This window comes from Conger conger, chromosome 3, assembly GCF_963514075.1.
Source record: "Conger conger chromosome 3, fConCon1.1, whole genome shotgun sequence".
Classification (NCBI taxonomy): Eukaryota; Metazoa; Chordata; class Actinopteri; order Anguilliformes; family Congridae; genus Conger; species Conger conger.
In genome coordinates this window covers 5,498,260-5,570,348 of record NC_083762.1, presented here as the reverse complement: position 1 = coordinate 5,570,348, position 72,089 = coordinate 5,498,260, and the positions used below count along the sequence as shown (strand labels likewise).

General features: G+C 44.5%; 3 protein-coding genes across 3 annotated transcripts in view; 2 read left to right on the top strand and 1 right to left on the bottom strand.

Moving 5' to 3' along the window:
* The window catches only part of LOC133125306 (homeobox protein CDX-1-like), an 8,397-nt gene extending 7,928 nt beyond the window's left edge, over positions 1-469 (bottom strand). The window contains exon 1 of the mRNA XM_061237132.1: positions 49-469. Within this exon, the coding sequence (XP_061093116.1) occupies positions 49-469 (421 nt within the window). The remainder of the gene's footprint in view (positions 1-48) is intronic.
* A 13,549-nt stretch (positions 470-14,018) lies between these two features.
* On the top strand, positions 14,019-57,033 carry pdgfrb (platelet-derived growth factor receptor, beta polypeptide). Its single transcript, XM_061237122.1, has 23 exons — positions 14,019-14,282; positions 31,967-32,046; positions 32,610-32,885; positions 33,466-33,723; positions 34,313-34,443; positions 35,075-35,240; positions 38,466-38,649; positions 39,074-39,192; positions 39,501-39,624; positions 41,357-41,568; positions 42,416-42,510; positions 42,889-43,021; positions 43,300-43,404; positions 43,708-43,818; positions 44,248-44,395; positions 45,214-45,377; positions 48,771-48,889; positions 49,709-49,831; positions 50,373-50,484; positions 52,847-52,946; positions 53,519-53,624; positions 54,019-54,266; positions 56,713-57,033. Exons 2-23 carry the CDS (start codon positions 31,995-31,997, stop codon positions 56,867-56,869), a joined length of 3,243 nt encoding a protein of 1,080 aa, XP_061093106.1. The 5' UTR covers positions 14,019-14,282; positions 31,967-31,994; the 3' UTR covers positions 56,870-57,033.
* Positions 57,034-65,388: 8,355 nt separating this feature from the next.
* Positions 65,389-72,089, top strand: part of csf1ra (colony stimulating factor 1 receptor, a) — a 29,835-nt gene continuing 23,134 nt past the window's right edge. The window contains exons 1-2 of the mRNA XM_061237123.1: positions 65,389-65,521; positions 70,247-70,525. Of these exons, the coding sequence (XP_061093107.1) occupies positions 65,473-65,521; positions 70,247-70,525 (328 nt within the window). The 5' untranslated portion in view covers positions 65,389-65,472. The remainder of the gene's footprint in view (positions 65,522-70,246; positions 70,526-72,089) is intronic.

Genomic DNA, 72,089 nt, shown 5'->3' with positions numbered 1-72,089 from the left:
GAGTATTATACATTTTATAACCACCGTATATTCGACGCAATGAAGTACCTGTGTTCGATGGTGGGCCATTGCGCCGTATCCATTCGAACGGGTTTCTCCGTTGAGAGTTTGGGGAAAGTTGACCGACAGGTGAATTGATGGGTGACGGTAGCAGTCCCGGACCCGTCGGTGGCATAGCCGTGAATTCTGAGGGGTTGAACGCAATCTGTCCGGGGTTTGTGTTGGAAGACATCGGCCCGGGTCCGTAGTGGGGCCATTCCTCCCTGGTGGGCGCGTAAGCGGGGTTCCAAGCGCCAGTGGCCTGACCGTGGAGAGGGTCATTGTTAATTCCGGGGACGTGGTATCCACTGAAATCCGAATACTGTGGAGGCGCTGATACAAAGTTCTGGTGGTTTAAATTAAGGCTGGGGTGTCTCACGGAATTTGAGTACATGCTGGTGTCCTTGTCCAACAAATAACTCACGTACATCTTTCCGAATACGTTCTCCTGCGCATAATGTGTCCGAAAAGCAAGTACAGTCTTGCAAGTTGACCGTGGGTTTTTCTTTAACCAAAGCAGCCCTCTCCTTCCTGGATGACTTACCTGTACTCATTTAACTTCTGGTTTGCCGGATTCACCGGCAGTTAAAAGGCACCTCCCTGACGTCAAGTTTTATGGCTGTCGACTCCCTCCCTCGTGCTGTCCCGTCCCAGCGGATTTGCATTGAAAGGCCAGGCCTGCATTTCAAAGGCTATCGGGCGCCGGCATCAAAGCAGTCTACAGCTCGAACAAAAAAATTACAAATAGTATTGGTGACACCTACATGAGTTTATGCTGATTTTTCTGAACAATGTCAGCCGCGACTCCTTCGAAATGTAATGGGGATGCGGCGCAGTTTATAGCCTACTGTCAGTGCAATATCCGAGGGCTACCATTAATGGTGACACTTTCTGTCATATTTCCAGTGCAAAGCACTACATCGGTAAAATTAAATGCATGCAAAACAAACAAACAAATAAACAAATCTTTTTTTATCTTTATGTGCAACAGACTCAAATGCATTTTTTTTTTCAATATAAAAAAAAACAAATTATTAATATTTTATATGAAATAGGTCTCCAATTCCAAGTTCTTCGGGTTTTTTTTTTGGTTTAAAAAAAAAAAAAAAATTATTATTTTTGTCTTATAGTAGTAAAGACACATTTGCTGGGGGTGCGGAGCCTATAATGTCGCCAAACGTATTGCAACGTCCCGGGCTTCTCACGGTATACATTTCAGGCGCGGAATTAATGTTTCACTGTCGAACTATGTGACTTACACCTGCTAAAACAACATTGATAAATAACCGATTTATCGACCAGCACCAAATTTGTGACCAGCGCATTTTCTAACACCATTAATGCATATTTCCCCAACATTCGCCTCTCTCTTCGTCGGATTCTTGCATGTGAATAAGTAACCCATGTGAATATGCATTTGTACGTTTAACTTAAGTCACTTCATAAATACATTTAATTAAACTTAACTATCCCCAGTTATGCAGGAAACTAAATTTATTATTTGAAACCACCTTTGTGCAGTCGTTATAAAACGATGTAAAATGCCCGTTACCATAATTACAAGAGTAGCCTGCATTAAATTTGCTCTTTTGAGTTCTCACGGATTTACACTTAATTTAATTGTAGCATCTGTTAACTTGGGTCATGCATTTTTGTTGCTTCAATAGGAACTTTTTCTTATGTTATTTTTAATAGGAAAATATTTTTAAGAAACAACATTTTTGTTTATTCACATTTAGTTTTTATTTTATTTGAAATTGTTTTATGCGTTCAGATATTCTAAACAGTAAAAATAAATAAATAATGTTTTTAAGAGCATATTATTATTATTATTATTATTATTATTATTATTATTATTATTATTATTATTATTATTATTATTATTATCATTATTATTCGCAAGTAATAGCAGTAGTCAACCAAACCCACCATAAAAATAATGTTCTATGAGGTATAAGGTAGTAGTTGTTTTGTATAATGGCATATATATATTCTTTTTATATAATTTACATTATTTAAAAAGTTATATCCAATCAGCAAAAACGGTGATACAGTAATAGATATAATTAACTATTGTAAATTCACGTTGTTTATTAGTAATTCTAATTTCTGGTTATATTAAATTCAATTGTAAAGTACAACAGAAAATTTCAACCGAAAAGGCCAATCACGTTTGATCATTTGTTTTTCTGGCTTATATTTGATATATGTTTTTTCTTCATATAAATATAGCCTACTGTTGGTAGTGACAATTCTACAGTTTTTAAGTCCACATATTAGTATAAAATAAAAACCTTCCACTTACTATTCACAGTAAATTTCATATTTAATATATGCAGTATTGTGTTTTCACATTAGAATGAGAGACCTGGAGATATATAATGGATGTATGAAGTTGTTGAGCATTTTCTAACAGCAGAAAGATTATTAGAATAATGTATGAATAGGCCACTTTTTTTTTTTTTGTAAAGACATGTTTATTTATACCTGCAATTGCTAGTTACATCACTCTGGATAATAATGTCTGCTAAATGAATGAAGTAAAATATAGTGTAATTATGGGATTAATAGCTTTTATATATGATTAAATTAAATTGTGTGCTCTTTTAAAAAATGAGAATAATGTCCCTCTCCAAACAATTCTATACGACACTCATTCAGCACTCATTGTTTGTTGAGCGACTTACAAAGTAATAATGATTGCTTAATTAGAGATTTAAATGACCAATATTTTAATTGTAAAAATGTTGGAATATTTTATATGGGCTAAACATGTTGCTTTACTGCGTGTTTCCACTCCTTGCGGACTACTGGACTACAGTGAACCAGTATAGTGTCAGGTCTGATTAACATTTACAATATAGCATATGGAGCGTGCGTGTGCAACTTTTCATTTCCTTTCAACAAGACTGAAAACACCAGTGAGTGTTTTCAATGGCCCAATATTACATTTGAGGAAAACATACTGAAGAGAAATGATGCTTTGTGGAGGGATATGTGCCACGTCTCTCTATCTGTGCTTTGTTTTGTGCACTAAGAAAAGATATATAATTAATAGAGATGTTTAAAAATCTAAGTTAGTGTTTTCCATGGGCCAACAATACATTTGAAGAAAAAATTCTGAATTATGTTCACCCCCCAACCCTCACCCCTGTGTGACCCCCCCTGCTCACCTGCGTGTCTGCAGCCTTCCCGTCTGCGTTGGGTTTTCACACCCCCCCCCCCCCCCCAGGCCTGGAGGCTGCTGGCTGCAGGGGCTTTGTTTCAGTCCCACAGAACAGAAGCACAAAGGGCTCACAAACAAGCGACACTACGTTAACCCCCCCACACTTCCACCCAGACTCCCTGTCCCATACACTCTGTATGCGTGTGTGTGTGAGTGTGCGTGTGTGTGCGTGTGTGTGTGTGTGTGCGTGCGCGCGTGCGTGTGTGTGTGTGTGTCTGTGAGTGTGTGTGTGAGTGTGTGTGTGTGTGTGTGTGTGTATGCTTGTATGTGTCTGAGCTTGTATGTGCGTGTGTGTGTATCAGTGTGTGCTTGTGTGTTTGTGTATGTGTTGGAGAGAGAGTATACTGTATTTTTGACAGTGTGTGAGAGAGAGAAACAGCAATATTTTCTGTTGAATGGCAGGTTCAGGTTTTTCCTCAGGAATTGAAAACTGGCAGCCTTGGTCAAACTTTTATAGCAGGGTATGAGACACAGTGGCTTGGTGGAGGGAGGGGGGTTTGGGGGTGGAAGTGGGGTAGAGGGGTTCAAAGCAGATACGGGCCACAAAAGTGTTAGGTCACACTTAGCAACCAGGTGTGACTTCCTAAGCAACACTGGGGGCTTTCAGATGAAGGGTATATGAAGCTCTGAGGTAAAACTGAATGTCTAAGTTCAGATGGGAGAAGAACCACACTGACAGATCCAACACGTGAAAACAAATTCACCATGTCTCCCGGTGCAGTCAAAACCATCTTTTTGCACAGTTATATTATAAATAAGAACTAAAAGGACAAATGCAATAACATAAAACATTTTTCGTTGAGATTTAAAAAGAGTTGTATTATCCGGGAACTATCAAAGTTCTTATGCTGCCCCCTACCGGAATATTTTGGTTATTGTGTAACCAACATGAATTGTACATTCTAACCAATCAGCAGCAGTGCCTCCCGAGCAGCCAATCAGAAGCGAACTTTAAGGGAACATACAGAGCAAACAGGTCATCTCAGGCTTCGATCTTTCATATTTAGAAATCCTTATACTGCAGAATAGGTTACTTGAGTCAAAAACAAACATTAGTCTATTGCTTATATATATATAAAAAAGCTATGTATCTCTATCTTGTAGCTTAATTACCTTTGATTTTAAGGGGGAGAAAATCACTGTACTTGGTCTGTAACTGTAACGTTTGCACACATGAACACACGTATAAAAGTACAAGTCAACTTCAAAAGATGATGAGGGTGAATCCATGAATTGATTCTCTGCCGATGGAGAATAGGCAGCATTCCTATAAAGTGATTGTTATACAGATGAAAACTTTACTTCAACAGTCAAAAGATCACATTATAATCACCATTTTTTTATTTTTCTATTTTTTCTTATTCACGTTCGTTTTCTTTTGTTGATATATTTGTTTTGATTGTTAATTCGTGCGGCAAAGTACTCCACATACGCCATTTTGGGTTTGGGTTTTTCTTATGTTTGCTGCTTTTAAATTATTGTTTTGTCTATTGCAAAAATAATTAAAAGCTATTAAACATTATATACTCACTTAAAGAAAAATTATGACTTATAATTATTATTTTTTTTTTTTTTTACAATTTATAATAACAAATAATCTTTTCAAAACGTTTTGTATAGTGTCATTCAATTTGACTACTGTAATTTGCTTGAGTATTTCCTACTAATAATGAAGATGACAACAGCAACCACAACAACAGCTACAGTAGCAGGCACAACCACAGCAACAAAAACAACAGCAATAATTTATATAATAAATATAATTGAAAGTGATAAATCTACTAAATATACTGCCATCTATGAAGAATTTTCAAATTTGAAATTTGTTTACAGGTACAAACAAAATCTAATATACACTATAAAAAATGATACATCATATATAATTAAGTATTATTATTATTGAATAAATATAACATATGTATTGAGTATTGTGTATTTTATAGGAGTCTTCGCTCTACATTTGCACCTGATCCCTCCTTATACAACTAAAACTGTTTAAGTAGATCATGAAAGGCAAAATAGAAAAAAGTATATTTAAAAACAAACAGAAACATTTAAAATAAGGTTTTTACTGTCATTTTCCTTCAACAAGTGGATAACTTTATGGCTTTTGGTTCATTTGTACTCTTTGGAAGAGGAGGGACGATTGATGATTGGTTACCATGTGTATCTAAAAAAAAAGATATGCTGTGGTTGGGATGGTTAGATGAGTTCACAAATATTTATCTGCCTATGTTTGACCACAGCCCCCCAATAAAACCACGATTAGTATGCGGAGGGGGGCTGCGTTTGTTCCTGTACCGCGAGCAGGGGACGGCCATCTGCCGAACGCAGACCCGTTTCACGTTCGGTCAGCTGATTCATTCTGAAATGACGCGTTAAAAGGTTGCCGTTAATTACGGCCGAGGAAAGCACACACAAGTTGCCAGGAAACAGAGTTAGCGCGAGGAGAAAGCTCGGCGATTCTTTAATCCGCAGCGCAAACACTCTACCGCGGCATCGGTAGGAGTGGCAGACCTGGCGGTCAGGGACTAAAACAGCGGTCAGGGACTAAAACATTTGAAGTCATCCCTTCAAACAGATGCTTTAACGGCCATAGGTGACAATCGGTCTAATGATAAAATAATAATAATAATAATAATAATAATAATAATAATAATAATAATAATAATATTCAAGGCTTAATGTAGCCTACAGGTAATTAAATTGCTTCAATAAAATGGACACAGAACTGGTGGAAGAAGGCTTATCATTCAGCAGCTCGAGATGCCCATTTATATCCATAAAACCGCCTAAATCTGTGCATTATGTCTTTTACAGTGTTTCCCAGCAAATTATGATGTTGATCATTCATATTGCAATACAACAACACCAATAATAACAAAAGTACTATTACTACTAGCCTACTACTTACCAATAATCCTAGGACTACTATAATAATAATAATAATAATAATAATAATAATAATAATAATAATAATAATAATAATAATAATAATTGGCTCAGGCAGTAAGAGCTGTCGTCTGGCAATCGGAGGGTTGCCGGTTCGATCCCCCGTCCGGGCTGTGTCGAAGTGTCCCTGAGCAAGACACCTAACCCCCAAATGCTCCTGACAAGCTGGTCAGCGCCTTGTATGGCAGCCAATCGCCGTCGGTGTGTGAATGTGTGTATGAATGGGTGAATGAGAAGCATCAATTGTACAGCGCTTTGGATAAAGGCGCTATATAAATGCCAACCAGTTACCATTTAATCACATCCTATTCAGAGAGAATTAATTCACTGAGCATTAGCGCATTAGACTCTTGTCATCAGCCTTAGTAGTAAGAGCTGTCTGGAGTCACAGTGAGTTGTACAGTAAAAACTGATGTTTAATACATTAGCACACATTCACCCCATGCAGTGAGTGAAAAAGTTATGGCAGCTGATTTTCCGTCAACCCAGGTCAATGCCTCCCTCACCTGAACTTTGGCTCTTTATGGAGTGTGTGTGTGTGTGTGTGTGTGTGTGTGTGTGTGTGTGTGTGTGAGGGAGAGCAGGGGAGGCAATAAAGCATTGCATGATAACATGTGAAAAGAGATTCTGATGTGTAATCTATCAGCCAGGAATGAGGAAGTGAAAGCCCTGGCAGTGGTTTTCCCATTCGTCCCGTAACCGCGGCGATGCAGAGGTTTTAGGGACTATTCCTGGTTGTTTTCCAGCGCCCTCCTCACAACCGCAACTTTTACTCGCTGTCAAACACAGCTGTAAAAACCTCTCCTCTCTTAAACAACCAGAATGTTATGTTGTGTTCCAGAAACAGGAACTTACTGGTTTGAGGCCTGACAATAAACCATCCAAACCAGCAAATCACAAAGCCAATCTGACCAAAAATGTCACCTTTTTATTCCACCAACAAGGAATTACATGGATCTCCTAGGGATACACAAAGAACAGGTAGCCAGGCCAAGTACTATTATAGTTATATTTTCAGCATATGAATTACACGGTAAAACGAACTACATCTGAGCAACAAGCAAATAATCAACTTTGATGCAGTTGTCAGAAATTTGAATATGTTTGCAACAGTGAAGGGTCCTAACATAGCAACATTTTAAGTTCTAAGCAATTAACCAGATGTACAATCAATGATGCACACTCTTTTCACAGACACGGTTCAAATTCGTGGGAATTGACTTTGCTAACTGCTGGTTGAGCTAGCAATTGTTTATACTAATTAGGATTTTTTTTTTAATCTTAAGTGGGATGTTCAGTTTTCAAGATTGTTACATCTCAGAGTTTTCTAATTTGCTAACTCATCGCAAAAGGGCAGTTGAAAAAAAATAAAAAATTCTGGAAAAACTGACAGCACCAAAACCTTGTTTCCAGCGAACGAGAGCTGGCCACCTGGTTTGTAAACAGAAGAACGACCCTTAAAGCTAGGTTCCTTGAATACAGTATTTCTGCACACAGCCAACCACACGCCCTCTGTCTCCCTCTACTGGCGATAGTGAGAAGGACAGGCTACGTGCTGGAAACTGATGAGACCAAACGGACAGTGACTTGGCTGTGTCGTCCTGTGGTTTGTCTGTCTGTCTCCCGGTTCTAATTATGATATAAAAGGAAACAATGAGGTGCCAAGTGTCCCGCCAATGTTCCTGACATGTATATATCTGAGAAGATTTTATAGCTGACAACGACGAAAAATGCATGCCGTGTCTTAGGGTGGCAATCAAAAGCAAAAAATCCCTTTAAAAATCACTGTGAGAAAACTATAGGTCTGACTTAGACCATAACGGTACAAAACATGGGCTTGGAAGGAATGTGATGACCTTGGCTGAGATTCAATCAGCATTTGTCCTTAACTTGCACTAGTGTCTAAAAGCAAGATTTATTTTTCTTTACAGTCTGGAAAGTTCAGCGATCACTCAAACTCACTCAAACTCACTCACTCACTGCAAGGGAAAAGTGTAACAGTTGTACTTACTTGTATGTCAAAGTTAAGAACAGATGTTGAATGGATACAGACCTTTGACGGCTTAGAGCCCTTTAATTTGAAATAAGACACATTTAAAGTAATTTGTTCTCATACCAGGTCTTTCACTGGGACACTTTGTTTTAGGCTGTGCCTGTGTGCTTTGATCAAACCAAAAAAGGTCATCTCTAATGGACAATATCAGGCACCACTGTAGATCCATTCAGGGTGTGACTGTCATGAACAGCAGGAGTACTAGTTTATAAGGATCCCCCATTTGAGGCTGAATCGTTTTAATTTGTTATTCAGCTGACGCTTTTATCCAAAGCGACTTATAGTTAATTAGACTAAGCAGGGGACAATCCCCCCCTGGAGCAATGTGGGGTTAAGGGGTCTTGCGCCCAACAGCTGTGTGGATCTTTTTATTGTGTGGACCACTAACCTTCTGGGTACCAGTCATGTACCTTAGCCACTACGCTACAGGGAGCCCGTTTGCCCAGTTTACAAAGCAGGTGTATGTCCGGGAAAGGAACTGAGTGATTGTGTTCTGATCCTGCAGCCGTGTTTGGACGTGTTGTCCAGTAGGCGGTGGAATGTTGCGGGGATGAAAAGGTTCCCAGCACGCGGTCGGCTGGTTAGGGCTCTCTGCACCGCCCTGCTTCTCGGAGAGCGCGCCCGGGCGTGACCGTGACCACAAGTACGCGTGGCTGGAGGACCGTGGCACGGAGGAAAGAGAGAGAGAGGAGGGGGGTCTTGAAGTCCTAAAGAGGCTATATTTGAATACGATTATATTTTCATACGATTATTTCTTTACAGAAAAGTTTCGGTTACATACCACTTGTGCCCGTAATAAGTCAGTATCTGAAGTATTTCCTGTTGATTAGCACCCCTTCCCGTGCATGTTTACGGGTATCGTCACCATATAATCTATAAACGCACAGGTTTGTCCCCGCCCGCTAAATCTCGTATAACCTGTAGTGTACATCCTATCTTGCGATGTTTGACTTAAAAATAGTCCTGTACGTTCGTTTTAAATTTAAATTTAAATTGAATTTTAAGTTTAATTTTCAAATCCCTGACCGGGTAGGCTATTCTCTCATCGGAGACGCCAACAGAAATGTAATTTGTTTTAGACTGGCGCTCTCCCAAGCGCAAAGGAAAATATGCTATGATTTCCAACAGAAGTATAGGGTACATCCCATACTCAATATAAACAATAGCACGGTATGGTAGTACCATATATGCAATAACTGCAAGCTGAAATCTTAACATTTACCTGATAGTTTAAAGGAAATATTTTGCACACCAGACTTCCAGGGTGGCAGATTCGCTGACTGTTTTGTTTAAACGTCTTTAAAAAACAAACGAACTCATTTTACAGGTCTTGACACATGTCCCTTGACGACAACGCTTAATTGTAACGTATATTTCTAGCTCTAGGGGTGTGCGCTTGTCATGTTCGTTTTGGAAGTCGCCTTAGCGCAAAACATCTGGCAAATAACAACATTATATAATCGTTTAAATAATACATCTTTGAAATGAAATATGGTTCTCTGAAACAAAGTGCCAGGGCTTTGGATTTGGCCTATTGATTCACAACTCCTCTAAACTCGCCACACAACAAATTCAAGTCAATCGTACGATTAAAATGAATGAGTAAATAGGACTTTGATGAACTCATTTTACTACTTTTATACACAATAGGAATATAAGGGTCAGAACGTCTCCAAGCAAAATTCCCCAGATAACTGCGTTAATACGAGAGTATAAACTGCATTGGCATAAGCCGGAAGCTGTTCCAAAGGCAGCATAAACAGTCCGTGGTTTCCGGTGGGTTTACAAGACCTTTCTTAAACTAAACACAAAATGAGTTCAACGCTTAGTACAATTGCGCTTTCATATAATTATCTATTTGTAAATGACCTTTTAACAAAAATAATTTTGCCAAATTTAAAAATGAGTATTTTTTAATGACCATTTTCATAGTAATGTTGTCTGGCATTTCATTCTGCTTAAAAGGGTGGTTCACTCACATTTAAAAGATGAGCTTTTTAATGGATTACCCATTACCCTTAAGATGGTTAACATAATTATAATAGCATTGTGCATTGCCTTTAAGCAGCCGCCATCTAAGGTGAATCAATTATTCTTAATTTACTTCTTTATATTATGAGGTCCTCAAACAAAAACTAAAAAAAATGTCTGCAGGAAACACAAGATGAATTTGCAAATAGTTTACATTCTTGGGTTTTATGGCACAACATTTGCCGACATCAGTTGCACAATCTTAGCGTTTTTGGTCTTTCTGGAGGACGTACAAGTGTTCACACGCAGTTGTTTCTGTAACTCCAGGTCATAATGACAACGGATGATCTGTTTACGGGCCGATGTTCCAGTTCCGGCCCCTCGACTTAGCATATTCATCATCTCACGTCTCCCCGAAGGACAGTGCCAACATCTGCCGAAAAGATTAAGCCCACATTCATAAATAGAAAAAAATCAATGATATACAACTGTCCTGGCCAACTGCTTACAAAGAACACATTTCTTGGTCATAAATAAACTTCCTGTGGAAAAAAATCGTATAAGGCTGTCAGATAGATAAACAACATTAAAGTACAAGCAGGCCTGGCAGTGAGTTTAGCTCATCCCTGCAGGAAATGCAGTGTCTCGGTGGAGGAGCGCTCGGTCGAGAGGATAATGAATGCCTGTGCGTTTTCCAAACACACCACTTCTGAAGGCTGTGACTCCTGACTGGAGTGGTACGGTGATGATGGGGCTGGCACTAATGAGATCTAATGGTTTTACAGTCAACCAGGCGCAGGGTGGGCGCTGGGGGGGGGGGGCACTGTCTGACTGCCGCTCCTCCAAAACCCTCCCCCCTCCCCCCCCCCCAAAAAAAATACGACCAGACAACCTTTGGTCTGCATGGTTTCCTGCTGTGATCGTCCACAATGCACTTACCCAATCCATGAGTATAAACCTAACCTCAAAACCATAAACATAAACAGATGGCCATGGAGGGAGAGCAGCTGTACAGGGTGTCATGTGACACAGCATCTGAGAGGCTGACGTCTCTTATCTTTCATTAACCTTTCAAGGTGTTAGATCACGGATGCCTGATTAGAAGAATTAACATTTTAACGTGGATGTACCCATTATGGCCAGCTTATAGTTAGGCGATGTGCGATTCTACGATGGATAGCGCTACATTGTCACCAACGGTCTGTTATCGCTCCACTCTGAACGCTGGCGCTCGTTAAAAGTATAAACTAAGAATGCGTCGCCGAAGTGGAGTCACTCCAGGCTCAAGACACAGATGCTATTACGTTACATTAGTGGCATTTGGCAGACGCTCTTATCCAGAGCGGCATACAGTTGATGAGACTAAGCAGGAGACAATTCTCCCCTGGAGCAATGCAGGGTTAAGGGCCTTGCTCAAGGGTCCGACGGCTGTGCGAATGTTATTGTGGCTCCACCGGGGATCGAACCACCGACCTTGCGGGTCCCAGTCACGTACCTTAACCACTATGCTACAGGCCGCTATGTTGATGACTCTTGATAATGTTCTATAATAAGGTTGTCATGACAATTGAGCCAGCGATGGGGTCAAAGTTCAAAACAATTAATGTCTCAGCGATGGGCACAACGATGATAGCAGCGACATCGTCCGCCGCTCGGGTATGAACTAAAAGCTGTCATGACCGACCATCAAATGTGATAATCGCTGGTGTTCTAGAACACTAACTTGAATTTAAAAAAGAAAAAGAAAAACAACAACAGCAACAACAAAAAACAAAGCATTCCGAAAAACACCAATATTCCTCCAAGGGTTAAGATACAATATATGAGGTATTTGAACTGACCCAGGAACAGCAAAGCTAATGTATAATGTCTAAACCCTGGCCCCAAGCAGTTTTATGTCAAAAAGGCAGTGGGGTTATCTGTTCACGTCTGTTGCTGGCAGTGGGGTCAGAAGGTCTCCACATCGCCTGTCTTTTCTCACCCAAGGAGCAGTTTGATAAGCGTTATCGAGGCCTTACAAATACAATTGCCTTCCCAAAGTGAACTGTCCAATCAGAGGACAGGGCAGGGCAAAGTGTGTGTCAATCATGGTCTCCCGTGTTTGGGTTTCAGGAGAACAGGGTACTGGGGGGGTCTTCCTGTAGGTCAGTGTTCAGCAGAGACATCTGCACTCACACAGGGGAACACAGCCAACGTGCTTTGTAAATGTGACCATGTTTAAAGGTCCCATATTGTGGAAAATTTCCCTTGCTATGTGGATTTTAAAGGAGTTGAAGGTGTTATAAAAACACTGAGGGCATCAAAACAGTTCCCCAAAAAATCCACACAATCTCTGAAAAAAATGCATTTAAGTCAACCGTTTGGACTTCTGTGAAGTTATGACATCATAACGATATGCTTGTTTGCTTCAGCAGATGTGTACAGGCTAAAGGAGACTCATGATCTGATCCTGCTATCTTTTCTTAGCTGCCCCCCCTTCTCCTCCCTCTCTCTTTATCTGTCTGTCTGTTTCTCTCTTCCTCTCTCAACATCTCTCCTCCCTCTCTGTCAATCTGTCCCTCTCCCTGCCTGTCTCCTGCCCTCCTCTCTCTTTCTCTACCCCTCTCCCTCCCTCTACCTCTCTCCCCCTCTCTTTCTTCCTCTCTCTTTCTCTCTCTCCCTCTCATTCTCCCTCGCTCTCCCTCTTTCTTCTTCCCTCTACCTCTCTTTCTCCCTCTCTGCTCTCTTTTCTCCCTCTCTCTACCTCTCATGCTTTCTTTCCTTCTCTCTCTCTATCTATTTCTCTCTAACTCTGTCAATCCAGCAGTGCCTGTAATGTCATTAATCCAGATTAAAGGCAGTAAAACTCGTAGTATGTAATAGGTACACACCCCAGTCGGCTCTTTAAATAAACGCGTCACTGTGCCCCCTAATCACATAACACTGTGCCATGGCCTTCTAATTACCCCCGCCAGGCCGCTAGTTACTCCACCAATTACAGGGGTGAGACTACAGAGTCCAGTATACCCCCGGCCCCCGCCCCGGCCCCCGCCCCCCATCCCTCCCAGCTGCTGGCAAGGGCGATGAATTTTCTCGCCATCCGCTCACCTCCTGGGAAAAGCGAGATTGAAAACAGACGCAGGCACTGCGGAGCGGAGATTCTTGGAGGACTGCACCGGCTCTCCCTCTTCCCAGCCTCCAGTGTGTCCGCCGCAGCTCTGCGACCCCAGTCCCCTGTCGGACCTTCTCTCTGTCCGCACGTAGCGCGGACAAAGCCGTCATTATCCCTGACAGAACTCACATGGAGGTTTGTTTTCCTGAAGAACTGGAAAAAGAAACTAAAAACTGAGACAGAAACAAAAGAAGAAAATACCTTTTTTCTTTACAGGAGATTACAATTTATTTTCGTCAGGGACGGAGACATCCGACCAGGGCAAGACAGACCTTTCCAAAAAAAAAAACAACAACAACTTTTCTTTATTGGTTCCTCCTTATTTTTGGGGGTCTGTGTTTTTTTGGGGGGCGGGCCAGAGCAGAACAGCTCAGCCCTCTCCTGTCAGGCTAGCCGGTTGCCGTGACAGCCCGTCACAAACGTGTGAAGCCTCATAGGAGACCTGCATCGCCTCGCTCTCACACAGACCACAGTCTCCGAAGAACAATAAACACCCCGCATTTATTTCGGTTTCCCCTCCGCAGTCAGGGATCGCTGCAACAGGGGCCGTCTTTCCCTCGCCCCCAAAACACCAAAAGTGATTTTTTTTTTTTTTTACCCCGCCGGCTGCCGGTTTGTAAGTCCTGTCATTGGTGGACCCCCTCAGCTGAAATTTGACTAAACAAACAGAGCGGACCTCACTCCAGGGATACCCCTGACGGAGAAGCCTTGGATTCTCATCCCTCCGGATTTGAGGAATCTTCCCCGGCTCCTACAAAGCGAGCGGACTGGAAAGCGTTGCTCACACTTCAGGGTCGAGCGGGAGACGGAGCGACTCCAGGAGGACTCCACTGAGGGGGACTTACGCTTTAGGAGTCAGACCCCGTCAGCCATCGGTGCCACTTCTGAAGGTGAGTCGCGTGCCTGTCATCCACCGACTCACTCCAGGGTTTACACACGGCAAAATGCCCAGTGTTAATCCAACTCCAACAGAGTACAACTCCAACAGGGACCGTATGCTCTCTGTAAGTGTTGATTTTACACTACACGGAGCATTTTATTGTGTACCTAAGATAGAGTTCTGTGAAATAGAGCAGCAGTTCTTCGCCTGCCAGATGTGCTTCTGAAGGTTGCCAGATATGCTGGCTGTGGGTTGACTGACACTTGGCTGTCACTGTAATTTTGGTCTTCTGGTATTGTACTTCCCAGTTACATTTCTATCCGGAGTGACTTAGACATCTTTTTACACAGTATCCATTCATGCTGCTGGATATACACTGAAGTTCCTACCTCAAGGGTGCAATGACAGTATCCCACCTGGGAATCGAACCTGCAACCTTCCCTTCCCTAACCATTATACTGCACTGGCACACACGTACAATACGACAGCATTTTTGTTTGTATTTCTGAGTAAGAATTTTTGTAGGAGAATAGCGAAAAACATGGTCAGTATATTATGGTCATATACACATTTTAGGCACCAGATAAAAATCCAGAATGCAGAAATCTAGGCTGAACACAGGCAGCAGTACAGTCTATTTGCTGAGCTGTATGTCTCTGAAAGCTCCCAGTATCCGTACAGCCCCCCGGAGGTGTGAATAGCCCCTGTTTTATGTTGCCAATGTTTGAGAACGAACAACAGCCGCAGGGGCATTTAAATGCAAATTCCCAGGAAACCTGTGTAAATGGGCACCTCGACCGGCCGCGAGAAAGCTTTTTAGGGCCCGGCATTAGACCACTGCCAGTAGGAATCTCCGTACACACCAGCCATTGTGGCTCAAAGGTGTGAAACCCTAACACCGTTTACCCACACACCCAGCACGTTTCACGACCGCCCGACCGCCCGACCGCCCACTGAAGTCAGGGATGGAGAGAGAGAGAAGAAAGATTTTGGGAACCCTTTACAATAAGGTTACATGAATTGGCATTAACTAATGTAACTAGGCATTATCTAATGTAGCTGTAAACTAACTACTGAGTTAATCTGTAAGATTTTGTTTATGCATTTGTACATGATTAATTGATGTTGACAACTACATTAGTTAATGCCAATTCATATTGGAATGAACAAAACAGTTAATTCCCTACGGTCTGCTAATGTATAAATATTAACGTAACTAATACATACAATACACTAATACAAGTTAATTTTACGCTTAATTAATGTTCTTTTATATCAATTAATTAACGTTAACAACTTAATTAGTTATCATTAATTCATTCATGTACCCTTATTGTGAAGTGTGACCAAGGTTTCTTGGTTCTGCTCAGAAGGGTGAGGTGTAAACGATCTTCACTCTCACCTGGACTGAACCTGCTCTGTTTCTCTGAGGGTCCTTCTGTCTGGGGACCACCAGGGACACTCCTGGTCAACACGCATTTCATTTCTGCACCACCGGTACACGTCCAGCAAATCCATGTGTATTTTATTCTAATTAAAATTCCCCCAACTTCATAAACTACCAGTTTCTGAAACATAAGAAAAAATTCTAAAATAAAACTTGATAATATGTGACTAAATAAAGCTAAAAACTGAAACTGAACGCACTGTTGCATACGTTTGACTAGAGAGACAGATGGATCAAAATTTTGGTTTGTAACAGTTTACAAAATGGTGAATAATTCCGTAAAATAATTTGTTTTGGTTTGTTTCACAATGTCATGGGAGAGCTCACAGCAGAATTTTGTATGACTGTTTTCTTAGTAGCGGTTTGTATTTAGAGCCTTTGAAATTGCATCAGTTCAACTGCTAAAACCTCCTCTATTGGCAAAGTAAATATATATGTATAGATATATCTTGGGGGAGAAAATAGACTTGGTCAGTATATATAGCCTATTGAGGAAGAGTGTGTGTGTGTGTGTGTGTGTGTGTGTGTGTGTGTGTGTGTGTGTGTGTATGGGTTGGGGGGGATAAGGGCAGGAGGACATGGGGGCGGCTGGACATATGGTTCCCAGTTTCTCAGTTCTGGATGGCTTGGACTCACGTAGGACAACAGCGCTGCTCGGACAGTTTAAATGCGGTTCTGTTCCTCTGCAGTGCCTGTTGCCAGTCTGAGTCATCAGCTGTTTCCTGATTCCTCATGCTCGCCGCATTCCACGGAGCCCGAAAATGTGCTTTAGATTACGGCCACAGCCAGGTTTCTGGCGTGTTTCGGAGAGTAGGGCACACATCGCGTTAACCCGGCCGTAACCTGCATTCTTTCGACGTTTTACACGTAAACAACAGTTTGATTAGCTCAAACCAAAAAAAATAAAAATAAAAAAACATTACTCACTATCGGCGTAGGCTACATTGTCAGCGTGCCGGGGATTTCACACCTGTCAACATGTTCATGAATGTTCGTTGCAGCGTCTGAAATTTAGGGTAATTGAGGGGACATATTTTAAAATATGAACTGACCGTTTTTATCGCGTGGGCTTAAACACAAACAGATATGTAAACATACGCGAATCAACTTTACTGATGGGATTTTTAAGTGCACTGAATCATTGGAAGGAAATAGCAACAATAAACACAAGAACAGCGGGGCCATTAAGACTTCGTTAAAAACGATTCTGTAATAACACGCTCGCGCAAAAGCGTTTGAGCACAACGGTTTTTTAACGGTTTTTTCCCCTCCTCCACAACTGATTGTTATGGAAACCTTGTCAAACACATGAGGAAACGCGAGTCATTTTATGAAAAAGTCTAAAGCAGATTAAGGAAATCTCAGCTGTTTTATGCGTCCTCCAGCTGTTCTCTCCATGAGAATCTGCGCAGCCTTGAGACAGATGTTTTATTTTTTTCATTCAGGAGGAAACACAATGCTTTGTCAGCCTCTCTCTCTCTATCTTTTCTTTAACTCAAAGCCAAATAAAACACATGGATTGGTCTTTTGAGAGAGAGTTTTAGGTCAGTAAATTAAAGGAGAGTCTCCTCCAAGTAACAAAAACCTGACATGATGATAAATAAAAATATGCCATAATGCACTGAATACCTTTGAATAGGTGGAAGCAAATGTTGTTTCCAAATACGTTTCCAGTGCATGCTTACGTTTCAGCGTCTTGCTGCATAATGTATTCTGTGCGTTATATCTGAATGAATTCCTGAGCGATATTCAGAATGCAAATTAAACAAACAATGGCATACATATCAGCAATAATTCTCTACCCAGGCCATATTAAGAAATTAATCTGTTTTTGTGTGGACCATGGCATCCCTAGGCTCTGTTCACAAAGCATTCTGGGAAAAGCCCACCCACACACTGTCCGTAGAAGAAAGCACATCTGCAGGTTCAAATGTAACACATCCTCCTGGACCCTGCAGGGAAAAGGTGCAAGTATCTTATTTTTTTTTACACAAGTGTCTTGGATGACAAAACCACGTTGCAGTGAAAATATTTTCAAGAATATTATTTATTTTATTTTTTGCTGAATGACCCTTGTAGCGTAGCTATTCGCATAGCCGAATATATGGTCCTACAGGGGAATACAATGAATTGTGGGGTCTTCGGAGGACCAGATGATGTAGTAAAGGCAGAAACTCTGGTGTCTTAAAACGGTGCTGGATACTATCTAGTCTGTAGGTAAGCAGTGAGCATTAGGTGCCTTTATTGGTAGGAAAACGATAAGCATTGCTGGGCTGAATATGTTGTCTTTTGTTATGTTGTGTCACATTGTGTTTCCTTATGTTTTGTTATTTTTATGTTGTGTTATCTTTTGTTAGGTTGTGTAATGTTGTGTTATGTTTTATTATGTTATGTTGTGTTTCATTATGTTTTGATATACTGCCAGGGAAGAGGGAACACATTTTTACATCCTCTTCAAGAATTAATTAATTAATTAATTAATTAAATTAATGTTTTACTTCCCACCACTTTTAACAACTTATGAGAAATAATGTATAACAAAAAATACCATCCAAATACACATCCATTTAGGCTGTTTGAAATTCCTGTTCACATCCTACCCCAAAACTGAAATATTGCCTGTCTCATTTGTAGAACTGGAGTAAATCTACACTGAAGTTAAAGGACAGATACTGGACCTTTGACAATATGCACTGACAAGGAGGCAATAAGTGATGCATTTGCAATGCAGGCCATATAGTTGGAAATGCAGCCCTTGTGTTTCTTGTCTTAAACTAAATTTCTTTCATAAATGGTCATTATGTCAGTTCTGGTCAGGCTCAAGGCCTTTCATCGTAGTGTCCACTATCGACTGCACCACCCTCTGGAGTCTTACACTTCCTGAAAGGGGGCAATAAAACACTGTTCTGCAAATCAAAGGCAAGCTGTCCAGATGTTTCTCCTTATTTAGCTCATTTATTCAGCCTAATCTCCAACGTGCCGGTTTCTGTGGAGGCAGGGGAGGGAGGGAGAGAGAGAGAGAGAGAGAGAGAAAAAATCTCAGGGGCGTACAACTTTATTAGGATTCTGGAAAGAGACACTACTGGGAAGATGTTTGGAACCGGAGAGCGTGTTTGCTTTAACCCTTTAAGGTGTAAGATCACACCAGAATGTTCTGAACTAAACAGTCTCACGATGATGTAAAAATGACCACTGGTAGTTGAGAGTTCTAGAACAGGAAAAAATACATTAAAAAAAAAAACCTCTTCTGTAAAGAGTTAAAGGAATGGAAGGAAAAAAAGGTTTTTCTTTCTGCACAATATTTGGGAAGGAGGGATGGAAAAAGAGTGGAATTTAATGCGAGGGAGGACTGTATTCAGCTGTATTCTCTCTCTCTCATTCTCGCTCTATCTCTCATTTGTGTGGGCGGCCCCACCCAGGGGCAGATTTGAAACGAGGGGGCAGAACGCGTTCCCCCGGTGAAGTTTTGGGTTCGGGGGCGTTTTAAACTCCATATGGTGATGGTTTAAGGGGCCAGTGTGTCCACACGCCCCCTCGTGTGGGACCGGAGGACAATGTGTCAGAGAGTTTCACTACTGAGTATGCAGGAAACGCATGTTCCGAATGTTATTATTATTATTAATGCGGCCCTCGATCCGAGGGAGTGTTTAATTGCAGGAGAGTGGGAAGCTGCTTTGGACTCCAGCAGACCCATATTTGGTGGCGGCGCTACTCTCCGCCAGACTCGCTGTCCCCAGTAATCTGAATCTACGATTTGTGCCAAGACGAGACAAATCACTTTATACATAATGAGGTCTGTTAAGTGTTTTGGACAGTGACACCATTTTAAAAGGGCTGTAATTCCTACGCTTGATACGGGTCTGCATACCCTCTAATTAAAGCAGACAGCCAAGCTTTTTTTTGTAGGAGTTGCAGCCCTTTAAAATTCTGTCACCATCCAAATACTTACGGACCACACTGTATGTCTTTGGATCACCTACCGCAATCACCTACCCCAGCTACACACACACACGCTCTGTGCTTTTCAGAGTGTTTTACAGCCTTGCTGCGATGGAATAATAACCCCCCACAGCTCGCTAGACGAGAAAGTGTCCGATGGAGACGAGCCCCAAACAACGGCCACGCAACAGCGAATATTTACCCCACACGACGACGACGGCGGCGGCACTAACGCCTGGAATGACGCGGCTTGGCCCTGTATCGCCTCTCAAAAGCCGGCATGATTTATCAGCGTCTCTTTGAGCGGGCACAGATACAGGAAAAAAAAAAGCGGCCATTTTGTTTGCCAGGATTACACGCTGGGTTCCTTTCTGGAGAGCTGAAAGACATCGGGGGTGGCACTGCGGCTCGGGAGTCACCGCTGACCTAGGCGTGACGCGAGGCGCACAGGACGTGCGCTAATCGGCCTTTGTTAAACTGCCCTGAAAGCTGGTAGAGAGGGCCGCTGCTCCCTGGACCTCTGAGCTGCTCCTGCCCCCGCCCTCCGTTACCCAGCCTGACGGGACGCCACCACAGACACGCGGGGGTCTCAGCCAAAGCCGTAGCCCCCCCCCCCCCCCGGTCGTCTCGCTTACGGCATACGTAGCTCCATCCAGGGTTTGGCGTTCCATTAGTCTTCCGGCTTTCCACCGAGCCAGGAAAAATGGCAGGAATTCCGAGCACGTTAACATCGTTTCCAGCCTCCGTTCGGTTGCCAGCGCAGTGTGATGTGTGCGCATTCCTGGCGTTCGCTCCAGAGATGCCACAGAGACAGCGCCAGCGCACTGAGATAGGTCTTCTTGTATTCATACGCTCAGCCCGTTCAGTAGAGACGCGGAAAACGCATCGCTCTGCGGTGGCGTTCATTTCATCGATTCGATTACATTGACAACAGTGTGGCTTTGTGTATGGGATTCTATTTCATCTCAATGCGGCGTCACTGCAGTTTATGATACCGACCTTGTGCTGGTTTCCGTGCCAGATGTAAATCAGACTTCCGCTTGGATGTGGGAACAGGGCAACGGTCCATGCTGCACATCTGATGGATGCGGGACTCAGTAATTCCACTAAATCTCAGACCCAGACCATGGCTGCAGGCCCTGACTGTCTTCTCGCTGGGATGGGTCGAGCCACAGGATATTAACCACACAGGTCTGTTTTTATTGCTACAACATGAAAGGCGTGCCAGCTTAGGGCATTGGGGCCCGTGATGTGGGAATGTGAACGGGACCTTTTCAGTGCGACTGCAGCGTTTCAGGCTTGATGGGCTGTTTTTATCACCAGCGCTGTAAAATATAGTCTGACATGGTAAAGCCCTGCTGAAAAAAGCTAGGTTTTGAAACAGCTGGTGGCTGGTTGACCAGTTCAGATCAGCTCCATACTCAGCATGGTTTGACCAGCTCAAGCTATGTTTTGAAACGGCTGGCAGCTGGTTGACCAGTTCAGACCAGATCCCAGCTCGACATGGTTTGACCAGTTGGTTTCCCAGCTACCAGCCCAGATAAGTGACTTGCACTAGCTGGTTGACCAGCTCATACCCTGCTAGACCAGCTTAATAACCAACTTGGCCAGCCCAAGGGTCAAGCTGGCATAGCTGGATTTTACGGCAGGGAGGACTGCATATGAGTACCCTATTAGACCCATATAAAGTTAAGAGATACCATTGTCACATTCTGTCAGATGATTAGCGCACACACACATGTACGCACACACACACACACACATGTACGCGCACTCACACACACACACACACACACACGCACGCGCACACACACACACACACACACGCACGCGCACACACACACACACACACACGCACGCACACACACACACACACACACACGCACGCGCACACACACACACACACACACACACGCACACACACACACACACACACACACATGCACGCACACACACACACACACACACACATGCACGCGCACACACACACACACACACACACACACACACACATAGATGATGCTGCTGATGAATGTGTCCCTGTGAAAAGATAACAAAAACAACAGGGTTTATTTTAACTGGCCTTGTCGTCCGCACTTTTCCCACAGTCCGCTTGCAATCCCAGCACCCGGTGGAAGGCTTCCAAGGAAAATTCTGTGCTTATCTATAAACAGTCTGCACAGAAAGGGAGAGAAGAGGGGAGGAGGGTATATATATAGGTGCTGTCTATGTTGTAAAGCGGGCTACTCTTTCATTTTGGCCAAAGGGTAAATTATCTGTGACCCTTTTCTTCTCTTCTGTGATGAAACGGGGAAATAAATGGTGTGTTTTAAGCACACAGGGTTTTAATAGTCATAAAGCAACACCAGGTCACTGTAAAAGAGGGCTGGATGCACTGGTGTATTTTTAACCAAGAAGACAATTTTGTTTAAAGTCACTTCAGTCAAATAAAAATAGCAGCCAGCAACATTGCAGATATGGCATTGCCCTTGCATGGAGAGGATGAGGGGGAATGTGTTGCATGATTTAATTTGCACTGGATCGTGTTGCACTGGAATTTGCAGTGCCGCTTATGAAATGTGTCAGTACAACATCTTTTTTTGTGTAGTGTTGCACAGCATCAGAACTCCGTGTGAGGATCTTTGTTAAATTGTGTCACATTGCTTCTGTGGAGTTGTGTTGTTTTGAATTTCGCGGAGTTCTGTTGTGTCGAGTTCTGTTGTGATGAGGTCTGCAGAGTTGGGTTGTGTTGAGTAATGTTGAGTTCTGTTGAGTTGAGGTGTGTTGGGTTCTGTGGAGGCGTGTTGCGGTGAGTTCTGTGGAGTTCAGTTGTGTTGTTTTCTGTGGGGCTTTCCGTGCAGTCGTGTATATCTCAGATGGGTATTCATTCCGTGTTGCTCCAGCTAACATGACAGTGTTGTTTCCTTGCATTACACTGTAATATCTCACTTCACTTGTACTGAATGGTAGTGCTGTGTGCAGGGTTGTGTAGCTGCAGGCTGTGTTCTCTTGTGGGAGGTTGAACTTGGCCCTGTCCCATCGTGCTCTCACTCCCACACAGGGGCATCCCGCGCCCCAAAACAGGAAGACCAGCCTTCCAGCTGCGAGGCAGGACTACAGCTGGGCCACGTTCTCCCCGCTCTGACACTTTACAACCTCTCCCCCTCTGTCTCTCTATCTCTATCACTCCATCCCTCTCTCTCTCTCTCTCCCTCTCTCTCTATCTCTCTCAATTTCTCTTTAAGTCTCTCTCTCTCCCTCTCCACTCTCTCTCTCATCCCTCTCTCCCTCTCTCTTTCTCTCACTCCCTCTCTCTCTATCTCTCTCTCCCTCTCCCCCTCTCTCTTCTACTCTCTCCCTCTATCTCTATCTCTCGCGCCCTCTCTCTATCTCTCATTCTCTCTATCTCTCCCTCTCTCTCTTTCTCTCTCCATCTCTCTCTCTCTCCCTCCCTCCCTCTCCTCTCCTCTCTCTCTCTCTCTCTCTCTCGCCCTCTCTCTCTCTCTCGCTCTCCATCATTTGAGGCCGATCGCGGTTCCCACCCCGTTGTCATCGCCGCCAGATGTTGTGAATCCAAACAGCGCGCGGGGTGTGTGCGCGCAACGGCACATCCACAGGCCGAGAGCGGGCCCCAGGAGCGGGCCCCAGGAGCAGGCCCCAGGCGCGGGCCCCCGGGAGGGAACCGGATCAAACGCAACGCGCCCTGACCGTGCTTCATGTCAGCGAGCGATGCTCAGAGAGACTCGGAGCGTTGGGAAGGGTCAGCCCCCCCCCCCCCCCCCCCTGCACAGGCAGCCGGTTCCCAGGCCCTCTCTGGGAAAACTTGCACCTCTGTGCACTTCCGCTGACTGTGTGTACATTAACATCACTACCAGCCCCACGAGAGACCCCCGAGACCCTAGAGACACTGAACATCGTGTATGTTACCACATCATGTCCGCGGTCCATTTTCTGTAAGAGGCACACTTACTAGATTCTCGTGAAAAAACATAACTGACTTGCCTTCTTAAGAACATGGCTAAGCCTAAATTAAGGCGGGTGTACATTGGATTATATGCACCTATTCTCCAACCTAAATTCAAGGTAGTTCAGGTAGGTCTTGACTCATGACATCACAAAATATCCACAGAAGAGTCTAGAAGTCAGACCCCCAGAACAGATCCTGAACTTCACCTGCATCGAGCCATCAAAAGTGTCTTAAAATAGCGTGTACGGTATCCCCCCCCCACCAACGGTGTTTCACATATAATTTCGCAAGAACCACAAAATTGTAGAGTTCGGTTGTGATAAACGTTTTTTCCAGATTCTTCAGACAAAAACACACCCACGCCTCTTGACTCACGTCACCCCGTGCGTGAGCTGAGCGCTTGGCGCAGAGTCCGTGTTATGACTGGACAGTGACATGTATTTCTGTCCGAGTCCCTGCTGAACGGTCATCCGCTGCTTTTATTATCCCGCGTTGAATCAGCCGGGCACCACCCCAACTCCCCCGGGCAGGCAGACAACTCGGGGTACACAGTGGAGGGCGAGCCGTGACTGGCCTGCGCTTTCAGTCCCGTCGCCGGCTCCTCTAAAGGGCCATTCACTCAAGCCATGCTTTGAATTTCGATTTGATTCGAGGAGCTGCCCTTCCATAATGATGTTTTATTCGGTTTTTTTTCTTTTTGCGACGGTCGACATTTCCCCGAAGAGAACGAGCTTTCCTGATGCAAGTACGAGTAAAGAATTATACTTTAGGATAATCTGTATCTTTCAGGGTGATCTGTATTTAAATTATTTCAGGATTGATATGTTACCGGCTGGGAGAACTGCACTGCTGTCAGAACAGGACAATCCCTCTGGCCTTTGATTACGGCCATGGGAGCCTGCTGACCAAAACTATTGACCAGAGTTTTAGGGCTGGTTTCAAGGACACGGATTAACCTTAGTCCTGGACTAAATTGAGTATTGTATGGATAATCTGCATCCAAAATTGAATTTAGTCTGTGACTAAATTTAATCTGTGTCTGCAAGACTGGCCAGCAGTTTCTCCCATTACCAGTCAGTCTCTCCCAGTGTTGGAGGTGTAATTTCCCATGAAAACCGTCTTTCAAAGTGAACATCCTGTCAATGTTAATTTCCCCCCCCCCCCCTCTCTCATACTACTTAAACACTATATCTCCAGTCTGCTTCCTTGGCCAGCTCTGCAAGTAAAATAATAAGAACAGTCCCGCCCCGACTCTAAAGTCTCATTTTCACATTTTTAACCCTCCGTCCCCATGAATTATCATGTGTTGAGTGCTGTGTTTCTGAAGCTACTGGTCGCGGCCTGTAGCGTAGTGGTTAAGGCACATGCCTGGGACCCGCAAGGTTGGTGGTTTGATCCCCGGTGTAGCCACAATAACATCCGCTCAGCCGTTGGGCCCTTGAGCAAGGCCCTTAACCCTGCATTGCTCCAGGGGAGGATTGTCTCCTGCTTCGTCTAATCAACTTTACGTTGCTCTAGATAAGAGCGTCTGGCGAATGACACGTAATGTAAAATGGGTATCGGGAGTGTATGGGGTGGGTCCCGGACTGAAACTGTAGTCCACTAGGCTGACCTAGTTTGTGTCTTTGACTGGTCCCTGAATGGTACCAATTCACGTCCGGATATTAAAAGTATTTCTAATTTGGGTTCAAAAGTTTAAGAAGCGGTGGTCTAGTGGAACACTTCTTTGGTCATTTCTGATGACGTGTGATGGCCTGTGAGCTGGTCACGGCGTTGACAGACGCGCTCTCTCTGCGTCTCGTCTCGTCCGACCCGCGGGGTTCACGTGCCGGGAGCACGGCCCCCTGGGAGAAGGTGAGCCTGGCGGCAGCGCGCTCCGGCCCCCGTCTCCCGAGGATTCCTCTTCATGGGAAAACTGCAGAGGTTAATCCTGGGAATCTGAACTGTGAAACCCGGGGAGTGAGGGGGTGGGTGTGCGACTGAGGGCAGAGTTCGGGCCTCAGAGGGGGGGAAAGGGACGGAGGGGTGCTGGGTGTCGGGGAGGGGGGGGGGGGCACCGCTGGTCAGTTTATATAGCTGTCCCTCCCCAGGAAAGATTAGGCGTGGGAGGAGATGCAGGAGTCGTTTTCCTGGCGGTGTTGGAGAGGAGAGCGAGAACGTTGGTGTCCCGAGCAGTTTGGTTACGAGGTGTTTAAATCGAGCTGCGCCATCCTAAACAACCTTTAAATTTACCTGCATGTGTGAGTCCTGCATTTGCTCTGTTTGTGCTGAAATATGGATTAATGCATTATTATGGATTGGATAATATGGTAATTATGATAAGAATTACCAAAGGGGGAAAGTCCTGTAAAAGTAAAAGTCCTGCCCTGTGTTTCTTCCACCACTGAACACAGCCAGCTTATTTCACCAATTAGTTCCACCTGAGGAGTTAATTCCACCTCTGCATACAACCCAAAGTCATGCACAACACAAAGCAGATATCACTGACCAAGAGTCAATATTTTACACTTAGCATGCCACAGATACAGGAAACCGCTCCTGGATACATGTCATGCCTGGGTCATTGAAATGGATCTAGATTGTCCAGACCTCCGTTTGGGAATTCATGGGAATGTTTTTGATACCGAACTCATTCACATATAAGGATTTTTATTTATTTTTTGCTAAAAAAAAACTGTTCCAGAATTTTGGTACTTTTATTACGCACCTCTAATTATTATAGCTGTCAGGTGAACACTGATGCTGGGGTCATGTTTTCAGGGAAGAGGGCAGTTTTATTTTTATTTCGGGTGGATATCTGTGAGATTTCAGAACTGTGGGGAGGAAAGCCACAGCTGAAGACACCGGTAACCGCTCAGCGCCCTGCAGGAGAGCCGGGTGTGTCGGCCACTCCCGGAGCGAAACACAGCTGCTCGCTGTGACGCGGGCTGGGCTGGAGCCGAGCGCCCGTCTCCCCGTCACAGGGCCACGGGAGAGCGTGCGTTTCCCGTAGCCCTGCCTCCGCGGGGGAAACTCCTCCATCCGCCCCTCCGCCCGCCTCGCGTTCTGTTCTTCCGCTCATCCCCCTCTCTTTCCCACCCTCGCTCACGCTCCCAGCCCTGCGTTTCGGCTTTAATTGATTCCAGACCCCTGCCCCCCCCCCCCCCACCCCCACTACACCCCCCCCCTCCCTCCACCCCACCCTCACCGGCCACTTGCATCTGTTCCCACAGCATATGACACAGTGTTTACTTATGGATGCTTTTCTCTCTCTCTCCCTCTCTCTCTCACTCCCTCTCTCCCTCTCTCTCACTGTCTCTATTTTGAAGCCTCTCTCTCCCTCTCTCCAGCTCTCTCTCTCCCTCTCTCTCACTCCCTCTCACTCCCTCTCTCCCCCTGTCTCCCTCTCTCACTCTTCCTCTCTCATTGTCTCTATCTTGCAGCCTCTCTCTCACTCCCTCTCTCCCTCTCTCTCTCTCTCTCCCTCTCCCTCCCTCACTGTCTATCTTTCAGCCTATCTCTCTCTCTCTCTCTCTCTCTCTGACCCTGGTGAGAAGAGAAGGAACAGAACAATATGGCCTTTGACCCTCAGAGGTTCCCCTCCACGGGACCGGGGGTGTAATTAATTTGGCAGACGGAGACTGAGTGTGTCCGCTACGCGCAACTGTACAGCTTTTTATTTATTTTTTGTTTGGGGGGGGTGCATTGACGTTTCCAGTGTCTCCTGGGACTCTGTTGCTGCTTTTTGGAAAAGCAACCCCCCTGCCAACCCATTCTCTCTTTCTCTCTTTTTTCTCTCTCCCTCTCATTCAGTTCAGCCATTTTGTTTCTCTGGTTTTTCCACCCTTTACCGTTAGTTGCCTTTACTCAGCAGTATCTTCATTGAAAGAACTGACCTCGTTTTTTTGTGTTCGTCATCTTCCCCCCGCGTCTCCTATTTTGCCTTTGCCAAGTGCCGTTTAGCAGTCCTCATTCTGAAGGGCGAAACGATTTTCATCGCTCAGTTCACAGAGCCTTGGTGTAGTGCCAGTGCAACCGCTGCCAAATTCTGACAGAAAGGAGGAGGGCTAGTCCTGTCCCACAGCGGAACGAACTCCTCTCCCCTGAGACACGCTGTCCACCTTGGGAAGGCCATACATGAGCAAGGATACTGGAATCTGAGTGCAAGTAATGCCGTCGACCTACTATTAGAAAAGAGGGGACACAATAAAGGTTTATCGGGGAGCTCGGCAGCTGCTCTCCTCATAGGGAAAGCACCCGAAACGTCCGTAAATCAGATTTCCGTAAAAAAAAAAAAAACATGAGAAACGTAGAGATTTATGTGCGTCGTCAAAATGGCTTAAGGTGAATTGCAGAAACGCGATCTCATCCAAAAAACGCAATATGAGCGACATCTTCCTGGAACACGTTCCCTCTGAGTCATGTTCTGAGTCAGGCTATAAGAAATTGAAGAAGTTCCTCGGTCATTTGTCATCCTGGACTTGCTTGCACCATCTGTTGAGCAGCCGGTCAATAGGCCTAACAGTCGGTCAATAGCAGCCAGTCAGTCCACATTTTTATGGGGATTAAGGTGAAGAGAGCTAGGGGTAAGATTCTGACTGCTGGCTGTAATGTTTCTCATTAATAATGACTTCTCTTTGAAATACATTGTTTGAACTTCAAGGTACAATAGGTAATTTTGGACTTCTAATGGTCAAGAGAGGAATAGCAGCAACAAACACCTTCAAACCACAACACTGTTTATCCCTCCCCCTTCTCTGTAATGCGGTGACGTTGAAACACCATTGGCTGTGGCAATTAGAACCAATTTTCAACCATTGAGCTTGAATTATGGTACAGTTATACAATGTTTTGGTACAGAGTGTCGGGCCGTCAAATGCATATTTATCATTTACGGACAATACTGTTGGGTGAGTCAACATGTCAGTGAGCTTTTTTAAATAATAGGAAGGTCTTGTAATGGTCTTGTAACAATGTTTTAACACAAAAATCGTACCTTTAATTTACTTAAGCTGCTATTAAGACCAAGGCCATACTTTTATGTACTGCTGTGCTGCCAATCTCCTTAGCTATCTACACTGTGGGCAAACTTGAGTCTCCTTTATCTGTACCTCAGTTGAAACTGTTATCCTGTTAATAAGAAATAGGCCTAACTGTTGCACATGTTGAATGCTGTTTTAAAGTGTTTGCAACTTTTAGATGTGAGTTTATATTTGCATTTTTGGTGCGATGCTCGCGGTATTCTGTGGTAGCTATCTGGGAATTTAACCTATGTTGTAGGCTACTCTTTTGCAAATCTGTTGGCTGCCTTGTTTTGACTGGGTCACACTTGATGAGGTTTTATTTTTGGTGCGACTCCCCAGTCAAACGAAGGTTGGTGATGCTGATGAAGATGATGATGATGATGGTTGTCTGTCTAACTGGACAGCAGTCAGTCAGCATGACCCCTAGTTTCTTGCTCTCATTGCACATGAGAACAGCTAAACACCCTATTGTCAATAGTCAGAAGCCGGTCTAGCTGGGTATGGGACGGTCAACCAGCATGGATAAGCTGGTCATGAAGCTGGTTTAGCTAGGTACGAGCAGGCTAACCAGCTAGTGCTGGTAGCTTGTCTGAGCAGTTTCAAAACATAGCTTGAGCTGGTCAAACCATGTCAAACAGGGAGCTGGTTTGAGCCGGTCAACCAGCTGCCAGCTGTTTCAAAACCTAGCTTCAGCTGTTCTTTTCAGCAGGGCAGCAGTGTTGACAAACAACAGGCAAGTGGCCTACACAACACAAAAGGACACAAAAGAAGCCACTGTGGTCCGTCTTTTTAACAGTGTTTACCAGAAACGCTCCGCTTTTATTCGAGAGCGAGCTGTTGCCCTTTCCCGGACGATGTTTGCCCTCCCACCCTTTTTCCCGCCGTTATTGCTGTTTCTGTGGCCGTCAGGATGATCCAACAGAACCAAACAGAATTCAGAACAGCGGTTTTATTTTAGTTTTTATGGCGGGGGGGTGGGGGGTGGGGTGTTGTTTTAAGGAGTGTGGGTGAAGTCAGCACACACACTCACATGTGGTCTTGTCTCTGGAAAATCCCTTTAAATATTCCAAGTGGAAATGATTGTACTGGTTTTTTTCTTGTCCATTCTCCTGAAAATTAATACTCTTTCACTGTTTAAATAACTCAGGGTCAGAGTGCAGTATTTGACATAAATTGTATGACAAACCACTTGAACACAGCCCACACAACTGCTGATGTGTTAAAGCCAAGTTGACAGTCCTCTTCGCCAGCCTTGCTAAAAACCCGGCCATGTTCTCATGTCAGAAGACACAAATGAGGCAGATGTTGTGTGTCACGCAGATCCAACCACAGGCCGCTCTACATCGACGGACGCCTTCGCCTTTCCGGAAACTTCCTGGCCCCCTGTGCGCTCATATACTGGGAAAGTCTGAGAGGGGGGGGAGGGGGGGTTACAGATATTGGGGTCACTGGGAAGGGTACTATCAGGCATTGCCCCGACCCCTACAGCTGTCCTGCAGAATGTCCTTACTAATTAGAGGCCACTGTCACTATTCACACTTTTTTACTGGTGCTTCATATCTCAAATATTTCTGTAGTGAGCACTGATAAGTAGTTTCCTACGGATTACTGAAGTATGAGCAGTCAGTAAAACATCCAAGCGGGCAGTAAATTGGTCGTATGATTGTCTCTGCGGGGTGGCAACAGAAATCATGTTTAACAGAAGAGTTTAAAATATATATTTTATGTATGACTGCAGGTGACCCAGTCAGGCATCTAGGCGTCCATCTTGTTGTCCATCTTGTTGGTTTATTAGCTAGCTATGTGCTCACAAAGTGAGGAATAGCTTAGACATGCAGAGGTAAGATAGGAGCTTGTGATCCACGCTGATACACACACAGAGGGGTACATGCCAGGAGACAGCTCAACACTATGAAATCTGAGTCTCCCACATCTCCTCCCGGCTCCAGAAAGGAGGTCTCTGATATTTAAGTTGGGGGATTTAACGCGGTATGGTACAGTATGATGGGTATGGGGGAGGAAAAATTTGGTGGCAGGGACAGTATGTGAGTGTAATGTATCAGGAATCCGATTAGTAACATGCCACAGTATCATAGTAAGTATTTGTGCTTTGTTCATGTTCACTTAAACTTCACTCTGTGTTTTTGGAATCCTGGAAGCGGTTGTGTCATACATAAAAAAATAAAAATAAAACCAATGAACCAATATTGTGTTAAATCCCCAAACAAAGGTCAGGACAATCGAAAACTTTTTCCATTATACATATCTAGCCAAGAGTAGTTTCAATGCAGTGTCTGTACCAGTGATACACGTCTGGGCCGTCACTAGTAGGGTGGAAAGCTCAGGTGGTAAGAGCTGACGTCTGGCGGTCGGAGGGTTGCCGGTTCGATCCCAGCCTGGGTTTGCTGAAGTGTCCCTGAGCAAGACACCTAACCCCTAAATGCTCCTGACGAGCTGGTTGGTGTCTTGAATGTCCATTCACGTATGAATGGTTGAATGAAAACCATTAATTGTACAGAGCTTTGCATAAAGGCGCTATATAACTGCCAATCATTTACCATTTAGGGGCCCACAGTTGGGATTTCAGTGGGAGGGGGGGCCCAGTGAAAATTCCAGTGCAATATTCTTTCAGGGGGGCCAGAATTCATAGCTACACCCCTGAAACAGGAAATCTAAAATATTGACTCTTGGTCAGTGATACCTGCTTTGTGTTGTGCATGACTTTTTGATGTTTTGGTGGACAGTCCAGGCTCAGGAAGTAAAAGCCATTGCCCAGTATTTTGTTCCAGTCATCTGGATTTGCTAATTAGCACAGCTCTTCAGCCAGGGGGTAGGAGTAATTACTGAAATCAGCTGGCTGAGTTAGTTCATAGGTGGAGGAAACGCATGGCAGGACTTCTCTGCTGTAAAATCCAGCTATGCCAGCTTGACCAGTGTGAAAATGGAGGTGGTCAAGCTGGTCATTGTCTGAGCTGGTCTAGCTTGGTATGAGCTGGTCGACCAGCATAGCCGAGCTGGTCATAAAGCTGGTCTAGCTGGTTGTGAGCTGGTCAACCAGCATAGCCGAGCTGGTCATAAAATTGGTCTAGCTGTTTATGAGCTGATCAACCATCATGGCCAAGCTGGTCATAAATCTGGTCTAGCTGGGTATCAGCTGGTCAACCAGCTAGTGCTGCTAGCTTGTCTGAGCTGGACAACCAGCTACCAGCCGTTTCAAAACATTGCTTGTGCTGTTGTTGTCAGCAGGGCTTTACCTTCAGACCCCTGGACTTTCCACCCCTGGTTGTATACTTTATTGAAAGGCATCCTTGCTGTTTTTGCATTTTTATTCCCCACAGAATATCATCACGCATCATATTTTCTACCATGATGAGAGGAAACTGTCGGGCAGCAATGCCTCTAGCAGTCCTGCTTGCAGGTGAGAGATCAGTGCAGAGGGAATGTTCTAAATGCTCTAAATGCCTCCGATTTTACATGGCTTTTGCTCACTACACACAGTGCAGGTTTGCAGCTGCATTTATTGAACTGATTCCAGTGATTTGTTCGGGGGTAGAGTACCAGTACCTGACTGGGAATCAAACCTGCAACCTCAGAATTACAAAACTCAAAAAAAAAATTGGTTTTGAAATTACAATTAAGGTTTTTTTTTTTCTCAAGTGGAAAATATTTAATGTCGTGAAAAATGTCTTACCCCTCAGGGAAATCTCGAAATGACTCGAACTGTCTTACCTCATTGGCACAATTTTCGTCTTATTTAGCAAAAAAATACGGTAAGACTAAAATACTTCACTGGAATTACTTACAGTATTTTTTGCATTGTAACTATTGTACGCATCACGGACGAACACAAACCGCAGCTCCTTCAAGCGGATGCTCATCGTCAATCAAATGTACAGTATTTCCAAAAAGGGCGTCTGGCACAAGCCGCTGCTTTATTTCAGACCACAAACATTTGTCTGCCGTCGTTTCCTTGCTCCAAAGCCCTTCAGCTCTGCAGAGGCAGCCACGGCCTGGAGATCACGCCCGGGGGCGACGTCTCCGTTCTCAACAAGGGCGCGAGCTTCTCCGCCAAATGCCGGGGAGGGGGCGCGGTGACCTGGAAGCACAGCCACCCGACGGCGACGGGCATCCGGGTCACGAACGGGCCCACCTACAGCACCCTCACCTTGGAGAACGTGGCGTGGAACCACACGGGCGTGTACACCTGCGCTGAACCTGACGCGGGCGACACCCGAGAGATCTCGGTGTTCGTTCCAGGTGAGGTTGAATGTATGACGCGGGTTTTCATCGGACAGCCTGCAGGAGGTGGCTTCCGCACCCCGGCGTCACATCGCATCTCTGTAATAGAATGGCGACTTAAAATGGAATCTGATTGAAGATTGTGTCGGCGTGTGTTAACATGGATATGTTAGAACGGATATGTGCCAGCATGGACATGGGTACATATGCATGCATTAGCAGTGGACATGTGTGCATATATGTTCGCATGTATATGTGTACATGCGTATATATGTTTTAGCAGTGGATACAGTATGTGTGCGTATAGTGTATTTGGACAGTGACACCCTCATTATGGTCTTGCCTCTGTACATCCGCACTTTGGTATGGAAATGACACAGTGTATATGAGGGTAAATTGCAGACTTCCACCTTTAATTTGAGTCGATATCGGGTGATCCGTGTAGGAATTACTGTCATTTTAACACATGGCCCATTAATTAATTAATTTAATTAATCGACCCAAAATGAATAACAACCTTTTCAAACCCCTAAGATCTTCGCTCTTTAATTTCTTTGACCTGCTCCCCTCCCACCTGCTCCCCCCCCCCCCTCTCCAGACGATAAGGTTTGGTTCCTCCCGGAGGAGTACCACATGGTGATGAAGAACAACGACGAGGGAACGATTCCCTGCATGGTGACGGACCCTCGGATAAAGGTCTCGCTGTACGAGGGCACCACCCACACTCGTCTGGACGGGGCGTACCATCCGCTCAAGGGGTTCACTGCCCGCCTGGAGGACATGACCTACTTCTGCAGAGCAGAGCTCAACGGGGAGACCAAGGACTCCATCCAGTTCTACGTCTACACCATCACGGGTGAGTCCCCCGTCAAAACACGCTTTCACTCAACTTGGCAGACCTGTTCAGTTTGTCTTTCCAAACTGCAGCATTATCGGTTCATTTTCCGAAAGCTAAAATTTTTCTGTTGAGAAAACCTGAAAAATATAGCTGCAACAAATTGAAGTAAAATTGTAGGTACTGTATATCCAATGAAGCATCCCATTGAAAACATTTCAGGTAGCCAAAAATTAGTTTAATATGATTTACCCATTGCTTACTTACAACTATTATGATTATGATTATTATTTATTTTCTTCTGCAATATTTTACATATGTTTCAGCAACCGCTGAACTGTGTTTACATTTTTTAAAAGAAAATTTAGAAGCCCATTGATTAGTTAAGATTAAAGTACTGGGGTTAGATTAGAGCCCTGTATCATGTAGCAGCTGCATAACTGCACTAAGTAAAACGCAGAACAGCTAGTTTTTACTCAGTGTAGCTGTCCAGCTAACTCACTCAGCCGAATTGCGGGAGATGAAAAGCATCCTGTTCCTGCAGGGCCGTTGTTGTGATCGTCCTGGCATCACAACGTCTTCTCTCTCTGTTCTCTCTGCCCTGTTTCAGTGCCGGATTCCATAGAGGCCCACGTCAACGCCTCCCAGACCGTGCTCAAACAGGGGGAACCACTACTCGTCCACTGCACCAATCACGGAGCGGAACTGGTCTTCTTCTCCTGGGAATACCCACACGCGGAAGTGAGTGGGCGGTTGAGTTCCTACGGCTCTCTGCAGCCCGGTCCAGGGCGATCGCTCTCTACTGCCGCGTTAATCACGTCAAGATGTCGGGCCCACCGCCTACAGTTACATACCACTGCTTAAAAACCAGATAAAATGTGGTGGGAATTACACTCAAAACTGTAAGAATAAACCCTCAGTGGAATGAGGTGATTTTGTGTGTGTGTGTGTGTGTGTGTGTGTGTGTGTGTGTGTGTGTGTGTGTGTGTGTGTGGATGTTCTTGGTTCCCTGCTTGCTGTACGTATCAAAGCTGTTGCAGTAAGACTGCTGGGTGGCTCATCCTGCTAAGGTACTGTGCACGGATGGGCCCCCCAGTCCGGTATCTGTGAGAACAGTGTGCACTGTCTGCTATTTCTTAAGGCTCTGTTGAAGTGCATGGATGGGTCCTATGGTCTCCTATCTGTTAAGGCACTGTTTTAACATTATAACAATTGCACACATTGCTTGAAATAATGTTTTCATGTCTTTCTTAATGTTTTTAATGCTCATACATTGTTGTGGGTGTATTTATTGTAAGGTGGTTGTCACTTTTTGCTGTTGAACAACTTGCCGTGAAAATGAAGACGTTTAACTAAACCTGACTTCCCGCAGGGCTCGGAGGTCGAACCCCTGACCGACTTCCTCTCGACCACGATCATGCGTTCCACGCTCTACTTCCCCAACGTCTCCCTGGACAACTCCGGCTCATACGTGTGCAGGGTGCAGGAGAACATGCTTGACCACACGGCCTCGGACAGCATCGACATCCACGTCGTGGGTGAGTCCCCGCTCACAAGCCGAGTTAGTCCCGCTCGTCTTCCAAGTCAGGGATGCTCAATCTTACCCAGAAAGGGCCGGCGTGGGTGCTCCAACCTAGCAGTTGCACACCTGAGTCTGCTGACGAACCACACGAGTCTTTGCTGAGGGTCCTTGATTAGTAGAGTCAGGTGCGTCACCTTTTGGTTGGAACAAAAGCCCGCACCCAAACCGGGCCCTTCCTGCGTAAGATTGAGGACCTCTGCTTCATCAATTCATAAAAGATTGAGTTTCAAAATCAGATTAAGGTTTCCCAGTGTGGTTCTGTACAATATATACATAGTCTCAATGTTGCGACCAATTCCTGCGGTCTTCTTCAAGCATTTAAGGCTAAACTAATATCTGATTCAGCGGTAATTTTCAACACTTTTCCTGGCTTCGGTAATCCTATATCAAGGTTCGACCGAGTAATGAAACACATGCATTTAAATTTAATCACGATAAAGATTTACACATGTAGTGAAAGAGGTGCCTTATTGGGATTTGCTGACTGAAGTTTTCTTTGGGCAAAATTGAAAACCCTTATTTTGGTCTCTGTGGGGTTATGGGCCACATTTTCAGTTCCATCTGTGAATGCAGACCTTATCTTAATGTGAGGCATCTCAAAATCATATTTCCCCTGGTAAAAAAAAAAAAACCCCTGAGAGAGAAACGTACAATAGCCTCAGTGTGGCCGGTCTGACGATCGGGCGTGTAACTGCCACTCCTGTTGCTTTTACCTGGCAGAAATATAACCAGGAGGCCCCTTCCAGCAAAGACAAATAGGAAGGCTTGTTATCATTCCTGGCTCCATGGGCGACGCTGTAAGCTGTGAACAGACTGAAAAAGCTGAGCCGCATCTGGCAGCAGTATGGAGCTAGCTACATGTGAGGAGCTGGGTAAAACCCACAAAGCAGGATCACTGAGTTAGCTGGATAACTGCACTGAGTAAAACCCACAAAGCAGGATCACTGAGTTAGCTGGATAACTGCACTGAGTAAAACCCACAAAGCAGGATCACTGAGTTAGCTGGATAACTGCACTGAGTAAAACCCACAAAGCAGGATCACTGAGTTAGCTGGATAACTGCACTGAGTAAAACCCACAAAGCAGGATCACTGAGTTAGCTGGATAACTGCACTGAGTAAAACCCACAAAGCAGGATCACTGAGTTAGCTGGATAACTGCACTGAGTAAAACCCACAAAGCAGGATCACTGAGTTAGCTGGATAACTGCACTGAGTAAAACCCACAAAGCAGGATCACTGAATTAGCTGGATAACTGCACTGAGTAAAACCCACAAAGCAGGATCACTGAATTAGCTGGATAACTGCACTGAGTAAAACCCATTATATGGTTCCAGGGGCCTGTATGATGCAGGCCCCTGGAACCATATAATTAAATTTCACATGAGCTGACAATAATAATAATAATAATAATAATAATAATAATAATAACATCAACAACAATAACAACAACAACAACAACAACAACAACAACAACAACAACAACAACAACGAGAAGGGCGGCATGGATGGTGCAGTGGGTAGCACTGCTGCCTTACAGCAAGGAGGTTATGGGTTTGAATCCCGGTCGGCCGGGGCCTCTCTGTGTGGAGTTTGCATGTTTTCCCCGTGTTCACGTGGGTTTCCTCCGGGTACTCCGGTTTCCTCCCACAGTCCAAAGACATGGAGTTGGGCTGATTGGAGAGTCTAAATTGCCTGTGGGTATGAGTGTGTGAGTGAAGGGTGTGTGTGCCCTGCGATGGACTGGTGACCTATCCAGGGTGTATTCCTGCCTTTCGCCCAATGTATGCTGGGATAGGCTCCAGCCCCCCTGCGACCCTGTTCAGTATAAGCGGGTTCAGATAATGGATGGATAACAAGAAGATGAAGAAGAAGAATAGAAAGAAGACAATTAGAGGAAGTAGAAGAACCAAGACGTATACATAGACATATTGATTTAATGGTGATGTACATACACTTTCTGACCGAGGAACAGTAATAGCCAGCTCTGGCACTGTGGCTCATAACTCAGTTGGATGCACTTCTCTTGTCCTGCATTATCAGGTCACTCCGATGTGAACATCTGATAAATGAATAAATGTCATTCAATGCAAAGTCATCTAAATTACATATTGAACTTATATCCAATTTACTATTATATGGAATTTCTATTACATTAGATTTATATTATCTTTATATTTTATTACATTTACTTTAACATAAAACCGAATGCTAAGATTATTGTTTAAATAGATCTTTAAAAGCACTCTATGCAAGATTTCCATCTTGCTCTTGAGTAGGGCTACCCAACCCAGTTCCCGGACCATCTACCCTCCTGTAGGTTTTTAAGATTATGCCACCCCTGATTATACAGCAGCTCTAGAAGATCTCTGGCTGTTGAATGAGGTGTGCTTTGTTAGGGTTTGAAATGAAAACCTACAGGATGGTAGATCTCCAGAAACAGGGTTGGGCAGCCCTGCTCTAGCTGTTGAATGAGGTGTGCTTTGTTAGGGTTTGAAATGAAAACCTACAGGACGGTAGATCTCCAGAAACAGGGTTGGGCAGCCCTGCTCTAGCTGTTGAATGAGGTGTGCTTTGTTAGGGTTGGAGTGAAAACCTACAGGACGGTAGATCTCCAGAAACAGGGTTGGGCCGCCCTGCTCTAGCTGTTGAATGAGGTGTGCTTTGTTAGGGTTGGAGTGAAAACCTACAGGACGGTAGATCTCCAGAAACAGGGTTGGGCAGCCCTGCTCTAGCTGTTGAATGAGGTGTGCTTTGTTAGGGTTCGAGTGAAAACCTACAGGACGGTAGATCTCCCGAAACAGGGTTGGGCCGCCCTGCTCTAGCTGTTGAATGAGGTGTGCTTTGTTAGGGTTCGAGTGAAAACCTACAGGACGGTAGATCTCCCGAAACAGGGTTGGGCCGCCCTGCTCTAGCTGTTGGCTTTGTCAGGGTTGGATAGGATGCCCCCCCCCCCCTTTCTATAGCCAGGTTCCTCCTGAGATTTCCTCCCACTGGGGAGTTTTCCTTTACCTTATATGTCTTCTACCTGGGGGCTTAGGCCTGGTGTTTGCTCTTTGTCCCTCTTCTGTCACGCAATCTGCAAAGCGTCTTTGTGACGGTCTTCTGTAAAAATTTAATTGAAATGGCATTTAACTGGTTTATGTTAAATATCTTGCTGGGAACCTCTCTGTCTCCTTAGAACAAGGCTTTGTAGAGCTCAGTTCGTCCAGCGGCAAGAACATCTCAGCCAAGCTAGACGAGCGGACTGACATCAGTGTGCGGATTGAGGCCTATCCCAAGCCCAGGATTCAATGGACCAAGGACCAGGGCGATCTCCAGGGAGATACTATCTCCATAGAAACCGAGCAACTGGAGGAGAGCAGGTAAGCAGACCTGCGCAGACCTAGCAAAACTACTCTGTAAGTCAGGCAATGCAAGAGCCAATACCAATGAGCTAAGACAGTGGGTAAGGACATTTCACATGTTAAGCAAACAGAAACTTAAAACAAGCTAATATTTTATACTTGAGAAGAAAAAGAGCTTAAGTCTTCTTGCAACACTAAAATGCTTGTTAAAGACACTCATTTTTTGCAGCGTAAAATTACCATACCTGCCCAGGAACAACAGATTGAATTTAGTGTAGCAGCTTAGCATTTCTGCTCTGCATTTTCAAATAAACAAACGAAATCTGAAGTATATAAAACAGGAAGCGGAGGGCCATCACAGTGAAGAGCCGTGATTGGATATTTGTTTAGGTGGGTTGTAAAATACTCTTTTTTTTGTTTCTTTCTTCCTCCTGGTCTGCAGCACCTATATCAGCACCTTGACTCTGTTTAGAATCAGGAAGGAACAGCGAGGTCTATACACTATTACTGTCTCCAATGAGGATGCTGTCAAGGAGCTGACCTTTGACCTGGAGGTCAAAGGTGAGAAACCATTCGATTGCAAAATGGCACTGTTAGCAATCAGCTTCATCCGCCCCAACAAACATCTACTACACGTGTCATTTGTGATTACGAATGTGTTTGCGTGTGTAATCATGTTTGTGTGCGTTTGTGTGTGTGTGTGTGTAATCATGTGTTTGTGTTTGCATGTGTGGGTAATCATGTTTGTGTGTTTTTGTGTGTGTGTGCGTAATCATGTTTGTGTGTGTGTGTGTGTGTGGGTGTGTAATCATGTTTGTGTGTGTGTGTGTGGGTGTGTAATCATGTTTGTGTGTGTGTCATCTCTGTAGTTCCCCCACAGATAGTGGACTTGTCAGACCAGCAGCTGGCAGACAGGAGGCACAGTGTGGTTTGTGTGGCAGAGGGGGTTCCCCCACCTCAGGTCCAGTGGTTCAGCTGTGACAGCATGAAGAAGTAAGTCCGCCTGCGCCATTACTCCTGTACACCACCAGGGGGCGGTGCTGCGACTTCCACAACCGCAAAGTCAGCAAGCCAAAAGCAACTGCGACACGCTACTAACTCAGGCCAAACAGAACAGCGTGTCAGTTTCAAAATGGGCCTGCGTTTGTCAAATGTACACACTTTCTTGCACGGCATCCTTTTTACACATCAAAGAATGGCCATGCTTTCAAGCCCTGAGCTGGCATTAATTCGCATTTCACTGCACCTTATCATTACATTCCATTACATTAATGGAATCTAGCATAATATACTGTTTATCTAGCATAATGTACTGAACATTCTCCCATTTCTGTGTTAAGTATAATATCTACAATAAATGCAATTATTTATTTATTATTTTTTTTTAATCAAGTGCGAAATTGACACAGTTTTTCATGGGCCAACGCTTGAAGTGGGCTAGAATGGACCAGCTCATCATAGAAGCACTGGCACATATTTGAGCATGCCGCTACTTAACATGACGTGCTTGTACGCCGTTCCCACAACAGTCGCCGTGTTGTAGTCCATCATGAGCAGTTCAATGAACCCACCCATTGACACGTCACACAAACAGACGACATCACCCAGAGGGTACCTGCTCTCTTGTCTTCGCACTGCTTTTCTGACCCTGTTTTCTTCAACATGTCGGCTCAAAAATGGGAAGTTTCAGAGCAGTCCGTGCCAGGACTTCCACGTTTTGCTCGGTACGAAAAACACTTTGTTTTTCCACTGCCAAGCGCCGGCCGGTTTGGACCAGAGGTCTCAGAGTTGGGCATGGTACCGGGTCCAGTCAGACAGACAGTACTCGCTGTACAGTACCAGTGTACACAGGGATCACAGTCATGAGAGCCCAATAACGTCTCGAAGTGAACTGCTGCGGCCCGAACAGACTCTCACTGCCTCAGAATTCTCTCCCAACTGGAACTGGAAACAAACAAGTTTAAAACCAGCCTTAAAAACATTTTTAATCTGTCCTTTGACGCATCATTAGTCACCCCACGATTCCTTCTCAACGGTCCATTTCTTTTATCATTCAAATGCATTTATCCAGTTGTACTGTACAGTTCAGCTGACACTTTTTAATCCAAAGTGACTTTTGATTAGACTAAGCATGGGACAATCCCCTCTGGAGCTATGCAGAGTTAAGGGCCTTGCTCAAGGGCTCAACAGCTGTGCGGATCTTATCGTGGCTACACTGGGGCTTGAACCACCAACCTTGTGGGTGCCAGTCACACACCTTAGTCACTAGGCAACAGACTGCTTAAAAACAATCATTTTTCATCTGAATTTTGACACATTATTACCCTCCTCCAAATTCTTTCTTCGTGGTCTGTTTCGTTTATCATTCATATGCTTTTGATTTTATACATTTTCACTATTTTACTTGTTAAGATCTATTTATAATGTGCTGTTTAATGCTGTGGTGGAAGGTGGAAAGTCCATCACTCAAGTCCTGCCCTTGAACTCAGCCTGCTGTTCTGCCTCCTGGCTGAAGAGCTGTGTTCATTAGTATTGACTGGAGCGAAATACTCGGGACTATTTACTTTCTGAACCTGCATCTTTCACCTCTACATTGTTGTTTATATTTCACATGTTCACCTGTTCTGAAGCGCTTCTGGTACATAAACAGAAGTCATTATTATTATTATTATTATTATTATTATTATTATTATTATTATTAGTGTTAATTTCCTGACGTTCTCAGATGCAGTAACCGGACCACGCCATGGCAGCCGCTCCTGGAAGACCCCGAAAACATCGACGTCCAGACCAACGTGAGCTACAACGCCACGGGCAAGATCGGCCAGACACGGAGCTCTCTGGCCTTCAGGAACCTGCAGCGCGTGATCTCCGTCCGCTGCCTGGCCACCAACGAGAGGGGACAGAGAGAGAGGGACATCAAGCTGGTCTCGCACAGTACGTAAGCCCACCAGGGTCCTCTCCACACCGGGCGGCGCAGAGACCCGTTCTGGGGCAGGTGCTCAAAGCGAGGAAAGACCTCGCCAACCTAAGAAAACTGTTAAGAAAAATATTTTAACAAACTTAATAGCACATAGCACACTTGGGGGAAAAGGGGCAGGTGCTGGGGCGACCGATTCCCACCCCTTTGCACATTCCGGGTCCGACCTCCGTTAAATCAGGCCCACAGGGAACTCAGTTTTCCTCTGCAGTAGCCATCTGGCGAATGGGTTAGGGATGCACGCATACTGCATGTGAAACCAATCGGATGCCGAGGAGACGATTCTATTGGCACATGTAGAGACACATCTATTGGTGGAATTTGGCCAGAACCCTGCGGTTAAAACCTTCAAAACTTTCTTTGGAAAGTGCCATGGGATCTTTAATGAACGCAGCAGGCCACTAGCTTTTCTCTTTGACTCAGAGGAAAGAGTGCCCCTCACTGGCCCACCAATGTCTTTTACGCCAACAGCTTAATCTGCCCATAGTCTCCAACCAAACCAACCAAACCAACCAAACCCAGACTGGATTAACTTCAGCACGACACCAGAAGGCAACAGGGTGGTACAGCAGCTCTACTGCAAAATGAGAAGAGTACAGGGTGGTATAGCTGCTGCTTTAGAAGAAATAATCATCAACCCATAATCCAGTTTAACTGCCTATTAAACTATGTGGGCACAGCAACCACAAGAAAGCCACTTAGATTCAGTGGGCAGCCCAACCCCCTGTAAAATCCATAGATGCAAAGGGCGCGGTGATCGCGGCGGACTGATATAGCGCATTTTAATGGCTTCTTTCCCCACAGCGCTGTTCTCCCAGGTGGCTGTGCTGGCGGCCATTTTGGCTCTGGTGGTTCTGGCTGTGATCTTCATCATCATCCTCATCGCCCTGTGGAGGAAGGTGAGTCTGAGTTTGCCTCTGTCTCAGTCTGTCTGTCACTGTGTCAGTATCCTGTCCCAAAATACCACATTTGATAAAGTACCCTCCCCACACCCACCCACATCTGTAACATACTTTAAAGCAGGAATTCATCATTTCATTACAAGGCCATGAGTAAAATATTGCCGAAATATTGCAGCCAAATTTGTCAATCTATTAAAGGGTCAGACATGAGAAAAGGTAAATGAATATGAATTAATAGTAAGTCAACCATTGTCTTTTTTGCAGCACATGCTATGTAAAACTGAACTGAGAGTTAAGTATTAAGACTAGACCAGTATTCAGTGGAAATTCTGCTCAAGGTTAGCTCGCGCGGTGAACGGAGGTGTCTGGTTTCAGAAACCGCGCTACGAGATCAGGTGGAAGGTGATCGAGTCTGTGAGCTCTGACGGACACGAGTACATCTACGTGGACCCCATCCACCTGCCCTACGATTCGGCCTGGGAGGTCCCACGCGACAGCCTTATCCTCGGTGAGGGGGTACAAAAGAGCATTTCTGGCAATTTATTTACCATTTTTAACATACAATCTATTTATATTGCTGAAGGAGTTCTTCTTAAGTTCCTCACGCAAGGGAGTGGCGGCTCTGCCCCACCTCGGAGTCGAACCCGGAGCCCTGGAAACGGCAACCTCTTAACCGTTACGCTACACTGCTGCTTTGAGCGTTACCCAAAACTGTGGGGCATTTCATTTATCATGTAAAAAGTGTGAGTCTTAATGCTGACATCCGCCCTTCCTCCCGTGTTCCAGGTCGTACCCTGGGGTCAGGGGCCTTCGGGAGGGTTGTGGAGGCCACAGCCTACGGCCTCGGACACTCTCAGTCCACCACCAAAGTCGCCGTCAAGATGCTTAAATGTATGTGTCCGGACAAACGTCTTCGGTTTTTAACACTCCTCAGTCCACCACGACGAAAGTGCCGACATGTATATGTCACTTTATGTTTCTAATGTGAGATCACAAATACAGCATGAGAACGTTCTCAACGGAACAATTCCAATGCTGATGTAACAGTCACTACTGGTGACCGAAATGAATGAATGAGTGAGTTCTAGAACACCGACTTGGAATTTTGAAACATGAAACGTTCTCGAGAACCCTGCTCTTCAGGGGGTCAAATCCTCAGCTCTCGTTTTTGTCTCGTCCGTTGACCAATCACAGCCACGGCGAGGCGGAGCGAAACGCAGGCCCTGATGTCCGAGCTGAAGATCATGAGCCACCTGGGCCCGCACCTGAACATCGTCAACCTGCTCGGGGCCTGCACCAAACAAGGTGGGGGGGCGGGGGAGTGGGGGGGACAGGGTACAGGGTAGTCCTCCCTCCTGATTTCCCCTGCCCCTCCTTTCTGATATCCCTATCCTTGTCTAACCCCCCCCCCCCCCAAAAAAAACAAAAAAAAAAAACATTCTGATGACAACTATGTTTAGAACAGCATTTCCTGTGTATTTTGCTAGTTTCTGGATGTGATGCTCTGACTTATGGTAGAACCTATGCACTTATAAGTCGCTTTGGATTAAAAGCGTCTGCCAAATGACTAAAATGTAAATGTAAATGTAAATGTCTAACTGCCCAGCGTTTGGTGGTGATAATATTTAAACAAATAAGGGTAAAATACAAACAGAACTGGACAGATAATATGTGAGCCATACGTAAATAAATACATACAGCTCTATTCTTCTCTTTGCTCTTCTGCTGGGTCAGGCCCAATCTACCTGGTAACAGAATACTGTCGCTATGGCGACCTGGTGGACTACCTGCACCGGAACAAGCACACCTTCCTGCAGTACTACGCCGACAAGAGCCGCCGGGATGCGGATATGTGCGGCAACGGCGTTCCCGACGGCAAAGGGTGAGAGGTTCACAAACCGACACGCCGCACAGCACGTGAGCCACCTAGAGCCACGGTGGTGCAACAGGCTAAGACGCAGCAGACTTGCGGTTGCAGTTCGCTGCAGTTGCACACCGGGGACAGGGGTTTGATTCTCGGTCCTGCCAAAAGCCAAGTTTGGCCGGCTCACATGGAGCAGCAATAATTGGCTCGCTGCTCCAGAGGGAGGGACTTGGCAGGGTTAGTAGATCAAACAAGCATCTCGAGCGCCTCGGAATCACGGTCACGACTTCTGAGACGAGACGGCTTGAAGAAGGCGTGTCGCTCCCCTGCCGGCCGCCGAGGGGCGGGGTGTGGGCGGTGTGTCTAACACTAGCTCTAATTGAGGTACAATTGGCTACCAAAAGGGAAAAAATCGGATTAAAAAAAAAAAAGTTCAACCTTTACTTCACAAGTTCATTTCACTGCGGGGGGGTGGGGGGTGGGGGTGGCTGGTTTGTGATACCAACAGGACGCTAACGAGCTAAGTGCTAAACGTTAACATTAACGGGGGGTGGGGGGGGGTGGGTTTGTTATATTGTTATATATATTGTATATATACTCGCGCTAACGAGCTAAATGCTAACGCGCTAACATGCTAAACGCTAACGTGCTGACATGCTAAACCCTGACGTGCTAAACGCTAACGTGCTGACATACTAAACCCTGACGTGCTAAACGCTAACGTGCTAACATGCTAAACGCTACCGTGCTAACGTGCTAAACGCTGACATGCTAAACGCTATCGTGCTAACAAGCTAAACGCTAATGTGCTGAACGCTAACGCTCGTCCCGCGCAGGTACGTGTCCTTCGGCAACGGCTGTGACGGGAACTACATGGACATGAGCAGGGACGGGAGCACACAGTACATGCCCATGAAGGAGCTCAACGACATCAAGTACGCCGACATCGAGCCCTCGGCCTACGAAACGCCCTACCAGCAAGGCCTGTACAGCGGACAAGGTGAACCACCCGGATGTTTACTTTTATGCCCAAACCCTTACCCCCCACCTCCACCTCCGTCCCGCACACCCCCGGGATCATTTCCTGGATTTTTTCTTTTTTCTTTTTCTTTTTGGGTGTCAAAATTTTCTTTACCATTTTTAAAAACAGCTAATCAACAAAAACACTTACCAATACCAATCCGTACACTTTCACTCAGTCCCATTTACATTACATTGCATTCCATTAATGACATTTGGCAGACGCTCTTATCCAGAGCGACATACAGTTGATTAGACTAAGCAGGAGACAATCCTCCCCTGGAGCAATGCAGGGTTAAGGGGCCTTGCTCAAGTGTCCAACGGCTGTGCGGATCTTATTGTGGCTACACCGGGGATCGAACCACCGACCTTGCGGGTCCCAGTCACGTACCTACGCTGCAAACACATCCTGAAAACACAGAAAGCAGGGCAGCGCACAGAAATAGCCGCTTTTCGCTCTCGCTGTCCGGGTGCGCTTGGTTTAGCGCTTAGGTTCTGGAACACTGGGTTTACCACGCGGGCGCTTGGCGAGACGTTCGCGAGGCGGCAGCTGCCTGGCACATGGGGCTGAGTCGCGTGTTTACACAGACGGTCGGGTCAGCCAGCCGGGCAGAGGGGGAAGTATAACACAGCGCCGCTTTTAATTTTTTGCGACAGACGGGCAAACTCCCAGAATTCCACAGCAGCCCTTTGACTCACGGACCCGTGCAGTCAGCGAACGCCGGTTCTGCTGCAGAAACGCCTACGTAAATAATAATAATAATAATCTAATATATTAACCACAGTGGCAAGGGACCCAATGCATAGCCTTTGCGTTCGACAGTGCCATACAGGTTTCGTGATTTTATGCCAAAATTCTTGTGACATTCTGTGCTTTTCACATGACCGACCAGAAACATATGCAATATCCGGAAAATTCTCGGATGGAAAACATTGAACATATCTTTTGCACATTTATGCGAAATGTTGCATGCGAAATTCATTTTTTGTCCACTTAACCCTTTAGGCTGTGCTGTCACAGAGACTAGAACATTCTTCCCTGAATACTCTAATGCTGATGTAACAATCACTGCAGAACACTGGCCTCCTCTTAAAAGGGTTAAAGGAAATCAAGGCCAGCAAACAACAAGGGAAGTTCAGCAGTTCATAAGTTCTTCTTGAAACCTTTCTCCAAACACCTATGAATGTCATGTTCCCGGTTTGCCCATTTATATTTCGGCAGTTACACGCCAAATAATTTGATAATCAAGTACTCTGATATACAAATACTATTATACTATCGAATAATATTAATCATATGAAATATGGATATGAATATTCAAATAATCTAACCATACCCTCCCACCCAATAAATAAATAAATAAATAAATAAGTATGATGGAAAACTACAGCTGTTTGTGTTTAAATAATGACTCCTCATGAAAATATTTGGGTTCACTCGTGAATTCAAGTCGGAAATGAAAGCTTTCGAGCCGTCATTTCACAACCAACTGACTCATACATGGATCACTTCCTGTCTACCACCGCTTTAGTATAAACATACATTTTTATCGTAAATACAGTGGTTTACAGTGATTTCAAATTTTTTGCATGTTTGTCACACTTAAATGTTTCAGATCATCAAACAAATTTAAATATTAGTCAAAGACAACACAAGTAAACACAAAATGCAATTTTTAAATGAAGGTTTTTATTATTAAGGGAGAAAAAAAATCCAAACCTACATGGCCCTGTGTGAAAAAGTGATTGCCCCCCTGTTAAAACATAACTTAACTGTGGTTTATCAAACCTGAGTTCAATTTCTCTAGCCACACCCAGGCCTGATTACTGCCACACCTGTTCTCAATCAAGAAATCACTTAAATAGGACCTGCCTGACAAAGTGAAGTAGACCAAATGATCCTCAAAAGCTAGACATCATGCCGAAATCTAAAGAAATTAAGGAACAAATGAGAAAGAAAGTAATTGAGATCTATCAGTCTGGAAAAGGTTATAAAGCCATTTCTAAAGCTTTGGGACTCCAGTGAACCACAGTGAGAGCCATTATCCACAAATGGCGAAAACATGGAACAGTGGTGAACCTTCCCAGGAGTGGCCGGCCGACCCAAATTACCCCAAGAGCGCAGCGAAGATCTCATCCAAGAGGTCACAAACAACATCCAAAGAACTGCAGGCCTCACTTGCCTCAGTTAAGGTCAGTGTTCATGACTCCACCATAAGAAAGAGACTAGGCAAAAATGGCCTGCATGGCAGAGTTCCAAGACGAAAACCACTGCTGAGCAAAAAGAACATTAAGGCTGGTCTAAATTTTGCCAGAAAACATCTTGATGTTCCCCAGGACTTTTGGGAAAATACTCTGTGGTCTGATGAGACAAAAGTTTAACTTTTTGGAAGGTGTGTGTCCCATTACATCTGGCCTAAAAGTAACACCGCATTTCAGAAAAAGAACATCATACCAACAGTAAAATATGGTGGTGGTAGTGTGATGGTTTGCTGCTTCAGGACCTGGAAGACTTGCTGTGATAAATGGAACCATGAATTCTGCTGTCTACCAAAAAATCCTGAAGGAGAATGTCCGGCCATCTGTTCGTGACCTCAAGCTGAAACGAACTTGGGTTCTGCAGCAGGACAATGATCCAAAACACACCAGCAAGTCCACCTCTGAATGGCTGAAGAAAAACAAAATGAAGACTTTGGAGTGGCCTAGTCAAAGTCCTGACCTGAATCCTATTGAGATGCTGTGGCATGACCTTAAAAAGGCGGTTCATGCTCGAAAAGCCTCCAATGTGGCTGAATTACAACAATTCTGCAAAGATGAGTGGGCCAAAATTGCGCTGTAAGAGACTCATTGCAAATTATCGCAAACGCTTTATTGCAGTTGTTGCTGCTAAGGGTGGCTCAACCAGTTATTAGGTTTATTTAAATTTGTTTGATGATCTGAAACATTTAAGTGTGACAAACATGCAAAAAAATAAGAAAATCAGGAAGGGGGCAAACACTTTTTCACACCACTGTATACCTGAGAAACATAAATTAATATAATATATTATATAAATATATTATTTTACTTTATATGCTAAAAATAGAAAAAATAACATTTTGTTAATGCAACAGCATTCCTTTCACAAATAAGATTCTGAGGACAACATGATAATGGCACTATTGATGCATTGATTGAAGAGCATTTTCAATGTTTGAAAAAAAATCTAACCGTGTTTGTTTAAATCAAATCAATATTTGTTGCGAGCGCCTTTCGCCTTTAAAGCCGCATCGGTTCTCTGAGATGCCCTGCGGTTTTATAAGACAGTAACGTGGTTACCTGTATAGCGTTGCTGATGGAACACCTGATCACCTCCTTCCTGTCACCTGTGCAGGTGACGAGCCTTCAGACACCACCCTCGCCCTCAGCGACTCGCCTGTCCTCAGCTACACCGACCTGGTGGGCTTCAGCTACCAGGTGGCCAAGGGCATGGAGTTCCTGGCGTCCAAAAACGTGCGTGACCACCTATGAAACGAGGAACCGCTACAATTCAGGGGCGCTTTCTTAATGAACAGCATATACTGCAGGGCTGTTCCCTTAACCCAGGGGTCGGCAACCCTGGTCCTGGAGAGCCGCAGGGTGTGCTGGCTTTCGTTGTTACTTGGCATTAATTGATCAATGAAAGCCATTGATTGCACAGTTAACTCACCTCACCTGGTTTCTTGGGTCTGAATCGGTTGCTTATTTTAAGGTGGAGACGAAAGCCAGCACACCCTGCGGCTCTCCAGGACCAGGGTTGCCGACCCCTGCCTTAACCCTTCGCTGTGTACGAGCGCAGACAGAGAGATTAGAATGACCTCGACTGAACTTTATCCTATGAATGTCCGTCCTATGCTGTCGCACTCTCAGAATTAAAGGGTATGAAAAGTTAAAATGCTTGTCGCTGGGGCAGTGCCCGATAGGTACATAAAATTGTGCCCGAAACCAGCAATATATAATTCATTTGTACCTTGTTTTTTGTTTGGAAAACTAATTTGCAGCCAAAAGTGAACGTTACTGTACTTTGAGAGTACATTTGGGAAATTTGATCCTTGAAGAACAAAAATGCACCTCACACTGTCACTTTATTTCTGAGAGTGTGTAACCCTCACGACTGCTAACTGCATTCTAGAAGACTGACTTATAATTTTGAAAAATGAAAACTGTTGAAGGCAGCGTCGCAGTAAATCAGAATACTAGCCAAGATTAGAAATGAATAATGACCGTTGGACGGGAAGAGACCCGGCATTCCCTGCGGGAATCTGATCCCAGATCCGCTCCGTCCGTCCGCAGTGCGTTCATCGGGACCTGGCTGCGAGGAACGTGCTGATCTGCGAGGGGAAGCTGGTGAAGATCTGCGACTTCGGCCTGGCCAGAGACATCATGCACGACTCCAACTACATCTCCAAGGGCAACGTGAGTCAACAAAAAACAACAATTCTCAAGGGTTCTCAGAGGGATTGAAAAACGTTGTTGTCGTCTGCATCATGAAGCATCCTGGAGGGTGGTAAAACATGGCTCAATGGCCTTGTGAAATGAGAAACAATTGACCAAATAATTTAACTAGGGAGTTCTGCAATACTGCTTTATTGATAGAGCTAATTATTTGGACAGTTGTCAGGAGTTTTTTTAATTTTTATAATAAATTTACTTTTGCAAAAGTCATAGATCCATTTACAGTGGGACCAAAGGTTTGAGGACACAACAAAGTCCTGGTTGCTTTCATTATTTATCAAGGGATAACCCAGTTATGATATTCCAGTTACACTTCTTCATCAAGAATACATTATTGAGAACAAGGGGGAGATTATTAGGATGCCATTGGACCAGAACCAAATCAAACCAAATCCGTGGGAACATTTTACTGTGTGTACGGCTTTTAATGCAAAGAACACGGTCTCACATTATTTTCGTTGTTGCAATTGTCGCCATGCTTGCCCTGTTTTAAAACCCACAGACCTTCCTGCCCTTGAAGTGGATGGCGCCAGAGAGCATTTTTCACAACCTGTACACCACTCTGAGTGACGTCTGGTCCTTCGGTGTCCTGCTGTGGGAGATCTTCACTCTGGGCAAGTACTGCCGTCGTCTCCTGTCAATGCACATACTGTAAACAGAGCACGTTCGGTTCTCCTTCCTTCACGGGGCAGCCTGTGGCCTAGTGGCTAATGTACATAACTGGGACCCGGAAGGTAGGTGGTTCAAGCCCCTGGTGTAGCCACGATAAGATCCGCACAGCTCTTGGGTCCTTGATGATACTTTAATCCCCACAGGGGGGTTTGTTCCCTGCTTAGTCTAATCAACTGTAAGTCCCTTTGTTTATTGGAGGGCCTCAGTGTCTGCTGGTTTTTGGTGTGTTTCAGCACGAGAGATACATTTCAAAGTCTTTCATTGGCACACACCTTGTCCTCAAGGCCTTAATTGGCTGCTGATTGAAAGGAAACCCCAAACACCTGTAGACACTGCGGCCCTGCAGGACTGGAATTTGACACCCCTGCTTTGGATGAAAGTGCTAGCAGCTATGTATTAAATTTGTGGTTTAGTTCAAGGCTTGTCAACCTTTTCTGAGCCTGGGACCCCACCCAGGATTAAAAATTGTTTTATATTATCTATATACTGTCACTCTGTCTAATGGGTGACAGCAGTGTTTTAAACCTTGGGTTTGGACTTGTAATGTGTCACAGGAGTGTATTACATTACATTACATTATTGGCATTTGGCAGACGCTCTTATCCAGAGCAACGTACAGTTGATTAGACTAAGCAGGAGACAATCCTCCCCTGGAGCAATGCAGGGTTGATGGCCTTGTTCAAGGGCCCAATGGCTGTGCGGATCTTATTGTGGCTACACCGGGATTAGAACCACTGACCTTGCATGTCCCAGTCATTTACCTTAACCACTACGCTACAGGCCATCCCTGTAATGTATCAGGGTGTTTGAGACGGTTCCTGAAATGAGGCTGTTAGGCTGTCCAGTTGGCTGTGCTCCTCTGTGCTTGATGGGGCCTCATGCTAAATGTCATTTATAATTTAAAAAGTATTTCTAATTTGAGTCCCCAGATTAGAAGATTTAGGAACCAGTGGCTTACAATGGTTATCTTTGACTGTATTTAAAATAACGTAATCACATGATTTTGATATTCACATATTTATTAGTATTTGCACAAAGTAATAAACAAATGCACAGAACACAAACGTTGACTTTGTTGCTCCTTGGGGATGACATTTAATGTTTTATAAATGTCCAGCTTTATCAAAGTTTTATTGTTATTTCAAATTTAGTCCTTCTTCTTGGAGAAATGTATGTCAATAATCCTCAAGGGCAAACACTGGCTGAAAAGCACTCATTGTCAGTTTACCCACCCAAAATGGCTGCTGTTAACAGTTCAATTTCCAAAGGTGCTCAAGTGAAAGTCTGTCATTGTCCGGCTTCAAAATTGATGCCACACTCATATCCGCTGGAGATAACTTTCACCATTTAACTCTGAAATACAAAACAGTTTTTAACAAGAAGAACAATTTGGTGTGAAGCGTGAAGTCTCTGAAAAACATTTGGCCATTTTCCGGGGCGGAAAGAAAAAAAAAACAAGCGGTGTGTCATTTTTGAAGCAACTTTATGTCACATGGTCGGATTGAGAGAGGAGCCAAGCTTTACCGCAAATCTAAACATCTGCTGGAATCAAAGTCCTCTTTGTTACCCATAAGCCAATTGGGATGGCTGGAATACAAGACAAAAAGGCGAGGCTCACCTCTAGGGACATCCAACCTCAACTTTTTCAACTATATTCTATCCTTTCTCCCTATCACAGAGAGCTGTAGAATTAGAATTTAAGCCAAATTTTTCTCGTGACTTTTTATATTCATGGCAACAGTTTTGCAACTTGATTCCCAGCCTGGGCACTGCTGTCTTACCCTCAGGCGAGTTACTCAACCTGCATTGCTGAAGTAAAATATCTAAGTGTGCAAGTATTCAGATGGGATAAGTATGTTAAGAGTATGTAAGCAGCTGAGGATCAATGCCCTGTTGAAATAACAGCTCAAGCTGGGTTTTGAAACAGCTGGTAGCTGGTTGACCAGTTCAGACCAGCTCCAAACTCATCATGGTTTGACCAGCTCAACCTATGTTTTGAAACAGCTGGTTGCTGGTCATTTCAAGCTGGATTTTACACCAGGGTATGCTCAAATGCTGTCCTCACTTCCTTTCCTTTTTCACGCTCGTTTTCACGCTCGTTTCTCAAAAATGATTTCACCATTTTTTACAGGTCTAAAATCACATCTGGCTGATGCTTCCTGACCTCATAAAATGGCCTACAAACTTAGTAGTAGTACTTAGCTGCAGTAGCCTTGTGAACAGATGTCTTTTCATCCACATCCAAATTTGATAGGATACTGAATAAATATGTATTAATATGTATAAATATGTATCTCACTGCAGGTGGGACACCCTATCCTGACCTCCCAATGAACGAGCTGTTCTACGGCGCTCTGAAAAGAGGGTACAGGATGGCCAAACCTGCCCACTCGTCAGACGAAGTGTGAGTCACGCTTAACTTAGCCTAACGTGTTACTTCTGCTTTTTCAACGCTCTTCTTCATGGTTAGGTTTCCTTACACTTTCGAACAGGGGTCTCTGCTGGCTTTTATGATTTTCTTACAATCAGCAGTCAAATAAGACCACAGGAACAGCGTGTGGAAATACAGCAATGACAGCTTGACAAGCTGATCAAGCTGGTCATAAGCTGGTCTAGCTGGGTATGAGCTGGTCAACCAGCTAGTGCTGGTAGCTTGTCTGAGCTGGTAGCTGGTCAACCAGCCAAAACATACAGTAGCTAGAGCTGATCAAACCATGTCGAGCTGGGAGCTGGTCTGAACCGGTCAACCAGCTAAACCATGTCGAGCTGGGAGCTGGTCTGAACCGGTCAACCAGCTACCAGCGGTTTCAAAACCTAGCTTGACCAGTTTTCTTCAGTAGGGTAAATAACAGTGCAAGAACACATCAAAAACCAGCAGGAATAGTGGCCCTCCAGGATTTGAATTTGAGATCCCTGCTCTAGAAACAGCAAAATCTGGAAGCAGTCCGAGCTAAATCACTTCCTTCTTCTTTCCAGTTACGACGTTATGCGGAAGTGTTGGGACGAGAAGTTTGAGAAGAGGCCGGATTTCTCCTACTTGGTCCACACAGTGGGGAATATGCTAACTGAGAGCTATAAGAAGGTATCGCTGTTTCCATTTCACAATGTTTCAGTCCACTAGAATTTAAAGTAAAGTATTTGGACAGTGACATAATTTTTGCTGTTTTCACTCTGTACTCAAGCAAACAACCAGTTGAAATAAGACAATCACTATGTGGTTAAAGTACAGACTTCCAGCTAGCTTTAACTTGAGGGGTCCATATTGGGTGAACAGCATAAGAATTGTAGCCGTGTTTACACACTGTCCCAATCGTTGGGGACCAAAAGTAATTTTAAATGTTTCTCGGACAAGTGTGTTAAGTTTCATCGTTAGTTCATGCGTTAAAAAAAAAAAAAAAAAAATGCACCGCGCCGTACTACTACTGTTTTGAAAATTTACGAACGGTCGGCTTCTCTTTTTCCCCCGAAATACACAGAAATACTGCCAGGTGAACGACACCTTCCTGAAGAGCGACCACCCGGCGGTCGCCCGCACCAAACCCCGGCTGACGGGACCGCTGACGGGACCGCTGGCGCTCCCCAACGGGTCGCCCCTGGGCATCAGGCGAGAGGCCGAGGGGGAGGAGGCGCTGGCTGCCTACAACGAGTACATCATTCCCATCCCAGACCCCAAGCCGGAGGACAGCTACGAGGAGGCCCTCACGCTCACGGAAGGCTCCTCCGGGTATGGCTAAAGATATGCCCGACCAAAAAAATAGTGCTATTACATTCACATTTACATTTTGGCCATTTGGCAGACACTTTTAATCCAAAGCGACTTACAAAGTGCATGGGGTCTTCAACAAGTTAAGAAGTCCATAAATAGCGAAACACGCATGAAGAGCTGTTCTAAACCAAAAAAACGATAGTCGTTGTAAGTGTAATTCTTTTTAAATATATATTATTTTTAAATATAATATAGGGTGCGCAAGAGGGATATCGGAAAGGGGGGTGTAAATCAGGAGGGAGGACTAAGGTATTGTCTGAAAAGGTGTGTTTTTAGTCTGCGACGAAATATGGGGATGGATTCTGCTGTCCTGACAGTGGTGGGCAAGTCATTCCATCACTGAGAAACCAGAACGGAAAACAGGCGTTAAGGTACAGCTCGACCAGCTGGTGCTTGTAGTGAGGGAACCACAAGGTGACCAGAGCTGGCAGACCGGAGCGGTCTTGCTGGGGCATAGGGACCCCTAGGTGGTGCACATCGTCTGAGGAAAGGGTCCTGGCCGTGTGTTTAGGGATGACCCCCCCTCCCTCCCCTGATTCTTCCCTGAGTCTAAATGAGTCAGAAGGGGACACGATTGACAACCCAAGTCGCTGAAGGGAGGCCAAAAAAAAAAAAAAAAGTATCTTAAGTGTTGTCTTATATTTTGACCTACTGTAAAAATCTTAGCATCCAATACAAGCTCAATAAAGTGTAGACAAGTATTTGAAGCAAAAGCAGCTACGTATTCGACCCAGGTCTGGTTCACTGGCGCCCATTTCTGCATGAGCGGATCTACACATCCCTCGTTTGCATATCCTTTCTGCTCTCACCACCGCTGCCTTCGCTTTGACTCATTCAAAGATTTGCCTAAACGGGGTAATAAAATTTAACTTGTCGTGCAAGCGAGTTTAACGCAAGGCAATATTTTCTACTTGAGAGTACAAAAGAAAAATCGTTACTGGACAGTAAAAAAAGTCTCTTCTTCTAACTTTTTGCTTGCCCTTGTGGGTGTATTAGGCTGGGATATGCTGTGTGAAATGGCCCCTCATGAACAGTTTTTGATGTTTAGTTTTGAGCTGCACTGTTGCCCCTGTTCCAGAGGTCCTGTTCACACGCGCGGCTGCGGAGTAAAATGTCCGGCGTTAAAGCGACTCTTATAGAGAACACATGGTCCATATTGAACTGTGCCAGAGTTGAATAGCCGTTGGACATTTTATCGTCTGTATGCACTGTCTTGGATTCACTGAGGGCATTGCCGCAGCAGCAGAAGTGAAAGAAAATGGTGGTTATAAGATCACTTAAAAATAAAAGGCTGAAATGACATGAGCTAAGGACCAGACCGGACACAGTGGAAGCAGGAAGTATGAGTTATGCGAATGACTCAAGGGAGAGTCCAGCCTTTCCCAACGGCCCAGGCAGAACGGGCACCAAACCGTGACTTAAAGTAAGCATTTTAAACATATACATTCAGACGCAGGCTGAGTCAAACCCAATCTTCCTCATTTCCCTCTGTCTCGTGTTTCTGGTTTTTGAAATATTCTGTCAAAATTCATCAACCCACCCCTGAATCCCACCACTGTACAGCAAAAAAAACGCCTTGGCCATGAAATGTGAAAAGATGTTCATCTTGTCATATTGAGCTTCAAAGCAGGTCTACAGCAATCACAACCAAGCAGACCACAAATACCACTAACAAGGTCATTACTGCACTGCACACTTCTTTAAGTTCTTTAAGACATACTTCTCCAGTGGACATCCAGCCCTCTGTATATCTAACCAAGCTTTCCTGCAATGGCGATTTTGAACCGCTAGTCATAAGTGGCCCTTGAAGAACTCAAGGTCCAATGCAGATTGTCCTGCTGCAAAATTCAGCTATGAGCAGCTTGGAATTACCAGCTACGAATTACTGGCAGTTTGGGGCTAGAATGGGGCGACATTAGCTCGGGTGGTAAGAGCAGTCGGAGGGTTGCCGGTTTGATCCCGCCCTGGGTGTGTGGAAGTGTCCCTGAGCAAGACACCTAACCCAAATGCTCCTGATGAGCTGGTTGGTGCCTTGCACGGCAGGCAATTGCTGTTAGGGAGTGAGTGTGTGTATGAATGGATGAATGAGAAGCATCACCAATTGTACAGTGCTTTGGATAAAGGCGCTATATAAATTCCAATCATTTACCATTTACCAATCGATGACCAGATATTAATAAGGTAGTCGACACAGGGGAAGACGGAGGTCTAAAACTTTTTTTTTTCACAGCCAAAAAAAGATAGTGACTCACCATGAGGTATCCTTCCTCATTCTACATAACATGTGAAAAATGCAGGCCCTTTCAAAGAAATTTAAAATATTTAAAGATAAAATGATGACCGCAGAGTGAGTCAAATGAGGTCCTGTAGCTCAGTCTCATTACGGATTTTTGTTCCTCTCCAGTGACAGGTCCCAGGACCTCGACGAGCAGAGTGACACCCTCTCCCTGGAAATGTCTGTCACCATTCCAGAGGAGGATAAGCCCCACCCCACCCAGGAGAAGGAGGCGGAGCCAACGGAATGCCAGGGAACTCCGGACGTGGAAGACAGCTTCCTGTAGATACACAGCGAAGGGCCAGGTCACCGACACAACCTGTCCCATTCTGGAGCCAAAATGGAGGGCTATTTCCCTTAACCCTCATGTCGTCTTAAGGGCCAAAAATTACCAGCCACTATGTTTAACAGCAGAGAAAACCCCGAAATTATCTTTTTTTCAACTTGAAATTTGAGGACAAAGTTTGTAGTAAGTGACAGGTTGTTTCTTCATGCAAAATATCTATATATATATATATATATATATATATATATATATATATACATATACATATATATATATATATATTTTTTCAGGGGTTTAGTGAAGGCGGGTCATTTTTTACCCTTAGGACAAGGGGAGTATACAGAATGTTTAGACTACACAAGGGTTGAGAGAGAGAGACAGGGAGAGGGATGCAGATGAAAAAGGAGAGAGTTAGAAAATGAGAGATGAGAGAGAGAGAGAGAACCTGGTTTTACCTGTGTGAGTGTAACATCTGTAGGATCTGTAGGAATAGCAAATCATGTCAACACAACTTGAGTGGGTGAATCTGCAGCCACACAGGCCTATGCGGGACATGTTATTGAAACATGGCTATTCTTCCGTTGTTATTCCTGGCTTTCCCCCCATTACTGGGGATACTGCTGACAATCTCCATGATTAAAAAGCTGGCCTTTTTATTTTTTTAACCTTCTGGAAGCTATTAGATTTTTGAAGAAGAAGACATTTTGGCTGCATATACATTCCATATTGATTAATACTAATTACCAAATATATTCCATGAAAACATAAAATTTCAACTTATAATGTAACACAATTTTATGTCAGGCATGAAATTTAAGGTAAATTTTTTTCAGAGCAATGGGTACACTTTAAATACATTCAATACAATACACTCATAGTCTATTACATTGAATTATATATTTGTAAATGTGTGCACAATTTCTGCATATTAGCGAGATACTGATGACTAGATGAGCAAATTAAAGAATATAGGGTACTCATATAGGGTATTCCCATGTTAGGCTAACCATTGATAATAATAATTTTACACAGTTTGTCTGAAATAGCATGTTTAATGTACTAAATGTAGAAAACATAACACTATCCATTTCAAACTATATCAACTGCGTGAGTTGTCCAAGACAATTTTTGCATTGATTCAGATACCTTTCAGTGTCATTCCTGGAATGATTCAACTATGCATGGAAAATTGCATGGAAATTTGCAGGAAAAAGTGGAATCCATTTTTAGTTTTGAGGGGGTCAATACACCCTTCCACAAGCAACAACTTTTCAAGTACTCCAGAGCACAAAAGAAGGAAAATTAGCCTATACATTGTAAATAACATGATTGCAGACCTAAACGTGGCTGTAGCAAAATGTCCCGTTTATACTAAATGTGAATTAACAGATTACAATCGCAGTTCCTGAAGTTGTAAAATGAAATTTTGAAACATAACCGATATAACTGAATAGCTGTCTCACTGCCATTCTCAGACTCTAGTTGTAGAACTCACTCTGAGTACCATACAATAGCGGTCTTTCCGTTTATTATGTTGGTTATTTTTCTATGTTTATTGTGTTCTGTGCATTCAAAGTTCAAAGTGTCTTAATTGTTTGATATACTATTCCAGGTATAACATTCTGTGCCTCTTGCAAAAAATCTATGGTACATTTCACATGAAATATTCACATTCCTTGTATAGTCAGTTTGGTAACTTACAATAACTTTGTAGCAATGTTGCACTTTCAGATGGAAACAAAATGGTGAACCTGAATTATAATACTGTATATTATTTATGTTAGTTTTTTCTATTTCTCTTGACTACATTTACTGCATATATGATAAGGAAGGGAGCAGGGGTACTTACAAGAATGGGTACTGTCAGGTGAATGTACAGATTGTGCGGTATTAAAAACAAAGCCTTTCTCGAAAACGGTAATAGTAACCGTAATAACACCTTAATAACATTTTAACTGCATCTGTGCTGACATTCTGTGCTTTCGCATTGCTATGAAGGCCTCGTTTAGGCACAGGGTGATTGTGATTGGCTAAGCTCTGTTTAGATTTTTTTCCCTTGTTCTCATCTTTGACAGCTTTGTAATTAGAGCCAGTACATTATGACGGTCATGGGGCGGCGTCCATGAAATCCAATTTGATTTCGGACACACCAGTCCTTCTGTTGTTCTAGAAGTATTTTTAAAGTCACTGGGACCACAGTTTGAAGGTGAACACTCAGTATAGGACAAAGTTCGGCCCATCATTCCAGGAGGTATCGGCTCAGACGGAACTCATGACATACACTCCGTGAGCACTTAATTAGGTATTTATTACACTTCTTTTTTAGACTTATTAAGTGCTGCTGCAGCCTATCGACTTAGAGGTTTGACGCATTGTGCATAGCATAAGAGATGCTCTTCTGCATACCACACAGTTGTAATGTGTGTACTGTCACCTTCCTCTCAGCTTTGTCTGGCCCTTCTCCTCCGACGCCTCTCATTAACAAGGCGTTTCTATCTGCAGAACTGATAGCTCACTGGATTATTTTAGTTTGTTGCACCATTCTTTGCAAACCCCAGAGACTAGTGTGTGTGTGAAGATTCCAGGAGACCAGCAGTTTCTGAGATACTCCAACCACCCTGTCTGCCGCCAGCAATCATTCCACAGTCAAGGTCACTTAGATAACATTTTGATGGTCGATGAGAACATTAGCTGAAACCCCTCACCCGTATCTGCATGACTTTATGCATTGCACTGCTGCCCCACAATTGACTGAGTAGATTATCGCATTAATATGTGTACAGGTGTTCCTTATAAAGTGCTCAGTGAGGGCATATTATTTCATAAAAATGAGGCAGTGTCGGCACTTCTTTCAGGAAAATGACCCATGGGTTATTAGTCCCTGGAAATGAACGTAGAACGAGACTTAAGGACAGCACTCCACCCGATGCCTCTTCACTGTACATACACTACTTCACATGAACAATCAACACTGAGATGGAAACCCAGTTATTATAGCACAAAATTTCAAATTCAGGCCCCACACAAGCCATTTCACTTGCAGAATAAGTTCAAATACATTTCATTTGCATGCGTAGCAGTAAACGAATCTACACTAAACATCCTGTAGTCTAGTGAAATGAGGGCCAGTGTTGTACAGCCATGTGTCAGTGCAGAGACGTCTCAAAATAGCTACAAGAGGAAATGTGCACAAGTGTTCTGTAAGCAGAACTAATGGCTGGCACAGAATAGATACTGCCCCTGACTCAACAACAGCCTTCGAGACTACACTGATGCCACCCCCACTTTAATATGAACAGCTTCATACTGCAGTACACTCAGTGAGCACTTTATTAGGTAGACCTGCACACCAGCTTGTTAATGCACATATTTAATCAGCCAATCATGTGGCAGCAACTAAATGTGTAAAAGCATGCAAAACGTGGTCACGGGTTTCAGACCAAATGGGAAAGAAATGGGAAAGAATGGGAAAGAAATTTGAGTATCTCAGAAGCTGCTGATCTCCAGGGATTTTCACACAAAACAGTTTCTAGATTTGCAGAGGATGGTGCGGAAAAAAATGGGCGGCACGGATGGTGCAGTGGGTAGCACTGCTGCCTCACAGCACAGAGGTCCTGGGTTCGAATCCCAGTTGGCCGGGGCCTCTCTGTGTGGAGTTTGCATGTTCTCCCCGTGTCTGTGTGGGCTCCCTCCGGGTACTCCGGTTTCCTCCCACAGTCCAAAGACATGCAGGTTAGGCTGATTGGAGAGTCTAAATTGCCCGTAGGTATGAGTGTGTGAGTGAATGGTGTGTGTGTGTGCCCTGCAATGAACTGGTGACCTGTCCAGGGTGTATTCCTGCCTTTCACCCAATGTATGCTGGGATAGGCTCCAGCCCCCCTGCGACCCGTTTCAGGATAAGCGGGTTAAGATAATGAATTAATTAATGGTGCGAAAAACAATAAACATCCACTGAGCAGCAGTTCTGCGGGCAAAAATGCATTAATGCAAGATGTCAAGGAGAAGGGCTGGTCGAAGCTGATAGGAAGGTAATGCAAATAACCAGACATTACAACAGTGGTACGCAGAACAGCATCTCTGAACACACAACACGTCAAACCTCTAAGTGGATATGCTACAGCAGTAGATGACTTAATAGATAACATAAATAAATACCTAATGAAGTGCTCAATGAGTGTATAATTCTTGGTAGCTTTCTTCCCTGTTTTCTACCAAGTACTGTTTATTTTAATGAGAGCCAAACAATAAGGGCAATGCAGAAGATGACAGCCACAGTCTTGCGGGGGAGAAATGCACTTCCCATTTACCTCACCCTTTCATTTGACATGAATTTAAGCGATGTAGCAGCGTGTAACAGAGAAGTAGGATGTCTTATGTTTGCACAAAATAATGTTATGTTTCAATATACAGAATACATTTTTTTATGTTTATTTTCAGAGAAATTATGCAGCGTTAGCTTTTCCAGTTCCTGTAGAGGTTTAGACTAGGTGCATGACCATGGAACCACACACCTCTCATTCCAAAAATGACTTTATTGTGGAGGAGAAGGAACATTCTGGTACAGGTCTTTGGTGGCCAACAAAACAATTAAGGACCTTTAGCATTGTGCAAAACCTTTTAGCGCACGCAAAACCAATAACATGACCACTGGTTGGTCATTGTCTTTTCTTTTGCACCAGTCATTGGTTGTGTTATTAGTCTTACATGTGCTAAAGGTCTCAGTACTTAGAAAGAAAGTACTTAGAAGCCCTAAATATGCTAAAACAACAGTTTTGTCTCTTCAATGAATTAGACTGGATGAGTATGACATTCTTCTCTCTTACTGGACATTGAAAGATTTTACAATGCAATCTTTATTTTTTTTAAATATGTTTTTGTGGATATATATTTTTATTTTATTTTATTCCCTCATTGATTTTACCTTTTGGAAATGCGGTACTCTTGAATACAGGTAGCTGACATGCACACACACTTACCTGAGGAGTGTTTTGTTATTGTCTCAGTTGCTTAACACGGTACACCTTTTTGTTTTCTTAAAGGTAGTGAACTGAAAAGCAGAACCTGCACACTGCTCCACACGTATACTCCATGCACATGTTCACATTATGCTAAAGTACCAAAGCTTTTAAATATGTTTACCTTTTTCTTTTCTTTTTTTTACATATTTTGTATCATTACTTTCTAAATATTTTCTATCATTGTAAAGGATAATCTTTATAATAAAGAACTTTACTATTATCCTTCATGTTATGTCATTCATTAAATTAATCTTGCTTAAAACCATAACTAATTATTCAATGAAGATATACTTTACTGAACCCTGTGGGATTCAGTAAAGACATGCCCACTGAGGTACACTTTCCACCTCACACCTCTTCAACACCCAACCAATTTCTGTGAAGAATTTCCAATTTGACACATTTGCACATTTGCACATTACAGATTCATCCCACTCCCCTCTGAACTGCATATGTTCATCTATCCATGTGGACTTTCTAGATACCTGAACTGTTTCCCTCTCAGCCTATAGGCCAGCGGAGGATGGGCATCCCCCTGTAGCCTGGTTCATCTTGCGATTCCTTCCCATCGGGGCGTTTCTTCTCACACTAGGGAGTTGTTTACCTCATATGCTATTTGTGGGCTTAGGGCTGCCATTTCCCATTTTCTCTTCCCTTCTGTTTCTCTGTAAAGCATCTTTTGACAGTCTGCTGTGAAATGCACAACACAAATAAAATTGAATTGAGCTGAATTGAATTCATGTATACGGCGAAGATAGCCAGTGGTGTAAATGTGGGTCTATTCATTAGCACAGCCACTGGTTTATGGATCTCAGACTCCTGAGTGTGATAAAATATGAATGCTTTCATGCAAAGCAGTGTGGAGCATACTGTCATACCAACATGGCAGTACTGGGTGGCAGTGCACTGCAGTACTACAGTATAATACATAGGGAACTGAGCTTGTAACATAAAGTTTGCATGTTCAAATCCCACTGCCATTGTACCCTTGAGTCAAAGCTGTACTTAAGCTGAGCTGGTTCAGCACACAGTATATCCAGCCGTCAAAAAAGACACTACGTTTTTTTGTTTTTTTTAAACCTCAAATGTCAAACACTAACGCAGTGGTGTCAAACTCGTAGCCTCACAGGGCTGTGTGCATGCATGTTTTTTTAATCCAGCCAATCAATTAAATGCTGCCTTCCATTGATTCCAATGACTCATTCGGCCATGTGCATTTAACTGCATCGAAGCGCAGAATATAAGCAACAGTCGTTATTTAGACAACGCAAATAGACACATTTCACTTTATTTACATTATGTGCGAACCTACAGCCCTAATTCAGTAAATAATTGTAAAAAAAAAATTATATAATATATAAAAAAAACCAGCATACGCGGTTTTGAGTCTGCTGCTCTGGCGGAAAGATCCGGAAGAGCTGGCGCTCCTCAGCTCTGAGTGCAGAGATTACGATGGTCGCCACGGCATCCGGCAGAAGGTCACATGAAGCCAGGCCCGGCCCCTCTCCTGAGGTATCGCCCGGGGAGACAGCGGGGCGAGAGAGCATCACAAGACGCGATTGCACTGGTTTTCCCGCCATTTCACTTCATGTGTCCGTAACGCGTGGTCCAGACAGGAATTGATTACCAACTGATTGATAAACGATAGGGGCCAAGACCAGTTGAGGAAACAGACTATGTTGGAGGCTGGGAGCCCATAAGGGGGCAATAAAGCCTCGATTTTGACTATATCTTTGTGTAAAAGAACGCGGAATGAGTCCTTCCCGTACACCATGTCCATCATGGGATCTCGCCACACACACACACACACACACACACACTCTCTCTCACACACAGACACACTCACACAAACACACACTCTCTCTCACACACACACACACACACACGCACACACACACACACACACTCTCTCACACACACTCACACACACACACTCACACAAACACACACTGTCTCTCACACACACACACACACACGCACACACACACACCCCTCCTCCCCATTTGAGAAGAGCATCAATAGAGGCATTCATGAGTGCGGAGCCTCCCGCCTGCCCTGGGAGCGTGGCATGCCCTGCACTAATGTATTAGCTCCACTTTAAGGCCTCGCCGCGGTCTGTTAAAAAGCCGCGGACGCCAGACGGGCGTGATGCTCTGGCCTTGTGGCCCCTGGTGTTCCTGGGACAGAGGCAGAGGCAGGCAGGGCAGGGCAGAGCGCGGGAGATCAGTGCTACGTCTGCAGCCAGAGACAGAGCAGCTACTGGCACCTTCCCGCTCTACTGGAGTTCCCTAAAGGTAGGTCCACCTGTCGGCTAACAGAGCTAGCTACTGGAGTTCCCTAAAGGTAGGTCCACCTGTCGGCTAACAGAGCTAGCTACTGGAGTTCCCTAAAGGTAGGTCCACCTGTCGGCTAACAGAGCTAGCTACTGGAGTTCCCTAAAGGTAGGTCCACCTGTCGGCTAACAGAGCTAGCTACTGGAGTTCCCTAAAGGTAGGTCCGCATGTCGGCTAACAGAGCTAGCTACAGGGGTTCCCCAAAGGTAGGTCCGCCTGTTGGCTAACGCTACTAACAGAGCTAGTTACAGACAACCAGAGAGGGATCCACAAAATGCCAAACACATATCTGTGATTACACAAGACTCCTAAACCGGAAAACATCAGAGGGACTAGCTCTGATACGAGACGGTGGAGCACACTACCTTAATGTGATCGACTGAAATGCCCTGTGCTTAATGTGATCGACTGAAATGCACTGTGCTTAATGTGATCGACTGAAATGCACTGTGCTTAATGTGATCGACTGAAATGCACTGTGCTTAATGTGATCGACTGAAATGCACTGTGCTTAATGTGATCGACTTCAGATCACAGGGAACAGCACACAGACATGCTGCAGGCAGGTATGGCATATTGTTACATACCAAAGAAATAAAGTAAACAGAAAAAGAATATATTTAAATTCATCATATTGCAGACTGTGTTTGAGTGTGTGTGTGTGTGTGTGTGCCTACGTGTGTGTGTGTGTGTGTGTGTCTGAGTGTGTGTGTGTGTGTGTGTGTGTGTGTCTGAGTGTGTGTGTGTGTGTGTGTGTGTGTGTGAGTGTGTGTGAGAGAGTGTGTGTGTGTGAGTGTGTGTGTGTTTGTGTGTGTGTGTGCATGTGTGTGAGTGTGTGTGTGTGGGTGCGTGCGTGTGTGTGTGCATGCGTGGGTGTGTGTGTATACTAGGGGGAAGTTTGAATTGCCCAAATGCAGATTTGATACTAGCTCTTAAAACTACCTGATAACTCTGAGTAATATGTTTTTTACTCTGAGGAAGACGTTGTTTGACGTGGAAATCAGGTAGAACAAGTGTCACTGTACACCGAGATCTGAAGCTGATCAGGATGATCTTTTGGTCTTTTTTTTTTTTTACCCCTTTTCAGTGATTGGTTCGCTGAGCCGTCTCACCCCGTGAAGAGAAAAGGGAAGTTGTGATGGAAAGGAGCTGATACTGAATTATCACAGCAGTCAGTTCCTTACCAGACCTCGAACAGACGAGACGAGGGAGACTCTTTTTTTTATGCAACGTGATTCTGAAGGAGGGCGCAATGCTTGTCCTCATTCTCGTCCTTGAGATCCTGCTCTGCGCAGCCCAAGGTAAGGCCCAATCCGCCCCTCTCGCTGATCTATGCACTATCCTGCTGTCCCCCTGTTTCAGAGCGGCTCCACTTCAAACACAACACAGATCAGCCAAATGCGTCTCTCTGCACTTCAAACACATCGCAGATCAGCCAAATGCGTCTCTCTGCACTTCAAACACATCGCAGATCAGCCAAATGCGTCTCTCTGCACTTCAAACACATCGCAGATCAGCCAAATGCGTCTCTCTGCACTTCAAACACATCGCAGATCAGCCAAATGCGTCTCTCTGCACTTCAAACACATCGCAGATCAGCCCAATAAGTTTCTCTGCACTTCAAACACATCGCAGATCAGCCCAATGTGTTTCTCTGCACTCTGCACTAACATATTATACGGTGCTCTAAGTCTAAGACTAAGACTGAATGGCCTGTTCAGTTATCTCATGTTATTACTTTACATTAAATTATTGGCATTTGGCAGACGCTCTTATCCAGAGCGACATACAGTTGATTAGACTAAGCAGGAGACAATGCAGGGTTAAAGGCCTTGCTCAAGGGCCCAACGGCTGTGCGGATCTTATTGTGGCTACACCGGGATTAGAACCACCGACCTTGCATGTCCCAGTCATTTACCTTAACCACTATGCAACAGGTCGCCCTGTCTATGTTATGCGATGTAATGTTACAAAACAACATGATGCCGCAGTTTTGATGTTGGTTATTGCTGCCAAGTAAGTCCCTGATTTCTTGCGCCTGTACACCTAGAAACACAAATAGTTCTATCAAAAGGGTCAGGTGGTCAATGGCCTTTCCATGTGGTGGGAAGTATGGAAATCAACTATGAGAATGTACAACATACGTTATCATACCCGTTACACAGACAGTTACGGAAGTCGTCGTGTTTTGCGGGCATGCAATTTTGGAATGGCATTCAGTTATGCGTAATGGTATTATTGCACATTTAGAGGGTTGTTCTATTTTGGGGGTTGCAATTGGCGTCTTGTCACAGAGTGATTTCTCCCCATCACTGCCAATTGCAATCTTAAAAATCTTTAAACTGGTTCATTCTGTAGCAGAATCTGAAGTTTTGCATTAAGCTGTGCCAACTGTTTGCCGTCTGGACAAGCCCATCTCCGTGTCTTATGTTGGGCGTTTTGAATTATGCTAATAACAGCCTCCGGGGAGAAGTATTTGAAAACATGGCAGAGAACATGAAAAAAAACAAAAAACGACAGCAACCAGCAGTTATCATTACTTTAAACGGTCAAAACAGCCTGTTAAAAAAACTGTTTTTATTTGAAAAAGTCACCAATTGCACAAATATTTCGCAGAGCTAGCAGTGTGACTAACAGGGCATGATCATCCCCTCCCATCCGTCTGAATCATGAGTTTCCCCGGTCAATGTTCTGATTGTGCTCTCCGGCGAGTGTAATATCGTATTTTACACGCATATTTCTCACCTCCACGGCTGTTTGCTGAGATTTACTTCAATGGGCCATCAGCCCTCCCCTGGTTAATAATAGATCATCACATTAATATTAGTGTAGTTATTCGCACTCTGAGTTTTTAAAAAATTTGGATAAAAGTATATCACGCACAGTTTTAAGACAGCTTTTTCGACAGGTATTTGTAAGATGGGGCCCTCGAGTAAATGGTCGAGCAGTCTTTGTGCTTGAGGATTTTTAATTCCCTTGAACAGAGGAACTGCAAACATCAGACGCAAACAACGTCAACAAAACAGAAGCACCTTCAACTGTGATTACTGCTTGAATGTAGAAGTTTGGCTTTAGAGTTTCCCTCTAATGATGGATAAATAGAGCGTGGCTCAGTGTGATGGCTTTCAGCATTTGCTTACGAACAGTGTAAGTTTGTTGTGAAGGAGCAGATGTCTGGTTTGAGTGTCGGGCTACATATTTCAGTTCTGTTTTACAGTAACCACTAAAAGTAATCATTAATAAAGCAAAGTTTGTAGTTCAAAATTGTAGTCTTCTTGGTTTGGTTGATATAGATTTGGCCTTTCTATCTTCTGTACTGGGCATCATATGTTCAGGGCCTTACAACCAATCATATATGAACTGTACCTTATCTGGCGTGTTCAATTATTTGTTGTATGATCTTGATGTGCACTGTTTTGTTTGTCACTTTGGATAAAAGCGCCTGCTAAATAAAATGTAATGTAAAAAAACAAAGCAAAGCATTACCCTGTTATAGATTGATGACACGTCTATGGTGTATTCCTGCCTTTTGCCCAATGCGTGCTGGTATAGGCTCCCCCCACTACCCTGACCAGGAACATATATACCATGGGATGGATGGATTAATAAAGCATGTTGTCACATGAGTGCCAACCATATCTTGAAGCTGTCTGGTCTGATTTGTTGACAGTTGATGCATTGCAGAGTCAGGTGCAGCTTGTGTTCAGTTGAGCGTGACTACACAGCTACAGGTACAGGTGTATGTAGGCACAGGTGGGAGGGATTACCTGCTACTAGCTTCCCCTGCTCCCTTACCTGTACAGTTTCAAGTGCTCTACTGGAGAAAACACTATATGGGCTGCTTTGCAAGGCATGGATTAAGCCTGGTCCTGGAATAAAATCAAAAATCAAAAAAGATCTCCATTGAAAAAAGAAAAGAGTAGTCTTGGACTAAGCTGGAGAAACCAGGCCTGAATGTTATTGAATGTCATTATTGTATATTATGATTCATTGTGGGGTCAAATGTGGGAAATATACACATATTTATTTGAGAAATATATTCTTTATAAATATTGAGAATCTTTCATAAATAAATATTGTGCATGCACCCATCAGCAAAGATAAATAGTTTCATAAGGTTGGCTGATAAAAATCTTCCCACGTTCAATGTTTGATTCATGACTAGACCACAAACGACATTGCCCATAAGGCGCTGATGGACAAAGCTGGACCACAGTGCACAAACTTCAGTTTCTAGTTTCGCATGTTCCTCTCCCTCAAGGTTCAGCGACCCCCTGTGAACTTGAGCCGTAATGGTGTCGGGTGAAAGACTGCTCTGTTTTGAGCCCTCTTCATGCTTATGGAGGGCAGAGCTGTTCATCAAGCAGGGGCTGGTCTGGAACTCCATGCCCATTACCGCGAATAAAGGTCTCTCTGTCTGTTTCAAAAACCATATATGCTGCTCGAAGAGGTTATACTTTCCCCCTCATCTGATATGATGTTTATGGTTGGGTATATGAATTCTTTGTTTGAGAAATAGGTTTATAAAATAGATTTTTCGTTTCCCCCTCGCTGTAGCAAGATCTTGATGTTCTCCTGATGTTTCTACTCACAACCACGTGTGCATTCTCAGTCAGTGCATTGATGGTAATTCGCAAACTACCAATTGCAGCAAAGGACTTTTGGGAGACCATTTTACTTGACTACTGTTGCATTACATTAATGGCATTTGGCAGTCGCTCTTATCCAGAGCGACGTACAGTTGATTAGACTAAGCGGGAGACAATCCTCCCCTGGAGCAATGCAGGGTTAAGGGCCTTGCCCAAGGGCCCACCGGCTGTGCAGATCTTATTGTGGCTACACTGGGGATCGAACCACCGACCTTGTGTGTCCCAGTCATGTACCTCAACCACCATGCTACAGGCCACCCCTATAAGATAAGATAAGACATTGCGATCTGTGAGTGAAAATCCTCGCAAATCTCTTTCGTGAAACAAGCCCCCAGTCTCCCTTTATCGTTAGAATACTGGGGTTGCGTAATCAAGGTATGATATATTAGGAGCTGATCGACCCTTCAAAGAGGGCCATATAAGCAGTGGAAAAACACTATTAATCCACAGAAGTGTGTGAATGTGGAAGTGAGAGTAGGCACGGGAAATCGAGTCCCTGCGTTTGAGTCCCCCCGCCCCTCAAAATTAGTGCCAATGTAGCAATGTGTTTCCTGGAGGCGACAGTGCTGTCTCCACAGTCTAGAACATTTCTCCCACATTAGGCAGTATGAATGCTTTCATTTCCTCACCCCCCCCCCACATACACACACATACACACACATGTCTCCATATACCAACTGGGCCCGTTCCACAAAGCAGGATTAGCTGGATAACTGCACTGAGTAAAACCCACAAAGCAGGATTATTGAGTTAGCTGGATAACTGCACTGAGTAAAACCCACAAAGCAGGATTATTGAGTTAGCTGGATAACTGTAGTAACAGAAAAGTAGTAACACAAAAAGTGTTGACTATTGACACACCCTTTTCGACAGTGCAACAAGATCAGAGGTGGTCAACATCATGTGTGTTTGCAACGTTCATCATCAGCTCGCAAGCAGGTCTTTGCCTGAGCAACATGCACAACTGACATTTAGGTGTATGGAATCCAGGATATCCATAGCAGGATATTGGCAGGTTAAGTGCCTTTCTAAAGGGTACAGTGACACTACCCCTTAACTCCGCATTGCTCTAGGAGGGATTGTCCACTGCTTAGTCTAATTAAAAGTAAGTCCCTTTGGATAAAAGCACCAGCTAAATAACTTTTTCCTACAAGCATTGTATTTTGTGTCAAGTTTACGCTACAAATATACAATTTACATATGTGTTGCAAAGGGAGACACAGACCGTATTGAAAATAACATGAAATGTGTGTCCGTACCTAGACATGGATGTGTGTTAAAAAAAACCGACACACTATGCGCTGTAAATATGTAATATCCGTTAATAACTGAGAGTGAGTGCATCGCTTGCGTGTCTTTTTTTTTTTTGGCTCACAGAATGGCAGCCCCCGGAGATCAGACTGAACTCGGGAGAGGTTCTGGACCAGCCCGAGCTGGTCCTGAGTCGCTCTACGTCGCTGGTTCTGCGCTGCACGGGGAGCGGCGCCGTCACCTGGGTCACCCGCCTGGCCCGGCACAAGAAGCACATCTCCAAGGGCCCGGGGAAGGACAGCGTCTTACGCATCAACAACCTCACCGCGGAGCACACCGGAACCTACACGTGCGAGTACCAGGCCCGGCCGGGACTGCAGACGTCCGTCCACGTCTACGTGAACGGTAGGCTCGGGGTGAACGGGGTCCCCCGCTGCGAAAATCCGGCCATTCTAGATTGACCAGCTTGACCAAATTGAGCCGGTCTAGTTGGGTGTGAGCTGGTCAACCAGCGTGGCCAAGATGGTCATGAAGCTGGTCCAGCTGAGTATGAGCTGGTCAACCAGCATGGCCAAGCTAATCTTAAACTGGTCCTAATCTCATCCTCATGGAGATCTAGTGTCTTCTCCTCATCCTTCGCCTTCTGCTCTTTTGAATTTCATGCGGTTTCTGTTACTTTACTGTTTATTATTGTTGTTTATCGCCCCCCGGGTCCTCTAGGGAGCTTCTTGGATGAGATGGACATGCTCCTTAGCTCCTCACCAGTCAATGACACTCCCCTCATCCGCCTGGGTGACTTCAATCTCAACTCAGAGTCCACCCAGTCTACCTTTCTCTCCCTCCTTTCTTCTTTTGACCTTACCCTCACACTTTCCCCTCCCACCCATAAAGCAGGCAACCTTCTTGACCTCATCTTCACAAGGAGCTGCACAACAACCAACCTCTCTGTAACACCACTCCATATATCTGACCACTCCTTCATCTCTTTTTGTCTTCCACTCTCCTCTAATACCTATCCATCTCTCCCACCATCCACTGTCACCTGTCGGCGGAACCTACGCCACCTGTCTACCTCCACCCTCTCATCTACAATCCTCTCCTCCCTACCATCCGCGGAGTCTTTCTCTGAAATGTCTCCCGATGATGCTGCTACAACCCTCATGTCCTCCCTCTCATCTTCCTTTGACTCTCTGTGTCCCCTCACTACCAAATTAGCTCGGGCCTCCCCCCCCCCCCCAGTCCTTGGCTTTCTGATGCTCTACGAGCTGTCCGAACCCAACTGCGGGCAGCGGAGAGAAAATGGAAAAGGTCCTGTCTCCCCAGTGATATGGCTTCCTTCCATGCCCTCCTATCATCTTTTCACTCCTCTGTCTCTCTAGCTAAATCTTCCTTCTTTCACTCGAAAATTTACGCGGCCGCCAACTGTTTTCAACCTTCTCCTCTCCTCTGGCCCCCCCTCCACCCCCACCTCCCTCATCACTCACACCTGATGACTTCGTCTCCTTCTTTGAAAAGAAGGTTGATGCCATTCGCAATTCCTTCTCCCAACCCTCTCCCCCTGCTGACCCTCCTACCTTCCCCAACTCCCTAACCTCCTTTTCTCCCCTCTCTGACTCCGACACATTGAAACTCCTCTTGACCCCATCCCCTCTCCCCTTCTACAATCTATATCTAATGACATTCTCCCTTTTCTCTCCTCTCTAATCAACACCTCCCTCTCTTCTGGCACCATGGCCTGGCCAGAGTCACTCCCCTGCTCAAAAAACCTACTCTTGACCCCTCTGCTCTGAGCAACTACAGGCCTGTCTCACTTCTTCCCTTTCTCGCCAAGACTCTGGAACGGGCGATCTGCTCCCAACTGTCCACTTATCTTCTTCACAACAATCTCCATGACCCCAACCAGTCCGGCTTCAAGAGTGGCCACTCCACTGAGACCGCCCTGCTCACGGTCACTGAGGCACTCCACTCT

What these genes read in the sequence shown, in the direction of transcription:
- pdgfrb (XM_061237122.1), top strand. Translation starts at nt 31,995, where the DNA reads ATGATGAGAGGAAACTGTCGGGCAGCAATGCCTCTAGCAGTCCTGCTT. An exon ending in GATCTCGGTGTTCGTTCCAG is followed by an intron (nt 32,886 to 33,465) that starts GTGAGGTTGAAT and finishes CCCCCTCTCCAG; the next exon opens with ACGATAAGGTTTGGTTCCTC. An exon ending in GGGAATACCCACACGCGGAA is followed by an intron (nt 34,444 to 35,074) that starts GTGAGTGGGCGG and finishes GACTTCCCGCAG; the next exon opens with GGCTCGGAGGTCGAACCCCT.